Here is a 72,089-nt window from a genome sequence, read left to right as displayed (position 1 = left end):
TGCAGAGTCTCTCCTGGGACTGGGCCGCCGAAGACAAGCTGCTCATTAGCCAGAGTGGAAAAGGAACACTCACAGATGGCTGTCAACGTTCAAACACACCCTTGGCTTCGGCAAACAATTCAATCCAGTTTCCTTTCCTACTCTTTCGTTATGACATCGCAATATTCAAGTTATTTGTTTATAGGCTTCTTGGTTATAAAACTATGAAAGACAGAGAACTGGAAAGGTAAAGAGTGGCACATGGTGACACGTAAGAACGTGTTTCTAATGAGGGTGCTGAATATCGAACAGGAGTTGTCATTCATCAGCCTAAATTACTACCTTTGCTTTTTGATGCCGTGTTGTCTGTTCTGCAAACAGACACTGAAATCAATTAGTCGCTTTACCTTTCACAGTTCAAAAATACAAGAAACCTCCATCTTCTTCATGACATGCTCCACTTCATAAATAAATGGACATCCATCCAGGTGTAAGGCACCTACCCCGATCTTCTCAATCTCATGGGGACTAATTGCTGGGACACCCGCTGTGGCTTTAGGCTCCTGGAACTCTAGCGCAGAGCGAGGAGACAGGAATAGAAAACCGCTCAGCAGGGAAGCTGATGTATTGCTCTTCATCTCTACATTATGCTGTGCTAATTGATAGTCTGCTGCAGATTTATACATAGACAAACTCTCTGGAGCAGATTCTATAAAGTCCTCTTGTTAGATCACCTGCAACATTGCAGTTACAAACGAACAAAGGCAATACAGTAACTAGAATAGCTGTTTAATATTATGTAATTGATGTGCATAATAAAAGGTATGACACTGAAGAAAGCACTATAGAGATAGTAGTAATTTAATATTCTTTTTTTTCTATTTTTCTTTTGTTAAAATCTCTTTGTTGTTGTTGTTGTTAATGACAACATTTTTCTCTTAAATAAAAGTGAAAATAACTGTGTTGTAATTCATTTTTAGCTTAGAATTAGCAATTATACAAATTGTTAAGTAGCATCCATGCTAATAGGACATTAAGGACATTCTAAACATTTATTTAATATGTACTCCCCGCTGGAAAAAAAAAAAAAAAAAAACAATAGAAAACCTCATAGTATTTGTAATGGTTTTAATGGTTAGAATTGGAATTGTATTGGTTTTCATGGAAACTAATGGTCCCTGTGGGTCTCTACTGGTAATTTGTTGCCTTCTATTGGTGGCATGTAATGTCTAGTGGACACCATTAACGATCAATAATGATGATGGTAATGGTTTTAATGTTTAGCTTTGTAGTGAAAACCATTCAAATTTATGCGATGGTTTCTATTGTTTTCTTTTTTATCAGCAGGGCTGTATCAGAAAGGTAAAGTTCACTATTAACATTTTTTGTGTCATAGATCAGATTACAGCAATTTTTTAGCCTTCTTCAGTGTTGCATTTTTTTTGTTTATTTGTAGGGCAGAGTGGATTTTTTAAAAATTGTACCTTATTTCTGTCTTTCTTGATATCAGTCAAAATAACTGTTAGTTCTGGACCATTAATTTGATCGGACGTGGTGTTCCAAGAGTGCTGATATTTAGTTTAACAGCACTTGGACATTTCACTGTTTGTATCACACCACTCATTTGTGTTTGCTACATAAAATTCCAACTCTAGCAATAGTTTATTACACTGCAACTGTTACTACATTTATTATGGGCTGTCAGTCAGTCTGTGAGTTGGCACGACGACACGCATCTAGCTGTGGCTTCTTTGGGAACTATGGTACTTCTGTTGATGGAGCAAAAATAAACATATTGGGCATATTGTGTCAGAAATGACAACTTGATATTAATTTTGTATTAATAGAACTTTTGTATAAAAGCAACACAACACACACAAATGTGTTGTTGTACTGAACGTCAGCACAAGGTAATCACAACCGTACTGATATTCAGTATCACAAGTATAACTCTTGCTCATGTGATATTGCTTAAGTGTCACGTTATGGTGGCGAACATGGATGCCAGTGCAGATTGTAGTTAATTTTTTTTTTTAACATAAATAACATAGCTTAGGAGCACAAACCATGACCTAGGATACCAAGACAAAAAACGTACACGGACTTAAGAACATAACAAGAGCAATGAACAGCAACAGAATACAAAAGCTAGACAATTTCTGAGGAGCAAAACGTAACTTAAATACTAGTGCTCATTAAACCCAAAACGTGAAACAGGTGCAAGCAGTCATGTGACGTGATCAGTGAGGTGCAGTGGCTGATGGTAAATATAGTTCAGGGCTGATTTTGGCATAACACTGACATTAAGTGAGTGTTTCTCGAAGTAGGCCATTTTAATGTCTCTGTCTTAGTCTATTATTATTTTTCAACATGGAATCTTTCAAAAAGAAACCTATATTTAACATCTTTAAAAAAATGTGTTACTTTATCTCAGACAACAGTATCTCATCTCACAAGGTTTCCTTGTTGGTATTTGTTGTTTTTTTTTGCTCGTAACAAGGTTGAGTTTTCCAGTACACAAAGTATTCCAGTATTACACCAAATGTAAGTAGGTTGACTAGCACCCATGCTAATGCTATGCTAAGGATACTTAAAAGGCATTTTTAAATTCATATTTTAATTGAACTATAAAATGAACTAGAATTTGGGTAACAGGTTTGGACTCAATATCACAATATCACTGGAAATACAGGGGGAAAAGAATGAGATAACAACTTTGAGATAACTTTTCTTCTTCACATGATCTTCAAGAAATCTACAGCAAATGATGTAACTTCCTGCTGAGCATGTGACTTACGGAGGACTCCAAATATTTCATAGGGGTGAATGTATACATTTATTATGACATATAATGAATGAGCCAAGAAAAAATTACGTTTCTAGTATGAGGTATAAAAAGGATTCACACGTTAATGCAAAAGTAATTACATTGTGTATGTGTTTAAATGATTCACTTTCAAGGTGTAGGTACTGTAGAAGTTTTATTACTTTACCTAAATTTTGCAAATGTAATATTGTTAGGAAACAAATGGCACCACGATCCTGAAATCACCCGGTGCTTGACTTTAGATCGTCTAACTATAAAATACGTTGTAGATATGTTGTTTATATACTTTCCACAGTGACTAAATCTGGTTTACGCCCAGTAAGGACTTCATAAAGAATCGTAGAGTACTCGGTGCAGCTTAGGCGAGTTTTAATGTAGAATTGTAATTGAGCTCACAGCAGCATGAGCCAGCATCTGAGCTGACCTACTTGTGAAGTTCACTATATTATTTCACTTTTTGGCTCTCATGCCAGCTCTAAAAATAAAACCGCTGTCCAGTTTTAGCACGTTCCTTCATGGTACTACGTAGACATTGTGCTGTAGACAGGATTCAGTCAGAAGAGCTGTCATTAAAAAAAGAAAACCATGAACATTGAAAAGCAATCATGTGATTATGCAATTCGTATGACTTTATCCAAAGCCTTGAATATCTTAAACCTGGAATCTATTGCTAACACTCCCAAGCTTCCTATGCTCATGTCTCATACGCACGTCTTTAAGAATTCCTAGGAATATATTCTTTATAGCCTTTCCCCCCAATTTACACTGTTTGACTGTGAAATTCAGCAATTCAAAATAAATGAATTTTATCATAAATGTCTATCCAACAACAGGCTCTGATTATTCAACATGTTTTCAAGACTGGGAATTTTATATTATTGCTTCACGTTAGTTGTCAGGGACGCAGGCGAGGACGCAAGTGCAGGTTGATGGGCTTTTATTTATTCAGGCAATCAAAAGAACTCCGAGATGTAAGGTCAGGGTCAAGATGCACGCAAAGGTCAGGCGAGCAGCGAACTACATAAACTGGGCAAGGCTAGGAAACCGGAAACAATGTCAAAAACCAGGATAGCAATGCACTATCGAAAGGCTTTGGTAACGTCTGATTATAAACAACACAGAGTGTACAGTATACTTCAGAAACGTGTGTGTGTGTGAACCATTAATGTTTTTATACTGCGAATGTGGCTGTGGTGGTTATTAAGTCAATCAGTCACTGTGTGCAATCAGTATTCAATTGACCATGAACGTGAGAGTGTTTATGCACTTGCATTATGTACTCTACTGTCTAATGTATGAATTTTAGAAGGGTAGTATCATCTCAAATGGAGCACTCACTGGGTTTTACTAACCGGAAGTATAAGCTATTTCCCAGTCGATGGCAAATGACATCAAATGCACATGACAGCAATCTACCTTATGCTTAAGTGAAAAAAGAAATCTGGATATAAAGTGTATACCATAACCATACCTTATACTTAACACTCGAAAACAACAAGAATAAAGAAATCATTGGCGGATGTTCAAGTAAGAACACTAGATAGACATTATTTCTAGTATTTACTATGATAGTCTATTCCCTGAGGACCATATTAAGAGTTTAAGTCCAAATGTTATGTCAATATTTACATAAGGAAAGTTACTTGTATTCACAGCTGGGTTATGTATCTGCTTAAATAGATTTTCTGGCTGAGTTATTAAGATTCTGCAAACCACCTGCATGAAGTTCGTGTCTCAGAGGTTGCCAGATTTTTCTTGAGGCAGTTTGTCAGTAGCATATAGATCACAACACAAGCACTTGCACTTTAAGCCTGATTAAAAATCAGGGATAGAAAATGCAAATGAGGTCTTCTTTTGCTGTCACATGTAATGTGATGTAACATAAAAGCAAGAGACAATTTAAAAATATTTTTCAAAAAAAAAAAAAAGACTAGTATGATGATATATGAATGAGACGATGGCAAACATTGAAATAATCATCTAATAGAAATTTGGACAATTTAATAATAATCTCTGCAAATCCGGTTTAATTTTGGTTTCATTTCAATTTTGGTATTAAACAGCTCAACCCTGAGTGCATTATTTTATATACTAGTGGCATTTTTCGCCATGTTTGTCACATGGCAGAGAGAAAAAAAAGGTCATTTGTGGTTAATGTATCCACATTGGTTCTGAAAAATTGCTCTACGTGTCACAAAATGCCAGATGATATCGGCGACATAATCTCTGTTTAATTTGACAGAAATATTGCTGTCACAGTGGTGCCACACAGCACCGTCAGGGCTTTCAAGGAAACCCTCGCGGCTCGCCATCCTTCACCTCTGTGCCTGCTTTACAGAATAAAAAATAACCAAGGGACTCAGTCTCTATCCGCACACACACCAAGGCCCTAATGGATAATAATACAGCGATGTCAAGTTGCTCATTATTGCTCTGGTTGGCGTACACACACACACACACACACACACACACACACTCACTTCATCATTAAAGAGGATGATGGTGATGCCGGCTGACGGCAGCCTCTGTGCATCTCCAATCCGCTGTGTCCATCATTTTGATTGACAGAAAAAAGGGGGGGAAGGGGGAGAACTTTCCCAGAAGGTGAACCTGTGATTTCAAACACGTTCAAGCATATATATATATATATATATATATATATATATATATATATATATATATATATATATATGCATACATACATATACACACACACACACACACACACACACACACACACACACACACACATATATATATATATATATATATATATATATATATATATATATATATATATATATATATATATATATATGGACTCTGAAAGTTGTTTAAATGATGGATATCAAAATATTTCAATGTTGAAAATGATTTCTGTTTAGCACTTAGTTTTAACCAAGCTTTTCCTTCCTCACAATGTGCAAATATTTTGTTTATCATAAACCAGCAAAACATTATGTACCAATTTTCAGTGAATGAAACATTCCATGCATTAGACACCCGGAGCATGTTTTTATTGATATATTAGGATAAATTTTTATGTATATATATATATATATATATATATATATATATATATATATATATATATATATATATATTTCCTGAAAGGTATGAAGCCCCTATTCTCACTTCGCGGAAAGTTTTCCACATGATTCATATGAGTTATATGTCATGACGTTTGAAAAACATGTGAAAGTGCATTTCAGCATGTGATGCTCAGAAACTGCACAAGATGTCACGTGAACAAATGATCATGTGATCATGTGTGAAAAAGAATTATGTGGGAAAATCACAAAGCTGATTTGATCATGCCATACTGTATGTGTAGAGGAAAAAAGAGAAAATGCTTAGTGATGAATGAATGAATGAATCAATCAATCAATCAATCAATTATTAATTAATTAATTAATTAATTAATTAAGTCTCCAGGATGTTTTCTAGGACTGTACATAACTTAAAATGGGAAAGAAAAACTTCTTAATAATTGCACATGTTGTAAATGTGTGAAATCTTGTTATACCGAAGAATCTGATTGGTCGGGAAGTGTTTCATTTTCTATTCCAGTAGCTCTGACAGTGGTGTCATCTGTAATTCAAATCACCGGTTTATATTAATGCGTTCTTTCTAATATGTTATGGTTTCCATAGCAACAACTCATTCACAGGGACTTGTATGGTGTACGCGCTTCATAATCTAAGCCTAATAATAAACAGAATTTAAAAAAAAAATAAAAAATTCCATCCATCCATCCATCCATTTTCTATGCCACTTATCCTTCAGGGAACCTGGAGCCTATCCCAGGGAGCATCGGGCACAAGGTGAAGTACACCCTGGACAGGGTGCCAATCCATCACAGGGAACAATCACATACACATTCATACACTTGTTCATCCAAAAAAACAAAAAAAAAAAACACAAAATGTATTATGTAAGAAAGTTGTACAGTATATGATTATTATGGAAGGAGTCTCCAGTGTCAGTGCTTTGTAACTATCTATAAATTTCCAGACTTCTGGCAAGCTGCATATTTTTCTGTTATTAATTTTTAAGAAAGAAAGAAGAAAAGAGAGGCTGGTGAGAGACAGACTGTTTACGTTAAGTAAAAATATGCTGTACTTCAACATTTTACTAACTACCACTTTTCTCAACCGCTCCATTCTCATCCCCATCCTCCGTTTTTTTTTTCTTCTAAAGAGCACTTCAGTACTACTTTAGTGAGAGCACTTCCTTTTGCACATACGTACAGCGAGCTGTCTGATCTCCCTACGTCTTTATGTGAAACAATTAAGGGCCTGTCGAGTGAGGTCAAACAGAAGCACTGTGAAAGGAAGCTTGAATGCAAAATTGATTTTTTCCCCCATTTATTCATTTCTTTCCCCCATCCTGGTCCTTTAAAACACTGAAGTGAGTGCTCTTTGCCCATGTAAAAAGAGCCCATTATCAAAGCATTACGATGCGATTAGACTGACATTTTCTTAAGAAAACCAAGAGCGGGGAAAGCAAGCGAGAGAGAGAGGGGGGAAGAGAGAGAGAGAGAGAGAGAGAGAGAGAGAGAGAGAGGGAAAAAGAGCATTATGAAAAGGAAAGAGGGACTCCAGATCTTATCATGAGGCTAGCACACATACTGATCTTTGAAGCCGCTTATTACGGAGGGTGCTAAGAGGACAAGCGGGCCGGTGTTCAGATCAGAGGAATGTACGTAAACGCACCTGCTAAATTTCACTATCGTGGCACGTCAATCAGCATCAGTGCTCGCAGCGCCCTCACATTTTTTAATACCACACCGTCCTCGTCTCTCATCATCAGTGGAGGCTAGTTTGAGTCTTAAATACTGGAGTGAAACTGATTTTAGAAGAGACAGGGGGATGTTTTGTACGCTGAAAACTCTCTTTTTAGATGTCAATGCTTTACTGTATGGATTATTACAGTGATGAAAGAACTGCTTTGTGACCGCAAGTCGATCATAAACCAGTCGAATTGATGGCTTTGACATGCCATGTCAAAAATGTATGAAACTATTAGTGTTGAGCAGGTCATTATACAGGTGCAATCAAAATGATTCAACCCCCATTGCAAATCAGGTTTATTGTCAAAATTTACGGACTTTCAGCTGTTTGCGATGAACAAATCAAACACATGCAATTGAAATAGTTCAACACGATGAATGTTTCAAGTGGTTTCCACAAAATTCAACTGAAAATGCAACTTATAATGATTTCAAAATGATTCAACCCCTGAATAGAATCCCTCACGACAGCACAAATATTCAAAACAGGTGTTGTCTCAAGCACACCTGATCCAACTAATCAAGGGCTTCGTTAGTTGCACCAGGTGTGCTTGAGCTGGAACACATGAAATACCTGAACTGGCTAGGGGCAGAAAGCTGATGAAGTACCTGGACGGGGCAGAAAAAGGCAGCTATCAACGGCTGCAAGCAGATTTCTGAGAAGGCAGGTTGTGAAAAACCCTCGAGTGACTGCAAAAGACCTGCAGCAAGACTTGGTGGCAACAGGCACTGAGGTTTCAGTGAGCACAGTAAGGCGTGTACTAAACGCAGAAAGTTTCCATGCCAGAACTCCAAGACGTACACCACTACTGACACAAAAGCACAAGAAAAGTTGACTCAAAATCATATAAATAAGCCACAGAACTTTTGGGATTCTGTTCTGTGGAGCGATGAAACAAAACTGGAACTTTTCAGCACAATGGATCAACGGTATGTCTGGAGGAAGAAGAATGAAGAAAGAACACTCTGTCAACACAGTCAAGCATGGTGGTGGCTGGGTGATGCTCTGGGGCTGCTTTGCATCCTCTGGCACTGGAAACCTGCAGCGTGTGGAAGGCAAGATGGATTCATTGAAGCATCAGGAAATCCTCGGAGAAAATCTCATGCCTTCTGTGAGGAAGCTGAAGCTTGGGCATCATCGGACCTTTCAACAGGACAATGATCCCAAGCATACCTCAAATTCCACTAAGACTTGGTTGCAGAAGAAGTCCTGGAAGATACTACAGGGCCATCACAGTCACCTGACTTGAACCCCATAGAAAATCTCTGGTGGGATTTGAAGAAGGCGGTTGCAGCACGCAAACCCAAGAATATTACTGAACTGGAGGCCGTTGCTCATGAGGAATGGGCTTAGATTCCTCAGGAACGCTGTCAGAAACTAAGAAACTCGTTTGCAGCAGGTCATAACAGCAAAAGTGTGCTCTGCTAAGTACTAAAGATGCTTGCCATGAAGGGGTTGAATTATTGTGAAACTGGAGAAATCATTATAAGTTGCATTTTCAGTTGAATTTGGGGAAACCATTGAAACATTCGTTGTGTTAAATATTTCAATTGCTTGTGTTTGATTTGTGCATTGCAAACAGCTGAAAGTCTGTACATTTTGACAATAAACCTGATTTACAATGGGGGTTGAATAATTTTGATTGCAACTGTATCATGAGGTCTCAGAAATGGTATAACAAGAATGATGTAGGGAAACCTATTACACACACATACAGTATACGCGTCCTGATTTTTCCTGTTTCCTCCCTAAATCGGTCTTGTCCAATACCCACCCACCATCCAGCTCCCCTATCACACAACGTCTACCAACTGCGGAGGGTGAAGGCTAACACGTACTTCCTCTGAGGCATGTGAAGCAGCCAACCAACCAACTTTTCAAACTGCTGCACATGCTGCTTCACAGGGAGGCATAACACACTCAAAAGAAAGTGCTGTCTGCCCTCTTACGCATACATAAGCTCACAGACTCCCACGATTGGCTAGTGTTGCTGTGATTGACAGTGGAGAAACAATATGTCATCCCTTCTACCCAGAGAGCATGGCCAATTTTGCTCTCTTGGACTCCCGGCCACAAAGGCTGTGGCATCGGTGGGATTTAAAAGGATAGCATGAGTGCTCACCTGTTGCACCATTCGTGAGCCTAAAAGAGGTACGTTTGAATTTGAGTCTTAAAATGAGAAAAGGAACTGTATGAAGATCCTGGATGGTGGCACTAAAATATCTGCTATGCACTGATGTCAGTCTGGTCTTAGGTACTACCAAACTTCAGTTTAGTCTCTGCTAACATTGTTCTTAATTACAGAGCAACATGCTAACACTAGACTTTCTTTACTCCCGGCCATGGACAACAAGACTCAACTTCACACTCAACCAAGCTTCCCCAAATCTCCTAAGATCTTGGAAAACCCATCCATCCATCCATCCATCCGCAGGGAGCCTGGAGCCTGTCCCAGTGAACTCAGAGCACAAGGCGGTGGACACACTGGACGGGGTGCTAACCCATCGCAAGGCACAATCGCACACACACTCACACACCCTGGACAATTTGGAAATGCCAGTCAGCCTACAACGCATGTCTTGGAATGGGGGAGAAAACCGGAGTACCCGGAGGAAACCTCCAAAGCACTAGGAGAACATGCAAACTCTGCGTACACAGGGTGGAGACGGGATTCAAACCCCCAAACCTGGAGGTGCGAGGCAAATGTGCTAACCATTAAGCCACAATGCCCCCAGCTTGGAAAACCTTTTAGGCAAATGACCCCAAGTAGACATTAGCTCTAACCAGCCTCCATTTTTTTATCTAGATTTATAAATGTGTTCCACTCAGGAGTGAGAAATATGCCAAGTGATCCCACATGCGGTTGTGACCCCTTGTTCAGTTACACCTCTAGCGCGCCCTCACAACACATCTGTTTCCTCACACTGATATAACACAATCTCCAATCCAGCAATTCGCTCATTTCTTCTCAACACATCTGAACTGTGTTTAAATCTGGACATTTGTTATTTACATTCTCATGACTGCAAATGTATAAAAACTCATATGAAAGGTCAGAAAGGTTGAGATGAAGCAGGAGATGAGAGGCTGTAGCTTTTCCTACACCTTCACTTATATGAAATCACTCTTGCTTGTCTTTCTCTTTCTGATCTTATCCCTATTTCACCTCCACTCATTTCACCTTCCAACAGGACTACTCTTCTTCTTTTATTTCTTCCCCTTATTCTCCTCATTTCCTTCGTATCTTCTATTCACCTATGTTCACATCTCACTTTTAACTGGTCTCTTTTCCCTTACGTCCTTAAAACACCTGAACACTGCTTTCATCCTCCTTTTCTTGTCTTCTCCTGCACTATTCCTCTCCTCTTCCTCTTTATATCCATGTCCCCAACATGGTCTCACTTTCCATGAGTGATCATTCTCTTCTCTTCTCTTCTCTTCTCTTTTCATCTCTTTTCATTCCTTTCCTCTCATCAGTATCTTCTTTTCCTTCTCTTTTCTTCTTTCTCTATCTTCCTTTTCTTCTACTTCTCATTTATCTCTTTTCTTTTCTTTTCCCTCTTCTACTTCTCAGTTCTTTCTTTTCTTTTCTTTTCCCTCATCTATTTCTCATTACTCTTTTCTTTTCCCTCTTCTACTTCTCGTTTCTGTATTTTTTTCTTTTCTTTCCTTCTCTTTTCTTTTCTCTTTTACTCTACTCTTCTCTAGTCTCTCGTCATCCCTTTTCCCCCTTCTCTTTTCTTCCTGTCTATTCCTCTAGTCTCTTTTCTTTTCTCTTTTTTCTCTACTGTTCTCTAGTCTTTCGTCATCCCTTTTTCCCTTCTCTTTTCTCCTTGTCTATTCCTCTAATCTTTTTTTCTTTTCTTTTCTTTTTTCTTTTCTTTCATTTCTCATCTCTTGTAGTCATCACAATATTTTAGACAAAGCAGTAAGTAGCAGCCAGGCTATATTTTAAGGCTTTACTGAATCACACTTTTGCAGGAGGAAAAGATGAGGAACGGATGAGGAAAGGATGGTAAGCTTATTATGTCAGTTGAAGATGGATTATTAGCTGGCAGAAGCGATACCTGTTCTTGACTGGCATCCTCCGCTAAAGGTCATCTCGCTACAAGTAAACACATTTAAATGCCCTTTCAGATCCGTGTTTATAATGGCGCTCTAATAAACAGCACAGATTACATTATGTGGCAGAGGTCCAGAAATGTTTACTGCACAGTTCCAGTGTTGTGAAAAGACACTGAGAGAGTGTGTTGGTTGATACTGTTGTCTTTTTTACCGTGCGTGTCGGCTGAAATCGTCGCTCAGGCTGTAATGCCATGGTCGGGCTTGTTAAGAGGATATCATTATCACGAGCTTTCGGCAGTAAGCTGGAGATTTAGTTAAATATAGTGGCCTTGTTTTGTTGCCCTTTTTTTTTGTTTTTTAAGTTGAGCCGATCCCTCCCGTGACAATTCGCTTGCATCAAGCAGCCAGCATTTTCTTTCCTTTCACAGTCGCAGCCAATCTCAAGACTAGCCGGGCCTGGGGAAGCAATTTAGGAAGGGACTTACATGTTTCAAAGCTTGCTGGGAATTGTGGAGCAGGCGACAACCCAAAACATTAAAGCTGAGACACTCAGCAGCATGCTGTAAAGGGCTGGAGCTTGTCTGCTGGAGAGATATTTAACAGTGAGAGATACACATAGATACAGATTTTCGGGAAGTTAACGTTACATTTTAGATTTTTAGATCAGCAGAAAAGAAGAGCAGAATTTTTTAAAGAAGAGGCTTTATGCAGAAGCTATAAGATCAGTTTCAATTACCTTCACAAATATAGTAGCATATAAATGTCCTTTTATTTCCTAAGTTTGGAGAACAAAAGCACTTCCTGAAGAGTATTTCTCTTTTACTGCTGCCAACAATTGTTTATCTATTAAATAATGTCACATCATACATTTTATCCGTTTATAGTTACATTTAAAGTCCCATGAAATCCGAATTGAAGTCTTGTGGTTTTTAGTGTGAATATTTTAGGCTTACGGTTACCTATAAACTAGTGAGCTCCAAAACAAAGACAAGATTCACATTTTTTAGAAGACATTAAAAATGTACAGTCTCTCTCTCTACCACTAATACAGATCAACAACTTTGATGACCTCATTCTGCACTTCTGCTTCTCATCAGGTTTTCTGTCCAATCAAACGCTCTCTAGAATCCGAAGTGTCCCGCCCCCAACATTATAAAAATCACCTGGCTGTAGCTGCTGTTGTTGAGCGAGTGAAAGCATATCAGCAAGCATGGGCTGTAAGTGTGTTTTTGGCTGTACTTTTTATTCAGTTTTCCAACTGTAAGTTGGTGAAGAAGGAAACGGCTTGAATTCATTCACTTTGAAGAAGGAGGTACAGTATTCGTGCCAGCTCACGGCTTTGTGACAGGCATTTTTCCATGGAACTGACTGTCAAGTACGGCTTAGCCCGGGCTGTGAGGTAAGCTGAACGCTATTGGTTATTTTAAAAGGGGGAGGAGCCACTGTATATGTCCCGCCCAGACTTCCTGTTTCAATTGAAATTATGTGAACACATTTAACACGAATAACGCTGTTTGCTTCAAGGCACTTTACAGGGACTGTTGATCATCTGCAAAACAAGTTACTGTTAGCGCTTGTGTTATAACAACTATAAACTGTTCTTCCCTCACCAGCCTCTTCTCTCTCTCTCTCTCTCTCTCTCTCTCTCTCTCTCTCTAGAAGTTAATAAAAAATAAAATTGCAGTTTTGTTCTGTTACTTAGAAAGTGCCTAGTTGTGAAGACTTTCCTATCGTGGAAAAGTTTTACCTATGAGTGTTGCAAAGCTCTGACACTGGAGACTCCTTCCAAAAATGCCATTTAAACATCTCCACATAGAAACCTTCATGTAATCTGTTTACGTGGAGCGTCCAACGTACTAATGCCTGCGTACAGTACGTTGTTACTATAGAAACGAGTGATTGAGTTGCTGTTCTAGGAAATTAATCAACATCTTCTAACCAATCACATTCAAGCATTCAACAGTGCTGTGGTATAGGCCTAATGGAAACATTTTGGAGCACTCTTTTTTTTTTTTTTTCATGATTTCTCCTAGGTTTATTTTTATTAGAGAGTTTTTCTATAGTATAATGAATATAATAAATGTAACTGCGATCAAATAAAGGCAATTCTTGTTTGTGGAGACTTTAATCTCGCACAATCACAGACATGAAAGCACTACACAAGCTACAGTACACAGTAGATTCCACACATCTGGCACTTCGAACGTTTGTCTTTCGCTTCTTCTAGAAATCTGATTTACTTCTGCATTTCAGAAAGCCCTGGAATAAACCTTAGAAATGATTTTTGTTTTTCCACCCACCAAGCACATCTCACCTCCAATATATTTCCAGTCCTAATTAAATAAGATCATGTCTTAATTAAAGAGATCATGTCACACTTGCTTACTCGTGCGGGCGGAGAACAACACAAAAACACAAAACTCCTTTTCTCTCACCGCGATTATTGCGATCACGCTCACCATCGGTGTGCGATAAAGACGAAAGATTCATTTACATTCTCTGTAGGAGGGAAACATTGTTATGTCCCTTGGCACCGAAAGCCTGTGGCTATCTGCGCACAGGATCTCGGCAACGTCTCCATATTTATGGAAGCGTCTTGTGTCTCTGAGCAGATCGTCGAGAGCGATAAGACGAAACGGATGAGGAAATAATTGCTTTCTTAGGTGGGAAGTGTGACACACGGCAACCGAACACAATAGTGAGACTCATTTTTAGAAGGAAAGTTCCAGGAAAGGCAGGGAGAGATGATGAAATGGCATGTATGTGATGGAGCAAGAGCTGCAGGGCAGAATATCGTATTAATAGTAATGTGGGGTTCCAGTAAGGAAAATACAAGGTAGCCAAATAAATCAAGACTTATATTTGTTAACCAGGAAGTGAGGATATAGGTTCATAGAGCAAGAATTTGGGTAATATTTGACTTGAACACGTTTCAGCCGTGCTACTTGGAAACAAGAGTGTCATGTTTGCTTCTATAATATTTGATGCCACAACAGCATTTATGCCATGCACTATTTTTTTTTTCTTAAGAAGTCTGGAAGTTTATTATTGAGACAGATATTATGACAAATATTTTGCAAAAAAAAAAAAAAAAAAAACCAACTATTTAAGATAGTTGGTTCATGTTAGTTGGTTGATACTAAGATATTTTATTCATGTCCATAATACATTATAGTCATTTTCTGGCTGACAGGCGCATTGATATAAAAATCAATACTAATATTAATGTTATGAAGAAAATAATTCATGAATAAACCACAGTAAAAACTGCACGTTCTGAATCTTCTGAATACAGTATAACAACAATTTATCAACACTTTACAATTCTTTCTTTCTTTTTTTCTTTTATTTTACCTATTAAAAATGCCACTTTGCACATTTTATCCATTTATAGTTACATAGTGGAATGATTAATTTTATTCTGTTATCGCTTACATTGTCATTCCGTCACCAACTGTAGCTTTGAGTGTTACAAAGTGTTGACACTGGAGACTCCTTCCAAAAACAGGTAAATAAACATCTGGCGAAGCTTCTGTCTGGGTGGATGTTGTGGAAAATGAATCAACACCTTCCGACAAATCGGAATCGAGGATTCAACAGCGCTGTAGTATACAGTATTTATAGTTAAGTTAAATCACACAGAGATGGGATTTTTTTTTTTTTTTTTTTTAATTAGTAGCAGGGTAAAAGAAAAATTGTTCAGTCAAAGTTTAAGACCATTAACCAGTACTTGGAAGGTCTAAATGAAAAAAGATTTTTTTAAATGTAACTGAGCATGAGTGCTTATGTACAAATTTCATAATGATATAGTACTTTCCAACTCTCAGATCTTGAGAAATTCAATACAGCCTTATGATTATAAAATGGTAAGAATTCTTGTGGGATGATTTGTATGAAAAATTAGGAATAGGTAAAGCGGGATTGATGGGCGGGGCTAATACATTATGCTAATACATTCTCATGTCTCTTTTATTGTATGACGCAGTGAATTGTCAGAATTGTGCTTGAGACTGAATTGTAACAGAACATCGTGGTCTCAAGATTGCAAACTTGTAATTCACACAAGCTGACTCGCATTTAAAAATCTGATAAGATGAAGGTGAAGGGGCGGGCGTTGTGTGTTTGAATGTAGCTTTTTGTTTTTCCAAAAAAAAATAAAAAATCATACGAAACCCCTCTTGCCTACTAGACGCCCTGTGAATTTCATTTGATTGACATAGAATGACTAATACTTCCTTTTTCTCTCCTCTCTATCTTTCTTTTCCTTTCTTCCTGCACCTTGGTGACATTTGAGGAAGAGCTGGCCTGGGTCACGCTGCCAGAAAAAAAAGAGGAGTTTAACCCCAGGAAGAACTTAAAACACTGGAAAATGTCCTCTCTGATTCAGAGGCGATAAGTTCAAATATCAGCCTTTCTTCTCCTAAACAGGATGTTATTGCTGTCCGCGCAGTCTGCCAAAGCCCGCTGACCCATAATTCCTTTCTGCCTTTCAAAACGCCGCCATTTCAGAAATGCATCCGTGAGTAAGGATGTCACGAAGGTCCTCCTAATGTCTTGTTTGGTCGCCCAAACAACAGTACACAGCCGGCAGCCTCTGCGGTGCGGTGGGGTGGTTCAGGGTGGGATGGGATGGGTTGGGTGTGAAGGCGACTGAAATTATTTGCAAAGATTATATGCAAAGAGAAGCAGGAGACAGACAGAAAGGAGACAGACAGGCGGACAGAAAGAAATCGAGAGCGAGAGAAAGAGAGAGAGAGGGTGTCATCTAGTGGTTGTTCCAGCAAGGGGGGGAAATAAACCCACAAAAGAGAGACACAGAATATGTGTATCACTTTGATCTGTATTATTTGTGCTGCCAGTGTCCGCTTTTGTTCTCGGATTCATCCAGCACTGATTATAAGAATAGCATTCAAATATCAATTAATTAACCGAGCAGTAAGTCGACAGATTCGTTCGAAATGCGCATCAGATTGCGGCAGCAAATGAGTTCTGCAGCAGGGGGACTGGTGGAGGCTGTGTGTGTGTGTGTGTGTGTGTGTGTGTGTGTGTGTGTGTGTGTGTGAGATTATAATCTGACACGTGTGTTTGCAAACCTATTAATTAAGCCACATTGCTGGTATGGAGGCTCCGGTGGAACCGTGTCATGTGTACAGTAGATTTCGAGGCAGGAATGCATTGGAATTTTTTCACACACAATTATCCACAGACATGATGACCTTGAATTGTTGGGGCTTCATGGAAAGGATTTTGACGTATATAAGACCCATAAACCTTAACACATATTTGAGGGGGAAAAATGAAAACATATTTTACACTGTTCTATATTTTTTCCTTGACATATTTGTTTTATTACAAAACTTGATTGTCCTATATTAGTAATGTTAGTAATGTGTGCTTTTTTATTATTAAAAAAGGAAAAGCTTCTGTACCTATTTCTTCATTTTTTTTTTTTTTTTTTGTGCGTGGAACCGCAGTGTCAAACAATTTATTATTCATGACAGAAAGAAACATTATTTTAACCAATAAACCCCCCCCACACACACACACCTTTCTGTTGGATTTAATAATAGAAAATATTCCATGTTTCATCAAATCTGGAGATGATTTCTCTTTAAATGTCTCCTACAATACCAGTTACAGTATATTACATTTTTCCCCTTTCTCATATGATACACGAACCAAATTTCAGAATCATATTTGACATAAAACAGTTGTTTCTGAAATCTGAATTCAATACTGTAGCAAGAAATAAGGCCATGTGGGTTGTGTTGCATTTTGTCGTGTTCATGCAGATCAGACTTTTGCTGTGTATTACATTCAATAAATTGTAGCACATGAATATAATCTAAAAAATAAGTCCATGTCAAATCTATAATCTACTGTTCTCTACTATAGTCTCTTTTTTTTTATTACTGTGTTCAGTTTAGTATTACAGTGATGAATTTATACATACAGTCTTTGACTTAACACCTACCATAGGATTCAACTGAGAGCTACAATGTAAAATGAACGCAATTTTATTTGTATAACACTTTATAACAATAGGCCTTGCTACTATACAGATGTAGCTTTATTTATCTTCTAAGTGATGAATTAAAAGTGCATATGTTTTTTCGTGTCTAGCTGGATTGATAGAAACACTGTGGGTGCTAATACAGCAATGAGAATTTCCTGTGAAATGCACAAAAAACAAAAGATTATGAACATAAAAAATAGACACTGAATTTGACAGGTTCATTATTTGATTTAAAAAAAAAAAAAGAAGAAGACAAACTCGAAATAATGAGTACGAAACAGTTAGCCATGTGTATAGGAATAGGACTGACAGTGCATATTGGCTCCTTTAGCTTCTACCGATAGCTCAACGAGTGCTAAACAGCCTGCCATATTTAGGAGGATGAGTCAAAAGAAACCCTTAGAAGTGCGAGAAACAGTACATGAAAAAGTAAAAATGTCCTACTGGCCCGTTGTTCTCAATAGCCCCTTGTACCTGGTATACTTTTGTGACACCTATGTGCAATAAACAATGTGGAATACTAATAAAAATAGATTATGGTTTTCATTTGACTCACCCTCGTACGTGAGAACAGGACATGCAGAACATATTGCGTCCTTTAGCCTCCATCATGTGATGCACACATTACACCTTTATGATTACACAGTTGTGGGTGCTTTTTTTTTAACCCCCACAGTAGTATGTGTGTTTGTTTTCTGCCACTGCTAAATGCCAAGTCCCCCAGGTTCAACCGCAGCCTGGTGAGGGTTAAGCAGACTCAAGCAAAGCGTTAAGCTCCCAACAATGAGAGGCGGCACATGTGAAGGGGAAACAATTAAATTACGCCTTGCATGAAGTTTGCTTTTCATTTTGGGAGGCAAATTCGGCACCACGGCTAATCATTATGCTGTCGAACACGATTCGCCAAAAAAATATTCAAGAGCTTTACGTGCCTCACTGCCCCTTCTGTATTGGAAAATAATGGGCCTCTATCCAATTAAAAACTGCATTAAAATCGAGGGAGTGTTACGCGCACTCCGCCGCTATCTTTTGCGATTAAAGGCTTTTCTGCTTGTGCAGATGCTGACTGGAGCTCGTGCCTCGTCTCTGTCGAGCTGTGCCATCGTCTGCCCGACGCTGGCACCTGGCACCATCAACAACGCACAAATTACTGTTTCCCTCAGAGTGTGCGGGGAAAAAAACCCACTGTGAAAACATGCCTTTACTGGAATTCAGATGTAGAGCTCTTTCTAGAAATCTCTGACTGCAGTGTTTGCTTGTAAACAAAAATAGGCCTCTGTACTATGTAATTACATAGTAAACACTATGCAATAACATAAAATCACACGAAAATGCATATATTGTTATATACAATAATATAGCTTACCATTAAAACATATACGTATAGATACTTTAAATTATATTATGACATTTTATTCATTGAGCATTTGCTCATTTGCTTTTTATCCTGAATTGCAAACCAGACAGATGCACGTAGGTGTGTATTTATGTATCTTATGGCTTAACACACCCACAAATATGCAACAACACACTCATAAATATACCGTAATTACATATTACACTATCATAATGTGCCTTCATCACATCTGAGGATATGAGCATAACTACAGAAACCAATTTTCATTCATATTTATATTTATATCTAGTTGAAATTCCCCATGCTATATTCAAGAGGCTTTAGTGCATTATATATTCTAAAACGAATCACTATAGAGCAATATCCTGAGTGCTGAATTAGCATCAAATATGTTTATAACCATATTGACATGAATAAGTGGCGTGTGTGAACAGCACAAGTGTCCGTTTGTTATAATAGGTGATCGGTGTAAGAGTATTCAACACCGTAGATGATAAATCAACAATTATTTCATATAGTAACCTTGAGATAAACATAGTAAACTACAGAATTTGTACATAGTTTGAAAGTACTGAATATTCAGTGCTCTGGAATTCATCTAGTTTGTATTTATATTAGTGTAATATTTTAATATAACACATAGATATAATATTAAACCTCTTTTTTTTTAAGGAAATCAGTCTAGATTTGTATAATATTTAACGAAACACAACTATGACTCATTGCTGCATTGCATTGTTCAGCTCTTAGTGGAGATAAAGTAAATGCTCCCATCTGGTGGTACACGGGTGAATGTTACATCATGACTTAGTGTTTTTTATGGTTTGTTGTCTTTTTTTTTTTTTTAGAGCAATTAATATCACTTCTACACATAGTACTACTGAAGTAAAGATAAGGAAAGAAAAATTTTTACATGAGAAGGTTCTCAGACTGAAAGAAAAATAGGCCACTGTTGGGCAACTAAACACTGCCACATTAACTTTAATAAAATTCTGCATTCTCTTAAGAAGAGAAGATGGAGCTTTTTTAAAAAATGATGTTAGTGTTGATGGGGGTACGGTGGCTTTGTTGCTTAGAACGTTTGCCTCGCAGCTCCGGGGTTGGGGGTTTGATTCCTGCCTCCGCTCTGTGTGCGTGGAGTTTGTATGTTCTCCCCGTGCTTCGAGGGTTTCCTCCGGGTACTCTGGTTTCCTCCCCCAGTCCAAAGACATTGTTTGGCGTTGTAGGCTGATTGGCATTTCCAAATTGTTTGTAGTGTGTGAATGGGTGTCTGAGTGTCTGTGTTTGTGCCCTGCGATTGGTTGGGTCCCCATCCAGGGTATCCCCCGCCTTGTTCCCAGAGTTCCCTGGGATAGGCTCCAGACTCCCTGTTACCATGTGTAGGATAAGCGGTACAGAAAATGGATGAATGGATTGATTTAGGGTTGAACATCTCACAAGTGTTATTGTGTCATAAAGTATACGAACCAAGTCATGCAACACCAGTTTTCCTGGGGCAACATCAGTTTTCCAGTGGTAACACCACTTTACCAGGGGCAACATTAGTTTTCCAGTGGTAACACCACTTTTCCAGGGGCAATACCATTTGTCCAGTGGTAACACCAGTTTTCCAGGGGCAACATCAGTTTTCCAGTGGTACCACCACTTTTCCAGGGGCAATACCATTTGTCCAGTGGTAACACCACTTTTCCAGGGGCAACATCAGTTTTCTAGTGGTAACACCACTTTTCCAGGGGCAACATCAGTTTTCCAGTGGGCGACAGCAGTTTTCCAGGGCCAATACCATTTGTCCAGTGGGCAATATCATTTGTCCAGTGGGCAATACCACATTTCCAGTGGGCAACAGCAGTTTTCCAGGGCCAATACCATTTGCCCAGTGGGCAATACCACTTTTCCAGTGGGCAATACCATTTGTCCAGTGGGTAATACCATTTGTCCAGTGAGCAACACCATTTGTCCAGTGGCAACACCATTTGTCCAGGGGCAACACCGTTTGTCCATTGGGCAACACCATTTGCCCAGTGGCAACACTGTTTGTCCAGTGGGCAAGAGCATTTTTCCAGTGGGCGACAGCAGTTTTCCAGTGGCAACACCGTTTGCCCCAGTGGCAACACCATTTGTCCAGTGGGCAAGAGCATTTGCCCAGTGGCAACACCATTTGTCCAGTGGGCAAGAGCATTTGCCCAGTGGCAACACCATTTGTCCAGTGGGCAACAGCAGTTTTCCAGGGGCAATACCATTTGTCCTGTGGGCAACACCACTTTTCCAGGGGCAACAGCAGTTTATCGATGGCAATACCAATTGTCCAGTGGGCAGCCATGCTTTTAATTTGCATATGCAAATAATCTGGATTTCTTGATGAGGTTGGTTGCTACTTCAGTGCCTTTTTCTATTGTCTGTCTTTTTTTCCCTTTTGTGGAACTGCAATGTCAAACAATTTGTAAATACACCTATAATTTCATTATACTATTGTTCAGAAGATTAGTTATTACAACGTTCAATTTTAATTAGCTAAAATGATTTTAACCAATTGGAGTAACCAGGCAATACAGTACATGCAATCAGTCACCATAATAAAATCATATTCGCTGATAAAAATTCAGTACTACTACTTTTTTTTTAAATGGAAAGAGACTCGAGCAGAGGTGCTGCTCAGCTACCAAGACTTTCTCGTTAGCATTTCATACACTGATTGCACTTCACATCACCCTGCAAATCCTCTTAAGGCATGCAGTAGTGTTTCCTGCCTGTGTGTGTGTGTGTGTGTGTGTGTGTGTGTGTGCGTGTGCGTGTGCGTGTGCATGTGTGTGTGTATAAGAAAGATAGAAAGAGACACAGAGAGGTATTTGTAAGCCCAGAGGACTTGCTTATCTCACCAGTACATGCATCTTTGTCTCTCTGGAGTGTTTCACTTTTCTAATTCTTAAAGAAGCAAAAACAAATAAAGTTGCACAAAAGTGACATGACATTGACAATGTCCCCGCTGTGTCGAACGGGCTAAAACAGACCTCATGCCAGATGATGCAACCTGGTCAGGGGCCTAAAGGGTGTCAAAACACCGCCTATAACTTAATAAAGTTAAGAAAAGAAAACATGGAATAGAAATGATTAGAACGCGCTGAGAGCAAATATATCATTTGTGTGTGACGGCATAGCTATAAGTTAATCTATAGTTAGCAGCACTAACCATAGCTGTGTTTACTGGGACCTATCACAGACGACATGAGACTGATAGTAGCTTAAGATAAGCGTCTTTGTTATCTATTGAAAAAGATGAATTTTATGTTTTAACGTCTTAATAACCAACAGTTTATGTTAAATAAATGACCAATGATCATTCTGTATTATTAGTAGAAGATTCATGGGTTCATCCAAGTGTTTCAAAATCAATTTCCAGGTCTACACAAGACATGTCGTACACCAAAATACCAAAACAAAGCATTGTGTCAGGCATCAGCTGCAACTGATAGAGCTATTTAGGTTCAAGTACTGAGTGTTGGCAGTCCGTTGTGACATTTCTGCGTTAGTTTTGGAGGGGGTTTTCAAAGTCCAAACACACACACAAACACACACACACACACATACACACCATTCTTTACATCTAGGGGCAATTTTAGAAATATTTCTCAAAAAGCATATACGTGTACCGAAATGTAAAAGCAAGCCAACAGGCAAAATAGCCTTTTATTTACACTTCTCAAACGATAAAAGATGTTTATAATAAGTTTGTTTGACCTGTTAGACAAGATTTGGAGTAGTCTGAGTAATGTTGAATTTTGTACAACTTAATATGTAATTTTATGAAACGTTGACCCCTAACCCTAACCCTAAACCCATGTCCTACAACCCTGGGCGGCTGTGGCTCAGATGGTAGAGCGGGTTGTCCACTAATCATAGGGTTGGCGGTTCGATTCCCGGCCCACGTGAATCCACATACCGAAGTGTCCTTGGGCTGAACTCCAAGTTGCTCCCAATGGCAGGCTAGCACCTTGCATGGCAACTCTGCCACCATTGGTGTGTGTGTGAATGGGTGAATGAGATGTAGAACCACTAAGGTTAAAAAAAGCACTATATAAGTGCAGACCATACCATACCAAAAACTAATACTAAACTGTATCTTTACTTGTCTTTTGTTGGTAAAGACAAATGATCTTTTATCTTATGTGTATACTTAAAAAAGACTTCATGTACATCACTGGACCTGATTGCCTTTGAGTAAAGTTTTAAAGGTATACTATATGCAACTTTATAGGTAAAAGAGACATACTAAAAGTACAAAAGATGTAGCTTGCGGGCTTGAGCTATAGAGACAAACATACTTTAGTACCTTGGTCTGACCAGCTACCAGCTGAGTTAACCATTTCTAACTTTTCACACAAGTTGGCACGAACAAATCTGTAAATATAACTACAAGCTCGTCATTTCCCAACAGTTCATTCTTTTTGCATAACTCTACTTATATAAATACCCCATTTTCTCATTCATGTATGAACAGCACACTCATGTGGTCAAATAAGTAATAACACAAACGTTCCTATACAAAATGCCAATCAATCTACTTCTGTGACTAAACATATTGTAAACATTTCTGACATAAATTAAAGCTATTCTTCAACCCTTAAAAGAAAGAAAGAAGAAAGAAAAAAAGAAAGAAAGAACTAGCCAGATTAGCATACATTTTTTGCTATGGCTTCTACTATCTAGCCTTATTGACACTGTCATTTCTTCACTAATAGCATTATTCTTTCAACTAAAGTGGACATTTGTTACACATGTTAAAAAAAGAAAGAAAAAAAGAATTAAAAGCTATGAATGAAAGTTACTTGGTTTTTGTAGGCTGTAGTATGGAATGTTTGACAGGATCCTCGAATTTTGGCTATTAATTTGCCTTTGTCTTTCATTTGTTATTAAAACGTTAGCAATGCTTTAACTAGATATTGCTATACTTGGTTGCGAATGAAAACTTTGACTTGGCTCATGAAACTTGTCATGGAACCGGTTTAAAGGGTTTAAAGGGTGTGGTTTTCTTTGGCGTGTGGAGGCATGAGCAGGAAAAAACAGACTTCGTTAACGTATATTTTTATTTTATTTTATTTTTTTTTAAACCTATGACGAGCTATATTACATTTACAGGATCAACTATGTAGCAAGACAAAATCAGTCAACGTTCCTTATGTTCACATGGTTAGATAGGTGGGAATAATATGATATAATAAAAGACAAGGTTTGTGAGAAATTAGGGATGAGTCTATGAGAGAGGGAGGAGTTGAAAAAAGGTGGGGAAAAAGGAAGCCTTTCAGGACTTAGGTCAGGTCAGGGGTGGATTTAGTGATTTGGGGACCCTAGGCAAAATATAGGAATGGGGCCCTCATTTCAGTATTTTAACATCGATAATAAAATTTTCAGCATAAGTTATTTAGCAGTAATAGCAATAATCAGGGGTGAACTGGGACCAAAACATGGCCCTGGACTTTCTGGCCCAGAGTGGCCCACAACACGCCCCATCGTAACACACCGGCTCATTGATGGCTAGATCAATTTTTAACACAAGTTACTAGAATAAAAATATAACACAATACAGAAACATTAATGCATGTTAGCTAGTCAGGGGGCATCGTCTGGGTTCAGTGTAGGAGAGCTGCACCACTCAGCTGTACAACTCCTCAATCAGGACCGAAACTTTATATTTTAACACCAACATCAATCTACATCTAATCATTTTACCCCCAAAAATAGACCACTACCACTACCACTACTACAAGTACTACTAGTACTACTTCAATAATAGTATAATAATAACATAATCATCATAATAATAATAATAATAATAATACATTTTATTTTCTAATATTAATATTATGAAATTAATATTGATATTAGGCCTATACTAATAAATAAGTCTATTTCACTACAACCACTAACCAGGAGCAAACAATAAGTCGCTGTATGGTACCGTAGGACAGCAACTTACGGAATTATTTAAAATTTTTTCTAAATTATGGTAATATTTAAACACATTTATTTGAAGTAGCACTGAACATGAATCCACATCTGAATGGCACACTATCATCATGTGACATTAAACTCACATATGATCATGTCTGAGAGAGAGAGAATAAACCCTGCTGAGAGAGAGAGAGAGAGAGAGAGAGAGAGAGAGAATAAACCCTGCTGAGAGAGAGAGAGAATAAACCCCGCTGAGAGAGAGAGAGAGAGAGAGAATAAACCCTGCTGAGAGAGAGAGAGAGAGAGAGAGAGAGAATAAACCCTGCTGAGAGAGAGAGAATAAACCCTGCTGAGAGAGAGAGAGAGAGAGAGAATAAACCCTGCTGAGAGAGAGAGAGAGAGAGAGAGAGAGAGAGAGAATAAACCCTGCTGAGAGAGAGAGAGAATAAACCCCGCTGAGAGAGAGAGAGAGAGAGAGAATAAACCCTGCTGAGAGAGAGAGAGAGAGAAAGAGAGAGAGAGAGAATAAACCCTGCTGAGAGAGAGAATAAACCCTGCTGAGAGAGAGAGAGAGAATAAACCCCGCTGAGAGAGAGAGAGAGAGAGAGAGAGAGAATAAACACTGCTGAGAGAGACAGATAATAAACCCTGCTGATTCAGAGAGAGAGAGAGAAAGAGAGGGAGAGAGAGAGAATAAACCCTGCTGAGAGAGAGAGAGAGAATAAACCCTGCTGAGAGAGAGAGAATAAACCCTGCTGAGAGAGAGAGAGAGAGAGAGAATAAACCCTGCTGAGAGAGAATAAACCCTGCTGAGAGAGAGAATAAACCCTACTGAGAGAGAGAGAGAGGGAATAATCCCTGCTGAGAGAGAGAGAGAGAGAGAATAAACCCTGCTGAGAGAGAGAGAATAAACCTTGCTGAGAGAGAGAGAGAATAAACCCGGCTGTGAGAGAGATAATAAACCCTGCTAAGAGAGAGAGAGAGAGAATAAACCCTGCTGAGAGACAGAGATAATAAACCCTGCTGAGAGAGAGAGAGAATAAACCCTGCTGAGAGAGATAGAGAGAATAAACCCTGCTGAGAGAGAGAATAAACCCTACTGAGAGAGAGAGAGAGAGGGAATAATCCCTGCTGAGAGAGAGAGAGAGAGAATAAACCCTGCTTAGAGAGAGAGAATAAACCTTGCTGAGAGAGAGAGAGAATAAACCCTGCTGAGAGAGGGAGAGAGAGAATAAACCCTGCTGAGAGAGAGAGGGGAAATAATCCCTGCTGAGAGAGAGAGAGAGAAGAAACCCTGCTGAGAGAGAGAGAGAATAAACCCTGCTGAGAGAGAGAGATAATAAACCCTGCTGAGAGAGAGAGAGAATAAACCCTGCTGAGAGAGAGAGAGAGAGAGAGAGAGAGAGCGAGAGAGCGAGAGAATGAACCCTGCTGAGAGAGGGAGAATAAACCCTACTGAGAGAGAGAGGGGGAATAATCCCTGCTGAGAGAGAGAGAGAATAAACCCTGCTGAGAGAGAGAGAGAGAGAGAGAGAGAGAGAGAGAGAGAGAGAATAAACCCTGCTGAGAGAGAGAGGGAGAATAAACCCTGCTGAGAGAGAGAGAGGGAGAGAGAGAGAATAAACCCTGCTGAGAGAAAGAGAATAAACCCTGCTGAGAGAAAATAAACCCTACTGAGAGAGAGAGTGAACCCTACTGAGAGAGAGATAATAAACCCTGCTTTCCCCCTGTCTCTACACTACACGTGCTTTCCCCCTCTGTCTCTACACTACACGTGCTTTCCCCCGTTGTCTCTATACTACACGTGCTTTCCCCCTCTGTATCTACACTACACGTGACGTCGCCGCCGTTTGCACGAGTTGGCTCCTATCATCCTGAATCAAATTTTGGAATAGTCCAACGTAGTGGGTACTGGAGGGGGAGGGGCGCTGATACACTCATAAATTAAACATTCTGATGGCATTTTAGCGTATGGACTTGTAGAAAATCATAATTAAATAGCCAAAAGTAAACACAAATAAAAAAGTACAAATAAAACTTTTAAAAAGAAACATAAGTTTATGCAGCATTTTGGGGGCCTTGGTAGCTCAGGATCCAAGGCAATTACCGACCATTGCCTAATGGTACAGTCCGCCCAAGGTGAGTTTCGCAACTGTAAACACTCTTTGCAGATCTGCAACTCGCAAGGGGGAAAAGACACTCTGAAGTTTTTGTTTTTGGATTTAAAACCTGAATTTAAAATATTATAGCCGAGACTATAATCACAGCAAAATAAGGATGTCGGAGAGGAGCCGGATTTTGATTAAAGGAGGTAAGGTGGTGAATGAGGAGTGTACCGTGCTGGCTGATGTGTTTATAGAGGACGGGGTGATCCAGGAAGTGGGCTCCGAGCTGCAGCTTCCGGAGAGCGGAACGCGAGTGCTAGACGCCAGCGGGAAACTGGTGCTGCCCGGAGGAATAGACACGCACACACATATGGAGCTGGAGTTCATGGGCACTGTGGCGGTGGATGATTTCCTCTCAGGTACCAAGGTAATGGAGCACTTCCGCTTCAACTGAGGATAACACAGTTACAGAAACACAAGTAAATACACATAATAAACGCACATAAATACACATCTCTCTCTCTCTCTAACACTCCAGCCACTTTAATAGAAACACTTGTACCCCTGCTCAGTTATCCAATATGTTAATATTGACATTACTGACATTATTCATTCAGATAATGTCAAACATCAGAATGGAGAAAAAAGAAAAAGTGATCTCTGTGACTTTGACCATGGCATGTTTGTTTATGCCAGAAGCTTGTTTGAGTATGTCAGAAATTGCTAATCTCCTGGTCTGCTGTCTCTAGAGTTGGTGCAAAAACCAAAGGGAAAAAACCACACACAATATTTAGAGCTGACAGAAAGGCTATGGTGACTTAAATAACCACGCTTTACAACCGTGCTGAGCAGAAAAGCATCTCAGAACACGCACCACGCCAAATCTTTAGACAACAGTCCAGACCATGTCGGGTTCAACTCCTGTCACCTAAGAGCAGGAATCGGAGGTTACAGTGGGTACAGGCTGACCGGCACTGGAGAATAGAAGATTGGAAAAAGGAATAAGAAATGGTTTTAACAGGAATGATTAAAGAAAGACGTTTTAGGATTGTCTCGGTCGCTAGAAATGATGTGAAAAACGTGGTGTACAATCAGCATAATTAACACACGCCTAGAGGAATGGGCAAATATTGGGCAAATGATCTGGTAGAGTTAGAACCAGTGTGGCATGAATATTGGTGAAAAAAAAAAGTTTTGGAGGATGTTATAATAAAGGTCAGGTGTATATATATATATATATATATATATATATATATATATATATATATATATATATATATATATATATATATATATGGTGTTTTTTTAACACCAAAAAAAACAAAACAACAGCCTGGGTAGTAAATGTGTTTAATAATTGGCTTAAAGCCAAAAATACTCCGGTGGAAGAGGTCGAGATAGAGGGGAAAAACACTTTAAATACCCAGCTGCGAGTTCAGAATATTCCATGTCATGCGCTGGACTGAACCATTATATTTCCACGTTTAACACAATATCAGATCATCCAACGATGTATTCAGGGCCGTCCTCAAAAATTTTCGCAAGGCTGGGAAAGATGTCAGCTCTCGACATCCTCCCATCTCCAGCGCTGAAGTAGAGCGCATTCGTAACTCTCCGTATCTGTCACCAGACACAGCAGATCGGCTGGTTCTCAAAGTCTGGCTTGAGATTCAGCTGAACCAGGCGAGGTGGGAGCGCGAGGGAAATCGAGAGTTAAGAAAACATTAATTCGTCATTAAAAAAGACGAAGATGGTGATGAATACGTTTGCAACGCAGAAACAAAAAAAAGCCCACTGATCCCAATAAAGATTGCTACTGGGGATCCATGTTTTCCAATCCAGGTGACCCACTTTGCCCAGTTAAAAGTTTCAAAAAGTACATCGCAAAATGCACACCTGATGCCACATCCTTCTACCTTCATCCACTTCACGTCCTGGCTGCATTACCAGCCCGGGTGTGCATTGTTTTTCTAATAATTCAACGGCCTCTCGTAAATTATCCCTTACATATCTGGTTTGACCAATGAGGCACAATGTTATTTTTTATGAGTCTCTTCACAAGATCAGGCTGGATCGCTGTGAGTTTTGCTCTCTTTGTAGGCCGCAGTAGCCGGTGGAACCACCATGATCCTGGATTTTGTCATCCCTCGAAAAGGAACGTCTCTGCTTGAGGCGTATGACAGATGGAGGAGGATCGCTGACGCCAAAGTGTGCTGTGACTATTCCCTCCACGTCGCTGTTACCTGGTGGGATGATAGTGTACGTTACTAAATACAAGACGATATAACCTGTTAATCCCAATGTTTTTGTTCTGTTCACTAGTTAGCAAGAACTCTGCATTGACTTTATAACAAGTCAGCTGGCGTATTTCTTATTAAATCCGGAATATTATCTTTATCTTGGGTTTTAGCAATATGAATATTATTCAGGTAAATAGACACAAATAATCGGGAAACCAGCTGCTGGCAGATGTACGTCCAAAATGTGATGGAGGGAATTTGAGGTCTGTGATGTAAGAAATTTGAGCGATAAATGTTTCAAATATTGTACTTCTTTAAGTAAAAAAATGTCAAATGCATCATTAAATACCGACAAATACATTTCCCGGACCACGATTCATGAATATAACCAATATATCATTAATAAATGTGTAATTAATCAATAAATAATAGACTGATCGTTGACTTTAGGTAAAACGAGAGATGGAGACTCTTGTTCAAGAGAGAGGAGTGAACTCTTTCAAGACGTTTATGGCGTACAAAGATGTGTTCATGCTACGTGACGACGAGCTCTACTCCGTTTTCTCTCACTGTAAAGACATTGGAGCCCTTGCGCAAGTCCACGCTGAGAACGGAGATCTGATTGCAGAGGTAAGGAGCACTCAACGAGTGCTTATTAACGTTTTAAAGCGAGAAATTCCTCCCAACGTCGTGTTTTAAAACCGTGAATCCAAAGTCCACTCGCTTCTAACGGGTGGTTTATGGGGCTCGTGAAAGCAAAGGGTGAATAATTAATTCCTCGATGGGGCAACAGCGTAGTTGTCAAGCAGGTTAAATGTATTTGCCTACAAATGTACACAGACCAAGAACTTTTGTACTGTTTTTTTTTTTTTTAGTATTAAAAACATTTTGTTGTTGATATTTATTTGATGAATAAATAAGAACCGTGGCTGGTTCTGCAAGATGCTCAATAAAACGTACAGCTCATTTCCTTATAAAACTGCAAAAACTGTACTATTTAAGAAAATAAAGCAAAGGGTCGTCACACCAAATATCGACAATACGCTTTACTATTGTATGTTTCTTTTAAGCAGAAAGGTTTGATTGGATTCTTTTCGAAGTCATCGTTTCTTTACAGCATTTCTTTTGCACAGTACTGTAGTCTATATCAGTGCTTCCTCAGCAGTTAAGGTTGTACTAGTGTCCCAGAAGTTGTGCGTTGAAATCCCAGAACTGTCAGAGAGATGCTTTAAGCAAGACCCCAGAGCTGCTCAGCTCTATAACTGAACTGTAGAACTGTGCTGTTTTATTTCTCAGGTAGTTTTTTGTCCAAGGGATTGCATATTTTCAAACAAACAAACAAACAAAATAACTTTTGAAAAGCTTAGCATGAGGATCTAGCCAAACGTGTGTAATATTTCTCATGACGAGGCTATTATAAAACAAATCTAAGATTACTGACGCCTATTTCTAGACATTTTCCCGATTTGAAGATTTGGCATTATTATATTCGATTGGGTTCTGAGTTTGCTTATTTCAGTCCCACGACAGGATAGAACAATTTCAAACTTGAATTTAGTAAACATGTCTTAACGAAATAGTTTGAACAATCTAACTGTCAATATGAGTTTTATAATAATCTCATATTGACAATATTTCTTCTAAGCAAGATGTTTTTACATATTTTTTTGCACTGCGTATATTTCTCTGCATTAAAATGTGTGCTGGTGTGTGGGATGAAACAGTAATCATTGGTCATGTTTCGTGACTTACGTATGTCATATCACTGCAAACCAGCGACTCCGTTTCCCAGAATGCATCACAAACTACAAACATGGCCGACGATTACATCTCCCAACGGAACACACAGACACGGCACCTTGTCCTGAGAACTAATCACACACGCCTGTTCCCAGTCACGTGGACAATCTCACCACACTACTTAAGAGGCTCTCACACACAATGTCTTTGCGAAGTATTACGCTCCGTTTCCTTTTGTCTCTGGCGTTACCAAGCCACGTCACCATGTTTGTTTATTCTGGTTTTGACTTTCTCTTTTACGACCTCGTCTCTTTGCCTTGGCTAGTGTGGACTGTTTGCCTGATCAATTGACCCTTGCCTGCCTATGTACCTTGATTTCTGCCTGATCCTTTGGACTTGTTATTTTCATTAAACTGCCATACTTGCACTTGCTTCTGTCTGTGCCTCCATTACATGACAACGTAGCATTGACAGAGATTTTAATAAAAAATTTACATTAACGGTACCACTCTACAAAGCCTCCTTTTTTAATCAATATTTTTTTAAATTTTTAAATTATCTTTATTTAAACAAATATAGAAAACAAATCTTGTGAACTATGCACAGACAGATATCTAGAAAACTGCCCATATTGAAATAAAAGTGATTGGGTGGGTAAAAGAAATGAGAGCAACCAAAGCTTTATTTTGTCCAGCAACACCTCGGTGATTTCCACCGAGACTGCAGTGGCAACCTTGATAGCTACAATAAAGGACCTACAATAAAGGACTTACCAAAAATAAAGGAATGAATGACACTTTGGCATTTCTTTTATTATTGTTGAACATTAATTATAAAACAAACATGTTTTTATTTCCTTCACAAACCATGGGGGATGCGAAGACTTAAAGTAATACTGTGACAAATATTCTCTCACAAATATTTACATATATAATAGATGTACACTCAGTCGCTAGGTTATTAAGTAAACCTATCATACATGTGAACTTTGTAAGTCTACAATAATACATAACAATAGTTGGACATAAAGGACATAAAGAGGGTGAATCACGATTGAATGTTTAACAGGACCACTGGAGGGCAGCAAATATGTATTTATGAAAAAGCAGTAAATGAGTCAAACAGAATCCCGGAATAACACTAACACTATAACAAAAACCCAAAATCTCAGTGTTACATGTAAGCCTTGAATTTTATGTTTCACAAGCGTCAATCACCACTGCAATGCGCTTTAGGAACATTATATTCCAGATTTTGTCCCCCTTAGCTGCTATAGTAACCCAACTCTTCTGGGAAGGCTTTCCACTACATTTCAGAGCATGGCTGTAGGGAGTTCTGGCCATCCAGCTACAAGAGCTTTAGTGAGGTCAGGAACTGATATTGGGTGAGGAGTCCTGGGGTGCAGTGTGCGTCCCAAAAGTGTTCAGTTGGGTGGACTTCGGGGCTTTGTGCAGCCCACTCGAGTTCTTACACACCAAACTTGGTAAACCATGTTTTCATGGCCCTAACTTTGAGCACACTTTGTGGCAACAGTTTGGGGAAGGCCTTCATATGGGTGTGATGGTCAGGTGTTCACACACTTTTGGCCATATTGTGTATTTAAGCTAAATACTGTTGTCATGCAGCCATCGTTCCCTTTCTTCTCCTTGCCTCATATACATGTCAGACCTCATGTGTGTCGACATTTTGTCTTCAGGTCATCTGTCCTCTATAGCTGGCAGTAGACTTCTCTACTATCATCTCCTTTCATCTCTTCAGGCTGTGGTGAGTGTATTTATACTTTTGGTGCCATTCAGGACTCTATGGCTATTAGCTTGAGTGGGGTTTCATTGTTAGGTTTCCAGGCTTATTATCTGTCACTCCCACACTGTCCACAAGTTAGGCGTTAGAACACCTTGACAGCTTTTGTCTCAAACAGATCTACTGGCCAAAATGGACAGAAAGTTTTGGCATCCTCTGCTTGGTTACTTGGTCCGTGAGTCTTCCTACTACTACAAATAGGGTTACCAGGTGCCTGGCTTTGGACCTTGTAGTCCAGTTTTCATGCCAAGCCAGTGTCTTTTCTTTAAGGGAATTACTTATAGGCATGTCATTCCAGGAAGTCTGTGTTGCTGCTATATGGGTGTCAATGTGCACCTTGTCCAGGTTCTACAAGGTCAACATCGCCCCTCATAGTGTCATGAGTGTGGTTCCAAACACTTTTCCAGCCAGTGGCTCGGTTTCTCATGGCATTGTGGCTTAGGAAATCTATGTGATTCTCATGAATCCAGTCAGTTAGGAGAGATCACATAGATAGGTATGTACACATTACATAAATTACTTGCACAAAGGTTCCAGGGAATGATGGCCATCATACAGCCATAAGGCATACAGGATTATGCAACTTTGTGACTGTTCACTCATAAGTGATTATTTCAAACCTTGTATAAGAGCTTTGTTGAATTGCCAATTTTATCCAAGTTAACAAACTGTACTTGAAAGCAAAGTTTAGTAAAGTCAATGTGCATAACTTTGCTCTGAATGATTCACCAGAACATTGCAAATTCCACATTTCGGAACATAAAATGCCAATTTTTTGAGTCCATCTAGGGGACCAAGAAAATGCTGTCTTTGGGAATCACAGGACCTGAAGGCCATGAACTCTGTCGCCCTGAGGACGTGGAATCGGAGGCCACTCAGCGTGCCATCACCATTGCCCACGCTGCCAACTGCCCTCTGTATGTGGTGCATGTCATGAGCAAATCAGCTGCTAAAGTTGTAGCTGCCGCTCGCAGAAACGGTGCGTGAACTTAATATAAAATCTTAACTTAAAATGGAAGGTTAAATAAACCAAAGTATAAATTGATTATAATCAAATTTTCAAGATACACGAACTTTAAATTTAGTGTTCTATAAAAAAAAAATAGTTCATTTAAATACATGTCTAATTTTAAATGGAAATAAATCAACATTATTGGCATAATTGATTATAAAATTACAAATACGTAAAATACGAATGTTTACTTAGTGTTTTATTAATGTCTTATGTAGAATGATTTGTGTAATGAATAACTGATTAATAATATCAGTTTTAAAAAGTTCAAATTCCAAATCAAATTTACATTATTTCAGGTGAACTTGTAATAGATCTAGTAACTGTACATTGAGTCCTGTGCTCTATCGTTATATAACATATTCCATCAGGGCGAGTGGTGTTTGGCGAGCCCATAGCTGCTGGCCTGGGTACTGATGGCACTCATTACTGGCACAAGGACTGGGCACATGCAGCAAGATTCGTTATGGGACCTCCACTAAGGCCGGATCCCAGCACACCCGGCTATCTCATGGACTTGCTCGCTAAGTACGCACAACACTTCTTCAGAGAACAGTTTCTACAAGCTTTCGTTGCATTCTCATGAATAAACATTTATGATTTATTAACATTTACGATCTGATTCAGAAGTACGTCACCTTTCCAATCATCATCACTGCTTAGAAAATCAATAGAATAGTCATGAATTACAGTAGCATAGACTTTTATTTTACAGTAGTGAGTCCACACCAGCACAGATTTTGTATAGTCAGACCACAGAAACCATTTTCACTAATAATATTTAAAATTTTCAGTGATGATCTGAGTGTAACTGGGACTGATAACTGCACATTCTTGATTTGCCAAAAAGCCCTGGGCAAAGACGACTTCACTAAAATTCCCAATGGCGTTAACGGTGTGGAGGATCGTATGTCTGTCATCTGGGAGAAAGGAGTGGTCAGTCACACACTTCTAGACTTTCTAGGATATATTTTTTTTTAATACTGAAATGAATAGGAGTAATTTTATATTTTAAGTCTTAGCCGTTTCAAACTCCTAGCTTATTATTCATTTACTCATTTTATACCATTCATTTTTATTGTTGATTTTTCTCGAATCTGTTTGCAGTGTCAGCACTTTTGTAACAACACTTTTGTAACTGCCATCGGACAGCCTTCGGGATAGAGGGTTTGCGATTGGTGGTTTCTGGAGAACATGGCTGAAAAAGTTGTGATTTTTTCCTTAAGTTAATATAGAGACAAAAAGAGACTGAACCACAGACACAACGCAAAACAGGCAACAACACGACAACAACAAAAGCTTGTCAAAGAAACACACAGAAGCTAGACCTAAATAGGGTTGTTGATTATGGGTAACACAGAGCAAGTGTGAGTGAGACATGTGACAGGATCATGTGACATGCTAGAGCTGATGGGTGATGTAGTCCAGTGCTGATTTCTGCATAACCATGATAGACCCCCCCCCCCCCCCCCCCCCCAAAGAGATGTCTCCTTGCGGAATGGAAGTCAGTTTTCCAAACAGATTTTCTCAGCCACTTGTGCTGAAGCCACGACTTAAACCTTTAAACCTTACACAAATAACCTACATATTTTCTAGGTTTATTTGTGTAATCATTTTTGTAAATGATTTTTGCACCTTTATTTGCTTAGATTTATTCCTAAATTGGAGGAATAATGTTTTTTATAGCAGATTTCTACATATACAAATGCATTGTGTATTGCACGTATTATTTTAAGCTTTGGCTTTCACCTGTAAAGTCTCATAGGTTGTCAGAAAAGTCCAGTACATTATTTAAGGGCCTGCTTAGATGAAAAGGTTTTTAAAAAAACTTACAGATGATCTATGAGCCCATTTATTTATTTTTATTGCCTTGTTGACCAAAAATGATGCGTTTTGATTCATGGAGTGGACGAGTTTGATTTTAGTGCAGAAGGATATGTGTGAAGGTTGATAGAGACTCGAGGGATAAGAGTAAAACACTCACAATGTTAACATTCGCTTTCCTCAGCATAGCGGCAAAATGGATGAAAATCGATTTGTGGCAGTCACCAGCAGCAGCGCAGCCAAAATCTTCAACCTTTATCCACAGAAAGGGAGGATTGCCAAAGGCTCTGATGCAGACCTGGTTATTTGGGACCCAAACGCTACCAGGTAAATCTATATTTGAGAATCTGCATTTGAGAATTAAAATGTTTAAATCCGTTTATAATGCGTTTGATTCCAGAATATTTACCCAACACCTTGTTACACTGAGGAAGTCATGAAGTTCTGTTAAAAGCTCCAGGCTTACATTCATCATTCTTGTAACTACAAATCTTTACTGTTAGTTCCAGTCTAGTTGCTGAATAATTCATGTTAGCTACTGAATTATATGCTTTAAGCCACATTTTAACGTTAAGGAGTAAAATTTAACTGTGACGGACACAACAATAAATTCACATTTATCTACACTTAAGTGTTTTGGGGGATTTTAGGGCTGAAGATCATCATTTCTATTTCCTTTTATTTCATCCTCAAATTCGAGGTACTAATACTGGTTAATAGGGGTTACCAATTAGGTTTGGTTAAATAAGGTCACATAAAAAAATGGTAATAGTAACTCAGCCATTAATTTTCCATTACTAGATACTTATAGATGTAAATTATGAAAAAAGGTGACAGTTTCAACAATAGCGCACCAACAAGATTATGACACTATGACTATGACAGCAGCACCAACAACAATAAGAATATAACAACAATAACAACAAGAATATACTCTCACAGCAATAAGAATATAAAAGCAAGAGCAAAGACAACAACATGAATAAAATATCAACATTAATGACAAAAAAAACCTATAACAAAACCAACAATAACATCAACACGAATAAAACATCAACAACATTAATGACAAAAAAAACATAACAGCACCAACAATAACATCAACATGAATAAAACATCAACAACATTAATGACAAAAAAAACATAACAGCACCAACAATAACATCAACATGAATAAAACATCAACAACATTAATGACAAAAAAACCCATAACAACACCGAAAATAACAACAAAGACAACAACATGAATAAAACAACAACAATGAATATAACAGCAATAACAAAGACAACACGAATAAAACAGCAACAGTGTTAATGACAACAAGAAAAATATAACAACACCAAGAATATAACAGCAACAACAACAATGACAAAAACAATAACAATAAGAATACAGCAATAACAACAGTATACCATAACAAGAAGAATATAACAGCAACAATAATGACAGCAACACGAATAAGAATATAACAATAATAATATACAACAACAACAGCAACAACAATAATAATAATAATAATAATAATAATATATATAATAATATATATAATACTATATATATGACAGATACTTTTTGGTGGATCTGCTATACCCATCTTCTTCATTTTGACCCAGGAATAAAACAGATTGCAAAAAGTAAATATCAATTAACACCACCCTCTTTTGACAAAATTAAAACAAACAGGTTCATTTACTCTGTTAGATTACAGTGCTGTGAAAACATATTTGCCCCATCCTGATTTCTTTTGTTTATGAGTATATCTCATGCTACATAGTTTTAGATCTTCACACGAAATACATCATAAAACAAAGGCAACCTGAGTAAACAAACAATACAGTTAAAAAAAAATACATTTATTGAAGCAAAAAAAAGTTATCCAACAGCTATCACCAATGTGAAAAACTAATTGCCCCCTTAAACTTAAAGTCTGTTTGTAGTAGCAATAGCTACAACCAAACACTTCCGATAACTGGAGATCAGTCTTTCACTTACTTCTAGGACTAGGATTTACTTGCTTTTTTATATCATTGTATTGCTGCATAATCCAGTTGCGCTTGATTTTCAACTTAGGGACTGAAGACCGGACATTGTCCTATAGGAATTCTGGTAGAGAGCAGAATTCATGTTTCCCTCAATTATTGCATGTTGCTCAGACTATGAAGCAGCAAACATCCCCACACCATCACACTTCCACCACCATGCTTGACTGTAGGTGTGATGTTCTTTTTGTGGAATTCTGTGATTGGTTTACGTCAGATGTAACGGGATCCCTGTCTTCCAAACAGTTCCACTTTCTACTCATCAATCCACAGAACATTCTCCTAAAAGGTTTGAGGATCATCAAGGTGTGTGTTGACAATATTCAGAGGAGCCTTAATGTTCTTGTGGGTTAGCAGTGGTTTTCACCTCACCACTCTTCCGTGGAAGGCCCAGCGGAGTGAAGTCATGAACAGTGACTTTTATTGATGCAGGAGAGGCCTGTAGTTCCTTTGATGTTGTCCTTGGCTATTTTATGTCTTGCTGGATGAGCCGTTTCTGTGCTGTTGGAGGAATTTTGGAAGGTCGGCCTCTTCTGGGAAGGTTCACTACTGTGCCGAGTTTTTCCATTTGGAGATAACGGCTCTCACTGTGGTTCTTTGGAGTCCCAAAGCCTTTGAAATAGCTTTGTAACCCTTCCCAGACTGATGTATCTCAATCATCTTATTCCTCATCATTTCTGGGTTTTCTTTAAATTTTGGAGTAGTATGTTACCGTGTAAGATGATTTTAACCAACTACATGCTGTTGAAATAGTTCTATTTAAGTGTAGATTTGATTGAACAGGGTTTGCAGTAATCAGGCCTGGTTTCTCTAGTCCAACTGAACCCAATTATGAATGCAGTTTCGTAGATTTGGGGAACTAGTAACTACAAGGGCAAATACATTTTCACACAGGCCCAGTTGAGATTAGATAACTTTTTTTGCTTCAGTAAATAACATTATCATTTAAAAACTGTATTTTGGGTCATTTGGAAATATTATTTTCGGTCTCAGCTACCCAGTGTCAGTATGACCCATGAAAAGTCCACGCATCGGGAAGTAAAGAGCAGAGCACATGGGTTACAAAGAAGAAAATGGGAAAGAATAGCAAATAAAAACAGTACATGGAGACAAGTGGCTTGCGCAGACAAATACAGAGCATATACTTGAGCGGAAATAATATTGGCACCCTTCACGCAGTTCACATTGCCCTTTCTTATGTCCAGCTGCTCACATTCTTGCATTTACGCTACGAGCTTAAACTTCTGCCATGAAACGATGTGCTGATTATATTGGAAATTGTCCTTTAATAAATCATTCTTGAGATGTAAACAGAGAAGTGAATATCTTATTGCGTAATACTGTAGTGGTGGTTTAGACCAGTTTCCTCTTTACTACAGTGTTGTCACTAAACCCTGTGACACAAAGAGGAGTGTGTGGATCGCCATAAATGGTAACGTATGCAGAGCTCTCTCTCTCTCTCTCTCTCTCTCTCTTTCTCTCTCTCTAAGTTAAAGCAAAAATTATTTTCCTCATGGTTATCAGTTAAATGCCGTCACAAAGTCAAAACTGTCATGCATTACTGTCATTACTGTACAGTATGTGGACGTCTGAACATGGCAATACAAGCACACACTGACACACTCATGCCACACGTAGTGAGCCAGTCGAAGGCCACAATGTGTTTTACATAAGTGCGCTCTACAGTTTCCTTTCCCAGTGAATGTAGCTCAAGGACAGCAACTCAGCGCATAACAGCTGGGAGCGTCTGAGCGAAGCACAGCACCAATCAGGTGCCATCTAGTACGAGCTGAGCGTTTGTGTAAGAGCTGCTCGTGGCTTGCATGCACACGTCATTCACGCTTCCGGTGACCTAGAGACAGCCATATATTAAACTGCATGCTGCTGTAGTGAATAGATGGAAACCATCATGCCATATATGGAATCTCTAACTGCCTATTGTTTTGTACTATACTGACACACTATAGGGAATGAAACATATACATATTATTTGTAGGTATTTTTTATAAAATACATGTTGTTGTATTTGTATTGTATAAAATATATGTTGTTGCTCTAATACACTGCTACAATAGTGTGCAAACTTATATATATCACTTTTACATAAACATATATTTATATATATTTTTTAAATTGTCTTTTTGTGTGCTTTCCACATAAACAATATCAATAATTTATAGATGTTTTTAAAATGTTTAATTTAATTTTAATTTTCAGGTTCATACATAAGAAATAAGTATGCACTTACGTATGTAAGTAAAAATGATTTTCATTGTAAATGATGAAATTATTATTATTATTATTATTATTATTATTATTATTATTATTATTATTATTAGGGGGCCAAGCACTGAAGGTGCGTAGGCACCCTATTGTTATTCTACCTTTTCTATTCTTCTTCTTCTTCTGGCTAGGTTATCTATTGCAGCCCTTAGAACCATCTGGTAAAAAGTTGTGAAATTTAGCACACTGATTGGGGACAGACTAAGGAACATTCTAACCAAATTTGCGCCAAGTGCTGCCAACACTCTAGTGCCACCATAGGCTCATATTCATGCCTAATTTGGAAGTACGTTTATGGTCATAACTTTTGAACCATGTGCCAAATATTGAAAAGCATGTGAATGTGTGGCTCACAGAGTATTATTATTATTATTATTATTATTATTATTATTATTGTTGTTGTTGTTGTTGTTGTTACTGAAATGCACTTTTACAATTCATTTATCTCAACTGTTTGATAAAGTGTCATAATAATAAAATAAAAAATAAATGAATACAGTGGTCAGGGAAAATAAATAAGTAAGTTAGTAAATATATAAACAAACAAAAAAAACCTTAAGTGAATGGGTTACATTTTTTTAACAAATATTTTTCACTACATACGTTCAGCATTTGCATGAAATGCACTGGCATTCTTCATTAGATGCATCTACATTTTTAATGTTTGATAAACATTATTTTCTCTCCTTTTTTTTGTGAGGCTTTCATAACCCGTGATGTTATTGGATTAAGCTAAATTGTTTAAGGTTTCTTTTAAATGATCACTTAATCTGGGGCAATATCAACTAAACGTGAGTAACTGAAACAGAAAATGCTTTACAATAATGCCACTGCTCAGTTTTTCTGGGGTTTTGGGTTTGTTTATTTTTGCACGTTTTCATGTAGTGTCCTTGTTAAAAAGCAATATCTGTCATCTTTTTATGAGAAGCTCATTATGTCTTTCTCAGTAGAAGATACACAGCTGGGTGACATTCTGTTCCAGCCACAGCACTGAACCACGTGAAACTCCCTGTAATGTGCTGATGAGGCGTTTCTGAAAAAGCCTTGCACACCAGCACACTAAATTTAGAAAAAGGGCTTTTTTATATATACGTCACTTTGGACATAGTCTGTGTGACACTCAGATTTCCACTGTATGTAACATCTAGCAAAACCACATGGATTTTGCCTATACCTACGTAAACCTATAAGGATTTTAAAGTTAAAAGTGACTATAACTTTGTAATATACAGTGTATTGCATAAGTATTCACCCCTCTTGAACTTTTCCACATTTTGTAGTGTTACAATCTGGAATCAAAATGCACGTATTTAGATTTTTTTTTGCCACTTGAATGACAAAATATGTTAAAATAACGTGTAATTGTTATTATTATATGTTGAATAAGTTATTATTCAAAATATCTTTATTGTGACACAAAGGTTAATGAACCAAAAATCAGACTTTTATTTGCTACATATGTATTCACCTCTTTGGGTCTGTACTTAGTAGAACCCCCTTTGTGTGCAATTACAGCTGTCCGACTAATAGAATATGTCACCATCTGCTTTGCACATCTGGATTGTAATATGTTCGCCCATTCTTCTTGGTTAAATTGCTCGAGCTGTGACAAATTAAATGGCGACCACAAGAAGTTGCAAGAGCTTACCACAAGTTCTCAACCGAATACTAATTGAGTTCTAAGCTTTGACTGGGACATTCTAACCCAATCAGATTCATGGCTTTGAACCACTCCAGTGTAGCTTTTGTAGCATGCTTAAGGTTGTTTGCTTTTTGGAAGGTGTCTCAGTCTCAAGTCTGTTGCAGACTGGAGCATCTAGGATTGTCATTTCCATCCATCCTGCCTTCAACCGGGACTAATTTCCCAGTCCATGCTGAAGACAAGCATCTCCACAACATGATGCTGCCACCACCATGCTTCACTGTGGTGATGGTGTTCTCTGGGTGATGAACAGTTTTGGGTTTCTGCCAAACATAGCTCTTTGTAGTTTGTAGTTTTCCATGGTTCTATGACTGAGTGGAGGACTGGTAGGGTGGTTTCCTTCGGTACAAGTGGAGTTTTCCTGTTTACTCGTTTCCTTGTTGAGCACCAATCTCAAAGTCTTCACCTAATATCTGTGACCCATTGCGGGCAGACTATAAAAGGTCCCCTCTATGTCACGCTCATCCTCTGACCATTCTCATCAACCCAAGTGACCCGGGTGGCCTGATAGTTCTTCACTCAGTTGTGGAACAATGATTACATACTGTACATAACCGCCATTGTATTTCTTTCCATTTTGCATTCCATTTGGACCAAGGGCAGTGGTTAAGACATTGGACTTCTGATCGGAAGGTCGTGAGTTAAAATCCCAGTACTGCCCAATAGCCCTTGAGCAAGGCCCTTAACCCTCAACTGCTCAGTTGTATAAATGAGATGAATATAAGTTGCTCTGGGAAAGGGCATTAGCCAAATGCCATAAATGTGTATCATGTGTATCATGAGCTTGTTAGACGTCTTGTCAGACAATAATGCAAATATTATTGAGATTACAAATGAGTGTAAATACGGCTTCCTATTGAGGAAGTGAATCACTCAATATTCCTTTACTGCTTTCTGTTGGGGCTCAGAAGGTTCTCAAGCTGCTGATGCACTCTATTCATGGTATGAATCCCTCAGAGTGTTAATACTGTATTATACTGAAGGTAAGGGTTAACCAAGCTCATTATATAGCACATGGGCTATGATGAAGCACCGTTTCTTCTGTAACATCGGACAAAGCTCTATGTTTCACCAAAGTAGCGATTAATGCACATTGAATGACATATAATCAAAGAAGCTGTCTCTTGGCATGAGTTCTTGAGTATACTTGCACAATGATTTCCTTTACCCAGTGGGCTAACCTGTCTTTAGAGAGCATAGGCCCCTTATTTTGTGCCCCAGTTGTGGTTTTTAAGATTAAACTCCATTTTTTTTTTCTTCAGGTTTACCTGATATTGTTAATAAAGCAATTAAAAATTTGTAGCATTGACTCATATAATGAACCAGCAGTTATATTTTATATTTTTGGCTGGAGCTGCTGGTTAAACTTTAGGTGTGTGTGTGTGTGTGTGTGTGTGTGTGTGTCTGTGTGTGTCTGTGTGTGTCTTTGGGGGTCAGTTAATCCCCACTACTTCAGGCGATGTCACACTACTGTGCCAATTGTTTTCCTATTAGTAGCATTGACTCATAGCATCTGACAATTGTGTAGGATGGATTCAGTCATTATTGCGTGTTAGCTAATATAGGACACACAAGTCATCAGTAATGAATAACAAAAACATTCCTCTATTTCATCTCTCACGAATGTGGACTAAGTTCATTCACATCTTTTGCAGTATTTCATTTTGTGTGTTTAGAAAGAATATATTAGTTAGCGTCTTCTAAAATGGGAATGAGCTGTTTAGCCATTTCATTCAATTAAAAACACTGCTTCAATCAGTACAGAGTCAGGAAGGGCAGAGGGAATGTTGTGCTTTAACAAGCAATGCAATAATCTGTGTATTTAATTTACTGTAATATAGTTCTGTAGTGCATGGGTCTTATTTTTTCCTATAATCCTTTTTTAATGTAAAGCATGATGAAATGGGCGTATCAGGGTGTCTTGCTTTGTATATCAGTACTCTGTTTTATCTTCCTGACGGATGCTTGTTCATTATGTAGCAAGGCAAAGCAGTGAAGCAGATGTGATTTAATGCTAACTAGGTAATGGTGTGCTAATGGCTACCTGAAGAAACTAGGGTTGTCACTGTACCATAAATATATCTTATGATACTGTACCAGCTGAAGTATCACGATACCAAGTAGTATCACGATACCACACAATATTGTGTTAATTCATAATTCAGATCTACAAAATGAACCATATTTACAGAAATGCATAGGTATAAATGAAAACAGACAAACCAGATTTTACTCTGAATACGTATTAATGAGAATGAATAACTGGCTATTGGAAAAACTCAGGAAATGGTCATACAATTGGCAAGAAACTAATTCAATGTGTCACATATTTCATCTATTGTTCCCTAGAGCAGTGAAATCATGCAAATGGAAATTGTCCTGAGAGTACTGAGAATGAACACAACATTAAATAACTGAATTTGGAAACGAACTCCAAAAAAAAAAAAAAATCATAAAATTGGGAACGTTAGCTCACTTACTAGCAAACACGGCTAATTTTAGTATTTACACAAAGCGGTTAGCATAACGTTAGCCCGCTTCAGCTAATTTTAGTATTTACACAAAGCGGTTAGCATAACGTTAGCTTGCTTCAGCTAATTTTGGTATTTACACACAGCGGTTAGCATAACGTTAGCTTGCTTCAGCTAATTTTAGTATTTACACACAGCGGTTAGCGTAACGTTAGCTTGCTTCAGCTAATTTTAGTATTTACACACAGCAGTTAGCGTAACGTTAGCTTGCTTCAGCTAATTTTAGTATTTACACACAGCGGTTAGCGTAACGTTAGCTTGCTTCAGCTAATTTTAGTATTTACACACAGCGGTTAGCATAACGTTAGCTTGCTTCAGCTAATTTTAGTATTTACACACAGCGGTTAGCATAACGTTAGCTTGCTTCAGCTAATTTTAGTATTTACACACAGCGGTTAGCATAACGTTAGCTTGCTTCAGCTAATTTTAGTATTTACACACAGCGGTTAGCATAACGTTAGCTCGCTTACTAGAAAACAGGAAATCTTTAAAGATTAAGGTAAAGAATTTAGGTTAAATGAAGTGTCACTAACCTTTGTTTATTCTGCAAAAGCATTGAGACGTGTCGTTTTAGCAAAAATAAAATTACCTGCCGCACATACAGCATTACTTACGATACTACCGTATTGACAATACTACCATCGGCATCGGTGGTATTTTGAAGCTTTAGTATCGCTATACTCCCTTAGTGCTGGTATTGTAAGAGCTATTATTGGACATTAAAAGCATAAATGCTTGTAAAGTTATTATTTAAAATTGTTTATGCATTAAGAAAAGGTTGACGTTTGGTGAGGTATTACATATTTATGTACATTTGGTGTACATTTCACCCCTCTTTTACTCTGCAGTGGTGTGTTCTGTTTTCCTCTTGAACCGTCTTTAAGAGTAGGCATGGCTTTTTAAGCTAGAAAGAAAGACGGAGCAACACAGTTTTTAACCAGAGTTTTATTTATTTCTCTTGATTGTGGAAAAAATTTTCAGTAAACAATTGAAACTTGAATGAAGACCCGAGTCAATTCTTTTGCCCCAAAGAACAAGAAAAGATTCTTGCTAGCATTAACAGATATACCGTGCAACCCTAGAAGAAACATCTCACCAAAAGTACTACTAAAAATCTGTCATTTAAACCAGTTTGAAGCTTACTATTCCGTAGACCTTCTAAGATCTTCCTATGGGGCATATGTTCTTGTAGTGCATACGTCACCACAAGATTAACAAAATCTCCCAAAACAGAGCCTCAGTAAAGCAACTGTGTATGTTACAGGGTGATTTCAGCAAAGACCCACCACCAGGCGGTGGATTATAACATCTTCGAGGGGATGGAGTGCCACGGTGTTCCTCTGGTGACCATCTCCGGAGGCAGAGTGGTGTATGAAAATGGCCGTGTGTTGGCTGAGCCTGGGACTGGAAGGTTTATTCCCCGAAAGCCCTACTCTGACTTTGTGTACAAGAGAATAAGACGAAGGGACGAGGTTAGATTTATCACTTGCTCTGATCGTGACCTTATCATAGCAACCTATCAATCTTATAGCATATTTTAAGGGCTATCATGTTTACTTTTTCAATATTGACAATGTTTAACATTGTGTAACGTATTCATTTTAAAATGTTGGATTTCCTTACTCTGAGTGATTTTGTGATGTGTTTAAAATTTCAGGTTGGGAAACCCAGTGCCGTGGTCAGGACACCCTATAAAGGAGAAGTCATATCTACAGCAAACAGAGCTTAAAGAAAAACACTCAGAAATCTTGCAATATAACCGAGTAACCATTTCTTCTTCTAAGATTTTAAAGTTGATATACAGTGCTGTGAAAAAGTCTTAGATTAAAAGGTGTTTGTGAAGCCTTCTTTAGAATTACAGATGCATTCATACAATTTTTTTTTCAGACGTTTTCAGAGTACGAGTGCGTGGTTTTTACTTGTCCTTACTGATACTGAGGCTACGTCCATGTTAATCCGGATAGATCTGTAAGCTGCATCTTCGTTTTAAAACGTTCTCCATCTACAGTCGTTTTCAAAGGCTTTCTGAAAATTGCTCGTCCACACTGAAACCGTCTGAAAACGCTTAGATCCCTATACTGCACGTGCGTAAAAACTGCGCAGTACAACGCCGTCCACCATCTTGTTTGTTTTGAGTTGAATGGGTCACACGACTGCATCACATGACTAAAAATACATCATCGTTTTTGAGTATCGACGTTTTCTCAGTCCACACTGCAACACGAGAACGAAGATGCGTTTTGAATATTTATCCGAATTAATGTATACATAGCCTGATACTGAAATGAGTAACCTATTTAGTATTAATCAATCAGGGGTGTCATGGAACAATTTATTAGCCATGTTTATATTTGTTGCTGCAGTGTGCTGCTAGCAATGAACCCCTCTAAGATACTAAGATTTATGTTTAAGACGCTAATGGCCAATGCTCTGCACACTCTGGTCGACTCGCTGTCTGTTTAAGAAGCATAAGATGGTACGGTGGTATCGGTACAGGTGCAAGGAAATGAGCATGGTGTTGAGATGGATACACAATATCAGTATCAGTATCGATACGTCCCTATTTAGAATGCACGACCGAAGCTGTGTACGTCATTTTCCCAAAGATGTAGTGTGAGAAATCAAATTCTTTTTATATTTGTTTGCGTTCATCTGTCTATTTTCAGCAAATCCCCTACAGCACTAGCTGAAACACGCACGCGCGCACACAAACACACACACACACACAAGTGCTATGAATCACCTCTGTGATTCACAGAAACCTACAGACACGCATCATTGTGTTTACTGGCTCCTAAACAAACCATCTTAAAAATTGGACTCATCACTTCATAAGACTTTCTGCCACCAGTTGTAACAGCTTGATTTATAGTTTCATACTTTGTCTTTATGTAAACAATGACAAAAAAAGGTTGCTTTGCTGCAACACACGCAATAACACTATTCCTCATTGATTTTGGTGCCAAGCGGCTGGGCCAGATACTGAGCAAGCAGTTGACTATATTTCTTCTTGTCCCTTTGGGAAATGGCTTTAAATGCAGGACGTTTTGGCTCCTTCACTGAATTTTCTGTCTTCAGCTTGGCTAGTTTCTTCAGATATTGTTTTAATTATTATGTAGGGCGCCTCAAGGTGTTCATCTATCCATCTCACATTATGTATGCAGTTTTCAAGAAAAAAACCTACTTTTATTGTACTAATATTGATTGGAAAATACATTTAGAAATGTTCAGAGCCCGTGTTGTATTTTTTCCCCACATTTTGTTGTGTTGCAGCTTTATGCTAAAATGCTTTAAATAATATATATATTTTTTTTCATATCAATCTCCATTCCGTACACCATAATGATAAAGCAATAATCAGATTTATGACAACTTTGCAAATTTATTAAAAATAAATAAGTGAAATAACCCCCCCAAACACTAAAACATTGACATACGTATTCTGATCCAATGCTGTGACACTTCAAATTTATCTCGGGTGCATCCAATTTCTCTGGATCATCTTTGAGATGTTTCTACACTTTGATTTGACAGAAACATATTTAATGGAAAAGCATATACAATAAAAATAAAACCATGTCAAATGAGCTTTTATTTTAAACAAAGAAAAAGACTGAGAAAGTAAAATATTCTGTAGTACATTTTGTACAGTTTGACCGCATTTTGTAATTGACCTACTTTCAAGTTTGAGAGCTGAAAATGATCCTAGTTATGTGAGATTTTGAAAAAGCTCTTGAGCCTTGTAAAAGAAAGGTTGAGTGAAATAAAAATGGGTCACGATATTCAAGTGTAGCGTGATCGAGTGGTTTGAAAACGTCTACGTATAGAGAATGAAATTTGTGGACAAAGTGATAGTAAACCATAGTGAACATAGAATTTCTATCTCCTATTAACACAGCAGATTTGATAGTGATGCTGAAGGTTTTGTGTTTGCGCAAATATCAATAATATATTACTAATTTGGATGATTTTTTTTTGTAGTGTTTTATAAGTCAAGCAAAAAATCGAATCCAAGCATATAAATGAGCTGTTAGGAGTTAGAAGTCTTGCACAAGGGTTCAAATACTGGCTGTCAAGCAGTCTTGGGATTTAACCTCACATTCTTCCAGTCACAAGCACAGAACCTTAACCACTAAACTACCAATTTCTTCATCTTGAGGATCTTTTACCAATCTTTTATCATGTACATCATCTAAAATGGTCAGGTTCTTCATCCATACTTTATCTGGACAGCATTGATATTGTCTGTTGATGTTTTGCAGCAACATTAAAAACATTACAATTTTACAAGTTCTGTAATGAAATGAAATATTTTGGTAATAAACAAATTTTATATCAATATATGACCTGGATCTCTATTTTCCAGCTATACAGTAAACTGCAAACACATTTTTTCTTTTCTTTATTGATGCCTGAATATAAATAAGATGTACATTAGATCATATATAATCCAAATATAATAGAGTATTAACAGCATGAGTATGTTATATAAATACATTATTTTCAACTATAGTCAAATAACCAGTATTCTGAAGTTTGTAGCTTATACAGTGGTTCAAACTAAAGACTCGTGCACACTATATTTATGAAACATCTAATAATCAACATATACAATAATAAATGGAAAAGACAGGGTTTAAGGATCCAAAATATTAACGTCTTATAAATATGCGAAAGCACACAACATTGCAAATGACCCAAACAAACCTCAAGTATCTATAGTACAATATGTAGTAAAATGTAAAAAAAAAAATAATAAAAAAAAGAGGGTCTTTTAAGGGTTCTTTAGGTGTTTGTTGGATAGGTAAGGGTTCTTCGTTGCTGAATTTGTTGTACAGTTCAACATAGAACCCTTAAGGGTTCTTCCAGAGAGACAGTTCCAGATTGAACCTATTTTTTTTTTAGTATTGTATAACGGATGTATACAAAATGTATACCAGTGAAGCTAGGTTTTATCTATAAAATTTTTTTAAAAATTAGCAAGTTTATTAAAAATAAACTGAAAACGAAACTTATAATCCATTCTCAAGGTTGTTGTTTTGATAACGGAAAATGATGGGGAACCAAAAGTGGAGCTAGAAAGAAAGAAGAGAAATATTGTATATTAGTAAAAACTTCCAGTCTAGAGAAATTCTGGCTAATTTTCAAACATTTGTGTTTGATGACCATTTCTTAAATTGAATTTAACAGATTCTTTCAGAAATACAAGCTACTGTATTTCTGTTCATTAAAAAGTAACTACAAAAGAAAACCAACCTGTGTGGCAAATGATTTCAGGGTTCTTTTGGCATCCTTTGCTGTCCATTTCGATCTTCGTTTCAGGATCTTGGCATGCAGCTCTGCAATCCGCTTCTCTGCGTCTTCTGAGTAGAACTGCTCAGACACGATGAGCCTCAACTGACTGAGCTTTGAAGACACCACGACCAGAAGAACCAGCAAGCCGAAGATGACCGACAGAGGGAGGACTGATTTGTAGAGCCATAGTTCTGGAGCTGGCAAGCACTTCTTTTCAAAAACGGGCACATCGTAGGAAAAGTCATAGACTTTTCGATCACGTTCAACGTTGATGCCGATAAAGAAGATTCCTTCCTGACCCAGAAGAAGTGGACACAAGAAAAGAAAATTTTCAGATTAAATATAAACACTCTGAACCACTGAAAATAGTAAAGCATATAAATACTTAATTAAGCACTACATATGCAACACTGATAGCCTTGATTCAAACTAAAGCATACTTCTACAGTATATCTGCCTTTTTACCTCCACTTTCAGTAACACAGGAACATGGAGTGGCTTCAGTTCTTCTAATCGCTTGCTCAAAACAGAGATAATCCAATAAACAAGAGCATCGAGTCCAACGAAGAAGAGCCAGGCCATACTATGAGTTACAATCGACATGCTGAATTTAAGCATGGTTTTCACATCTTTTTTGGTTAAATGGGCAGAGGGAACAATAATGTAACGTTTCGATTCCTTCTTAGTCAGAGGGAGAACTGAGGGCTTTCCCTGTAATCGTTGGCTTTCATCATACTTCAAGAATTTTTTTGTAATGAACACATTTTTCTGCTTTCTGTTCAAACGAAACCTCCTCAGGTAGAGGGCCGTGGCAATAACGAGGATCGCGACTCCTAAAACCGGAGATATTTGCTTTCCTATGGATGAAATTCCGTCAATGACAACCAACACACTCTCAGCAGTGTTATTCATGGTCCTCTGGGCTTCGGATATTTTCTTCGTTAACTCTCCTGAATGCACAATCGGCTTCAGTTTGAAGTCAGTGTGATAATTCCCGCCCAAAAAATTGATCAGGCCTTTTTTAAGCTCGGAAGCCACCCATTTTATCATGCGGATATAGTTGCTGAGAGGTGCTAGGTCAATGGAAATAAGCTTTTCCTCCAAATTGCAGACTAAACTCTTTCCAAGTCCCTTCATGTTCATCAGAGTGTTCCGGATGTTCAAGAAGATCACCACTGTTGTTCCAGCTGTAAGGAGCTGTTTCTTGCCTTGTTTCAAGCTGATGGACATCAGGAACAGAATTCCGAAACAGCGAACATTTGGTGAAAACCACATAGCTAGTGTAACACAAAGCCAAAACGCTGATGTAGTAGCAATGGAGACCTCAGTGCCAAAATTTAAAGGGAAGCGGAGACCAAGGAGGCAAAAAAAAGCCAAAATGAAACTGGTCATGAGGCATGAGATAAGCAGAATGAACTTCTCACTCCAGCTCATTTCGCTCTTTGTTGTGTAGAGCGAACAAATCCGGGATGAAGTCGTCTTCAGGCTCGCTTTCAACTTTAATAAGTTCATTGTTGGCTTTTTCTGAAATTAAATGGCAAATTGGTTCTTATGATTAACGTAGCAGACACAAACATAAGTAATCATAAGTATCTGTTTGAAATCAAATGGCTTTATTAGGAATTTTATGTCACAGATCTACAAAAAGAATAAAAATGTACATAGAAAACAAGTCTTGATTGCATTAATATTCACCTGCTTTCCTGTAAAGCCATTAAATATGCTCGTGTACAATCAGTTGCTTTCAGAATGAATGTAGTCTACCTCTGTGTAATTAAAGTGTTACATGATCTCAAAGCAAGTAGCCTTGTTTTTGTAAGGTTCCAGAGTTTGTTGGGGGGGGGGGTTACCAAAATTGTGATGACAAAAGAGTTATCAAAACAAGACAAGGCAGGTTGGTTCATGTAGCAAATTTCCTACGCAAAAGAAAATTTCTATAATGTTCACATTGTCTAGTGTGTCAAATAGTTCAGTGAAGTCCCTCTGATTTCTGGAGTCCTAATTGTTCTCTACAAGCATTGCGTTTGCTAACGTGCACAATAATTCACCTGATCATCCCACGGTAGGAAAGTATTTTGGGAAGCTCCTTGTTTAATTCAGCTTCTATCAGGGTGGGAATATAGTCATGTTATATACAATCACGCTTAAGCCGTGATTTTCCATCAATGTTCAATTGAAAAGCGTATGATAAGTGTCCAGGATACAGATCTGGAGAAGCACCAGTTACGGGGTGGATTATCAAAAATATACCAAACTTATACAAGAACATATGCAAGAACAGCATAAATAAAATCCCCATTAAATCCATTTTGAATTCTATGATGTAACACTATAAAACATGGAAAATTCTAAGGAGGTGTCAATACTTATGCAAAACACTGTTTTAAACTATACAGTTTTCCAGTTTGGATATATTCTACAGTTGGGATTGTGTTAAACTAACACCCATCCCAGAATTGTGCTAAGTACTATTAAAGTGCTATAAAAGATGATATTAGAGAGACTAATATAATCTTATTAGAATTACAATATTATAATCTTGAGTGTGTTTAAAGTTTTAATTTACCTCACCTGAGCAGACACAAGCTGAGCTGGACACGCCGGCGAGTTCTTGAAGTAATCGAAATGTTAGAAAAGAATTTCCTCTTCACCTTTTATTGAGTCAAAACCGCAATGTTTTCTCACATTCATGAGATGTCTCACAAGACGGAACCACAATTACGGGGCTATTTTTAAAGAAGGAAAACATGACCATTTACAGCTGTAGAGTAGTGCTATTGTTGTATTCACTTCCTTTTTCTTCAGTTTCAAAAGGAATTTGTTTATATATAACAGCCAAGTCAAGATATTTCACTCTTTTTTTTTCCACAATAATGTAATATTTATTAATATAATATTGTAAAGCAATATCTCTGTACTCAACAATATCCAAGACTGTAACACTGTAACAGAAAACACTGTACCAGGAAAAAGAGATGTGTAAAATCCATATGTTAGACCCATATTAGGACAAATCCACTGAAGTGTCATCTGAGCACGTGCTTCAATGGATAACATAAGACCTTTTGTACAATGGAGTTAATATGATCAATATCACAACTTTGCTTAAGTGTAAACAACGAGCTATGAATAGTGTAAATCTTTAATATTGAATATATTTAATTGTTTTTAAATTTTCACACTTTTAAAACTTTGTTTATATCCAATATTTTTTTTTTTAAATCTGACATTTTCAATGTCGTCACAGACTTTTGGACCCCAATGAATTGTAGGTTCATATCTTATCTTACAATTATGAGAATAAAATCACATTATTCTCACATCTTACAGTATTGCTGTTCACATCACACAGGACCTGTCATGGTCCTGTCACATTAACATAATGTTATAACCGGGCAATAATGTTATTTTTCTGTTTCAGTGATTTCAAGAAAATATAGCCTAAACCTAAACATTTTTCACAGTAGGCCAAAATGTCTGTCCTGAATTTGTCACACCTGGCTACAAAAAGATATGATGTTAGTAGCTGCTAAATCTGTATAGAAATCATTCATACTATAGCTTTCCTATAACAGAGTAGGCTTTAGTATCATATCTAATTAAGCAATATCACACAAGCAAGAGTGCGGTTATACTGAATATTGACATGGCTGTGATTCGCCCTAGACACGAGCCCACAGGCTGAGTGCCATAGCTCATATTTCTTTTATACAATAGTTTTTAACCAAGAAATTAATATCTAGTAACTGGCATTTTCGACACGATATGGCCAAACATTCGGTTTATTTTTGCTCTGTTAGTGGAAACAGTTCCCAAAGGAGCCACACTCCCTTTGTAGTACATCGACTAGCTCACTAACTAGCTCACATTGATTTCCATATTCTGAAGTGGAATTTTACATGGCGAACACAGACGAGTGAAGCGATACACACAATGAAACATCCCAGTGCGGTTATAGGAACTATAAGCACTCTTGGAATGCCACTTGACCAATCAAATTAGTGGAACAGACTGTTGTATAAAGAATGTTATTAAATGTTCTTTATTTGCAATCTAAAGAAAATGTTTCTAATTTCTAAGTTTATTAGGTATTTTGGGATTGTCGTGTAACAAAATGTCCAGGACCTCTTGCAGAAAAACAGCCCCAAAACATTAAAGAGCCACTAACATAATTTAACCGTGGACATGAGGTACTTCTCCATATGGCTACCTCTCTGAGTCCACCAAAACCACCTCTGGTGTTTATTGCCAAAAAACTCTATTTTGTTTTCCTCTGCCCATAGAACCCGTTCCCATTTGAAGTTCCAGTAGTGTCTGGCAAACTGAAGACGCTCGAGTTTGTTTTTGGATGAGAGTAGAGGCTTTTTTCTTGAAACCCTTCCACACAACTTGTGGTGATGTAGGTGACTTCGGATTGTAGTTGACTTCGGATTGTAGTTTTGGAAACTTTCTGACCCCAAGATGCAACTAACTTCTGCAATTCTCCAGCTGTGATCCTTGGAGATTTTTTGGCCACTCGAACCATCCTCTTCACAGTTGAGACGATATAGACACACGTCCAATTCCAGGTTGATTCATAACATTTCCAGTTGACTGGAACTTCTTAATTATTGCCCTGATGGTGGAAATGGGCATTTTCAATGCTTGTGCTATTTTCTTATAGCCACTTCACATTTTGTGAAGCTCAACGACCTTTTGCCGCACAGCACAGCTATATTCTTTGGTCTTACCCATTGTTATGAATGACTAAGGGAATTTGGCCTATGTGTTGCCTCATATTTATACCCCTGTGAAACACGAAGTCATGGTTGAACAATTCCAATTCCTGGTTGAGCAATACACCTGTTCCTAGTCACCCAGGTGTACTTAAAAAAAAAAGAAGTAAAATATCAATGGGAATATACTTAAAATATATTTTGAAGTAAAAATTGCTGCACACCTATATTGAACAGAAATATTTTTTTGATAAACCTGTGTTGTGTTTGCAATTGTTTTATGACCCATAAAACCATAAGAGCAGAGTATTTTTGTGAATTTTTAGAACAAAAGATCAAAAGGTTAAACAATCAAGACAATTATTCACTTTGATCATATTTACCAACAATGTATTCTATGAATAATGTATTCTTGAAGGCTATGTACTATCTGAGTCTATTCAGTTTTTGAAAATAAATGGTAAAACAAAACATCTTTATCGTTGCAGCACAAACCTTATTGTACTGTACATCATGCATCTTTATTCTTCTCATGCTCTTGTGAACTGTCCCAACCAAAGATCTCAAACACAAAGATTCAGTTTAATATCCCTTTTTTATTGTTTAATTTGAAAAATAACTTACATAAATCTCTGTACTCAACCATACTTAACCAAGACATAGCCTTGGAATGAACGCATTGTACCAGAAAAAAAAAGAGAGAGAGAGAAGGCATTCAAAAAGGGTGTAACATGTCTTAGTCCAGTAAGACATTATCCCAATTCCGTGCGATCTTATCTATAGATGTCTGCTTATTATTATTTTTTTTAAAAATCCAAATTCCATAACTTATGACATATAATATATACAACTGTCAAATCAGAGAGAAACTATACATAGCCTGGTAGAGAAAAGCAAAGATACTGAATGAACACCAAAATAGATTTCGCTTTACATGGAAGAGGAATAATGTCTCCGTATAGCTCCATTCTGACATTATACCTAGAAGAGTCATCTCAAAGTTTTGATAATTACTAAAATAGAAAATAAAAATAAAAATTAACTGGTCTTGGCTTGTAAATAAAATAACAAAAATATATTAAAGGAACTTTTCTGAAACCTAAGCAAGAAGACGAAAAATAATCTAGAAATTTCTATTTTCTATCATGTGGCAAGTTTTCATGTCATGCGAGCGTCCATGTTGTCCCAGTTCCAGGGTCATGTGTGTAAAACATGTGCATTGCGCAATACTGCAACTGTCCATGAGATGCAGGAAAGCATTTGCAAATCAACCATGGGTTTTCATTCATCCTGAATACTGGGGGGTAGGGAAGGGGAGGTATTTGTTTCCAGGATATAAAATTCCCTTCTTTTTTGGTGGAATGTTTTGTTCAAACCCAGCCAAATTTTCTTAAAATTCAATCAGGGACCAAAGTAACATAGTTGACATGCACTGTACAAGAAATTGCAAAAAAAAAAAAAAAAAAGTTAGTCTTTTTTTTCTTTCTTTTTTTTTTCCTTTTCAAATCTTTATCAAAACATGCTGTGTTACTGCACACTGTGCCCAAGCCATGTTGCAGAAAATCCATTTCAACATGCTTGTTAAATCGAATCGAGTCCAAATAAAGTACAAAACACAAGACTGTATGATCAGCCTTGCGGAAACATCGGAATGGTATCGGAGGGGAAAATCTGACAAGAGCAGCAAGAGTTACCCTGGGACAAGAGAGAGAAAAAGAAACATGTACAATTTGCACATTATCTCTGTAAGGCTTCCGCCTTAATTGATGAAATAAATAATACATTTTTCATTTTCTTTACCTCACATGAACGGGAGGTTTTTTTTGTTGTTGTTGTTTTTTTTTCTCCCTGTAAATAAATTCTAAAGTACTTATTTAATCATAATGTCTGTAAAAATACAGTATAGACCCTAGTCTTTAGGATAACAAAACAGGATTCCTAATTTTTTTTTCTTCATTAAATCACGCCATTGCATTCACTCGCCATGAAAACCATGCACTAGTGAAATTTCTCTTTAAAAATAATAGAAATTTTCAAAAAAATGGCTGATCTGTTTCCTGTTTGTGTATTTTTTTTTCTTTTTTTTTTCAAGTTGCAATCTGAAGAAAATATTTCTTTAAGATCAGCTAAATTTTGTGTCCATGCAAAAGAAAAAAAAAAGAAAAAAAAAAGAGAGAGAGTCCCTTTGAAATTTCATACAATAACGACAGAAAAATCGTTCCATTCGAAACGTTCGTCCGGGAAATCGCGAACCTTCGCTTTCCTGTCGATTATAACCTTCTCAGTATTGCATTTTTTTTGTTTTGTTTTTTAAAAAAAATCTATAAACAGTCACGCTTGCGATCGTGTGCATATCTGGGGAGTGCAGACGGTTTAATACGAACTCAATTCCATAATCATAAACTCTGGGTCTGTTTAAATGGCATGACCCAAGATACACTCTTCACCCGTTCACATACAACTGAACAATGAACGATAATGGAAGAGAAACAAATGAGCGTTAATATGGGCTTGAGTAGAACCCCATGGCTTTGAAAAAGACAAAAAACAGGTCCATTTCCTTCATCTGGCTGCTCCCCGACTGTAGGGGTCACTCTCCATGCTCAACATGTGCGAGGTTTATTTATCTATTATTAGTATTATCATCTTCTTGTTTTTTGTTTTTTTTGCGAGCAAACACAGGACCGCTTTTAGTTTTCACCCCTAAGAAACAGGCTCAGAAGACAACACCAAGCATGCAGTGTGTGTTACTGGGGAGGGGCAGCGACTGGCCTCAAATCTCAAACTCCCACCATCGGGATGATGGATGATGCTACAACAACCACGCTAGTCGTTAGCGCTGTGCTACGAGCGGCTGAACCGTGCAGAGCTGCTGTCCAGAGATGTCTGCGATGCTCTTCGAGTCAGAGGAGCAAGCGTCGGGTCCACCAATGAGGACGGGGGAAAGAGCTTGAACCAGCCAATCACCATGTTGGACAAGTCCAGTTCGTCTAAAAGTATCTGAACGGCGCCCATAAATGATTTGTGGTCCATTCGGCCGTAATCTCCCCACACGATGACCTGATGGACAAAAGAGAAATAACATGTCTAGTGTGTTCATTTTCAGTTATAAGCACAGAGGCATTAGAATTATTTGAGTATTGTATAGATGGATAAAAGTTTTGACCCTCTATAATTGAGACAAATACAAACATCTTGTAGTTATTTATTATTAATGTAATTTATTATTACGTAATAATACATGTATAATGGTAATTTATCCACAGTCTACTGTCTAGAGTCTAGACAATAGACTCAGCTGTCCTGTGCTTAATGATTGTACAATTTGTTGTGTATTGTTGTGTATGGTCTGTTGTATAACATTGTGTGTAGTGTTGTGTATAGTCTATTGTGTAGTGTTATGTATGGTCTGTTGTATAATGTGTATAGTCTATTGTATAGTGTTATGTATGGTCCGTTGTATAATGTGTATAGTGTTGTGTATAGTCTATTGTATAGTGTTATGTATGGTCTGTTGTATAATGTGTATAGTCTATTGTATAGTGTTGTGTACGGTCTATTGTACAGTGTAAAGTATATTCTATTGTATAGTGTTGTGTATAGTCTATTGTATAGTGTTGTGTATAGTCTATTGTTGTATATAGTCTATTGTATAGTGTTGTGTATAGTCCATTGTATAGTGTTGTGTATAGTCCATTGTATAGTGTTGTGTATAGTCTACAATAGACTTTTTTTTTCCCTTTATCTAAAAAAAAAAAAAAAAAAAAAAAAAAAACAGAGCCTCAGAATTCTATGTTACATATACAGTACTGTATATGAGGTGGGAAAAAAAGTTGCTCACTTGTAAGACTTTTCCCCCTGGACTCTCTTCGAAGGAAAGCTGCTGCTGATAAAGCGGGTCCAAGGTTTTGCGTGCTACTTTTGTTTTCTTTTTGGCTATGCATGCTCCGTTCTCCAGCAGGTACACCTTCACGTAAGGGGCTGGACACACACAGACGGATTGCATTCAGGTTAGATAAATGGCTTGTTTGGACATCATGGCATTATGTTACAGATTTATATTCCAATCTTACCTGGCAGTGCCTTAGATCCTGGTTTACCCACAAGGCCTCGGGCTCGAATGATCTCCACCTCCAGAGCTCCTTTCTTCTCCACCATTCCGATCTGAATATCGCCTGGGCACATAAAGAAGAAATCCAGGATAAATAACCGGCGTACGCTGCATTCCATTATCATACCTCTTAGAATGCTAAGCATTTGTATACAAATTGAAGCAAAGGAGCCAGCTTAGTCAAACAGCCTGGTTTATTTTTAGCACTCACCCATGGAAGGTGTAGCCAAAGTCTGTCGGCCTACTAACTGGGCGGGGCCTAGTCCATCCAGGAAGTCACTGAACTGGCTGTCTGAGGAGAGTCGCACTCCAGGAAAGATCAGGCTACAAGAGAAACAATGCTAACTGTTAAGACTCTGACACCGAGAACAAGAACATAAAAAGTTGCCTGACATAAGTGTGTGTGTTTGTGTTACTCACTTCCCCTCAGAGCTGAAGCTGTTCATGCTGCCGTCGGTGGACTCGCGGCTGGCCTGCCGTGTCATTCTGCTCCTCATCTCCACAGCCAGGCCTGTCTCAGTGCTCCTCTGGACGGTGCTGCGCAGTTTCTTTCCTCCTGCTTCTACACGGAGGCACAAAGAACAGAAAAAAATGGTGGTCGTTAGTCATGAATTCAGAGCAGACGTTCTGCAGAAGGAAATCCAGAAATAGTTGCAACTCAGCAATTTCCTGAGTTTTCTCTTACAATCACACAGAAATATAAAATACCTACACATTAAGACGAGAACAGAGGGAAACGTTCACAGTTTAAACACTTCAGGACAAAATATCAAGGGTTTCTGTATATCTACAATCTAATAACCAAAACAGTGCTGCAGAAATGCAAGAACTATATTATAGGTTTATGTTGAAAAAAATAAAACAGCTTATGTACTTTATCAAAACAATGTAGAAATACTTTTTTTTTTTTTTTTTTTTAAATACCTCCCCCCAGCATATTACTCACTTTTTCACCTTAAAGCATATCAATAGTGGTAATGGTAACTACAGTGAAACAAATAGTCTTATTTGCTTTTTAGAAATGGTTAAATCTGCATTTGTTTTTACTTTTCTGAAATCAAGAACATCAGCAACATTGCTCATAAGCAAAAAAAGACAAATTTAAATTTAAAGCACAGAATGGTATGAAGTGGGGCTGGGCTGACTTCTTTCTAGCCCAGACTGTAGCTTCACACCGCTAGATTTGGCATCCACTGGGGGTAATTTATTTAAGCACACAAAATACAAAATACAAACAGACAAATGATAAAGTGTCACTGCCTACTACAGATATCCAGTGTAATGCAGTACAAACAATATGATCTTATAACTGAGGTGAAACTGCGATGTAGTTTATTGCAATTTCATGGGTCTTTGTTTCAAGTCATTTCTCCCCACATTACATGGACACACACACACACACACACACACACACACACACACACACACACACACACACACAACCACACTACTGTGGTTCTCCTCAGCTGATCCGAGGTGACAGCTGACTTGTTCGATCAGACATACTGCTCTCTCTGGATGTGACAAGCACTGAACACTCACGCATAGCCCTGCACTTGTTAGGTGTCGCAAAACTCCAGCCCCCGATAACCACCCAACCAACAAACCAACAGGTCAGGGCCAAACCACAACTGGCACCAGTCCATGACTTACAGCAACGAAGAGATAAAAACATGGCCGTAGGTTTTGTCGTTTGAGCTCTTACACACAATGAGGTTTTAGGTTAAATCTTCCTTTCAGCATTCCAACCGTTTAATGAATTCTTTCTGACTGACCGTAGGGACTGTGTGGTCATGTGACCAGCATTGCCTTAACAACATGACCAAACTAATCCTTGCTTATAACTAATGCAGACATCAGCTGGTCATCAGCTAGTCCAAGGGTGCGCTACATCACGCACTTTAAATAAGACACTTAGCTAAAACTTACAAAGCAGAAACCTAAACACACAAAAGAGTAAGTATTGGTTGAACTGTATGTCGCAGTTAGTATAGCTTAAAATATTGGTGCGATAGTGTAAATATGGTTCAAGTAAAACAATAATACCAATAGTGTTCATTATAAAAAGTAGTTAGTATGAAATATATTTAACGTTAAAGAAAAAGTACCTTAGACTTTTGTTTCCTAAAGGTACAAGTAATGAAAATGCCTTAATGTAGTCTCTTTCTAGGTACACTTGCATTTTGTAATGGCAATATTATATTATATAATATATTGCTTAATAATTCCTACAATATGCAAAGCCACCTTCTTCTAATATCACTGAAGATGGAGTGATAATCGCTGTGTCAAATTTATGCAAATAAACAAATGAAAACAAGACAATCCAATATCCATGGCCATGTTTATCAATGTTTCTGAGCATGAAAGATACACATAGCTGTCGATACACATTCATCTGTAACCTATGCACACAGGAAAATGAAAATACCACCGACCTCCAAAACTGCAAGCACCAATGAAAGTACGACAGCTCATTATGTTGTTGTTATTAAGTTAAGAGGGTAGTCAGGATTCATAGGATTCATTAGATGTATCCTAAATGGATGGACCGTTAAACGACCATTAATAATTTTAACCTCATTAATGTGACAAAGCAATGAATGATCAAGATAGAGAACTGTTTTGATGGAGAATGACAAGCATAGCTGTTTACTTCAATGTTATATGTTTACATTATACCTGTTAATGCTAACTAGATAGCTAGATATTTCTAGAAACAAGCTGAACCAAGAGTAATGGATTGAACCCACTGTATCTGTTTTATTATTATTGTAGCCACTTTCTTTGAATGTCATTGAAGACAGACATATATTTTTAACTACAAATGCTCCATGGAAGATTACAAGGATAGCAGTTGTGCCTTTTATTACGACTTTATTTGCACCAAATATTCTCAGGGAAAAATATTGTCCTAAACTGTACCATCATTGTTGCTGGGTTGGTACCTCAAATGTACACCTTTTGTACCTTTAGTACTGTATGTATCTTTTACACAGAAGTGTGCATGTAGTGTACCATTAAAAGAAAAGGAAAGGAAATTATGGTCCAATGATGTACCTTAAATCTTTCAATGTATAGTATATTTCACTTTCCAAGCGAAAGAGGTATATTAAAAGTACAAAAGATAAGGGAATCATTCGAGGGATGAGGAAAGATAGTGTAGTAGCCCTTTTCTTGACAGTGAATCACTTGTATAAAATGTTATTGAGATCTAGTTCAATCCCCATTATAAACATTGACAAAAAAAAGACTTTAAGTAATAATTTAGCTCCCAGACCCATGCACATTACATACACGTTTCTGATTCAGCATCATCCTACTCTACGTCTGATTCTGAACATTCAGAATGACTCTGAACACACACAGAGACCACCTCGCTAATCATCAGCGTAAGCGCACATGCCCTTGTTAACAGAGTCATAATTACCTCAGAGAAAATAAACCCATTTCCAAATGCCATCTCCAGGAAGACAATTCTCTCACTCATTAATCCTGCGTTCATTATTAAATCAATCTGAGCTGAATGAAAGCTCGCTTCACAGATAATCGTCTGGTATGTTTGTGATCAAGGATGCTTAAGATTACAGACTAGATTGGGAGGACTATCTCTCTAGATCAGCATTCATCCACCTCTTCCTATTTCGACAAGATTATACATAATCAAAGATTTTACAGTTTTATTATGTCATTAATACCAAGAAGCTGAGAGAACGAAAGAGCTAGACTGAAGCGTCAAGGTCAGGATATGTGCAAGCAACCTTGGCTGAAGCTTGGTCAACACACAGCGTCATTTTTTTTAATGCAAGATTTATTATGTAGGAATAGAATAAGATATGCGTGAATCGTCACAACATTTCTGGCATGCCTGAGAGGCTGAAATTCTGAAATCTGTTAAACAGCTATTGATAGAAATGACACTGTAATAAACGTCAGAGGTATATATATCGTTACATTGCTAAGAATAATTTTTTTTTAATATAAGAAAATGTTCTCTCCATCTCCCCAGACCACAGACTCCAAGAATCAAGATCTCTCTCACCTCCTTCCTCTTCGTCGAACGAGTTCATGCAAGGAAAGTAGACAGCAAGTGCTTCGAACGAGGCAGACAGGCTCATGCGGCTCTGCGAGCGCTGCATGCGCCCGTTCCCGGAGCTGGAGCATGATCCGGTGCTCGTCGTAGTGCTGGTGGCATCGTGGCTCTGTCTTCCCATGTTGCCCTTGGACCACTTTTGCGGCGAAAGAGCTTAAATGAATGCTCAAAATTGAGATCGACTAGCTGCTTCTTACGAGCAGAGAAGCGCACAGACGATAACAATGTACCTAGTAGTAGCAGATTGCACTGTGTGTGTGTGCGTGTGTGTGTGTACGTGTGTGAATGAGATCCCTGGAGTATGCAGCACTAGCGCTCTGAACTGAAAGAGGCTGTCTGCTTGTCGCGGCTCCTCTCTTTTCTAGAGAGCGCACACACTCCATCACTTTCTCTCATAAACACGGGGGGGAGAGGGTGAGCAGAGCCTCCTGCCCTCCTCTCTCAGCCAATGGGAGGATGCGTTTTGGATGAGCACCTAAGACCTAATGAGCTCTACCCAGAGATACAGCATCAGTGTGTGTGTGTGTATGTGTGTGTGTGTGGCCATTAGCAAGACTTCAAGACTGACCATGACTTCCTGACTTCAAGACTGACCATGCACCACACGCCAAACACTCCCAGTTCACGTGGCAAACATGTGCGCAAACACACACACACACACACGCACACACACCACACACAAAGGTGTGACATCCGTCCACTTAGTAAATGTTTCTTCTCCTCAGATAACAGAGTCGGTTATTTGTCTGCCAATAATTAGAGGCTCGCTCATTTTACGGTCTTAGCAGTCCATTTCCCAGCATGTTTGACTGACTCAATAACAAAAACATTTTCATTTCTTTTCAACTTTAATGGAAAAAATGAATGAAGAATGACTCACAACATAGCTATTAAACAGAACATACCACAGATGATTACTACTAACTAAATAAAACTTACCATAGAATTTCAAGAATTATTTTAAATGAAAGATTACGGATAATAAGCAAAAAGTTACCATAGAAAATAACTGATAGCTAGCTAAATGAAACTGCAGAAAATTGATGATAGATAGCTAAAAGTTATCAAAGAATATTAAAAAAGCCTGTTAAAATTGTCACAGGAGATTATTGACAGCTAGCTAAAAAGTTACCACAAATGTTTATTGATAACTATTTCAAATTGACCTCAGTTGGTTACTGATAGCTATCTAAACTTGATCACAGAAGAGTATTGATAGCTAGATAAAAGTTACCTCAGAAAATTAATGTTAGCTATCTAAATGTTACCATCGAAGATTATTGGTAGCGAGATAAAAGTTACCTCAAGATTATTGAGATCTTAAAGTCACTACAGAGGTTTAATGATAGCTAGCTAATTTACCACAGAAGATGATTGATAACTCGCTAAAAGTCAGCACAGAAGATTACTAATAGCTAGTTACATTTCATAACAGAAGATTATTAACAGCCAGTTAAAATTCACCACAGAAGTTTAATGATAACTAGCTAAAATTTGCCTCAGACAATTACTGATAGCGAGCTAAACTTTATCACAAGAGATTATTGATAGCTAGCTAAAAAGTTACCACAAATGATTATTAATAAACTATTTAAAATTGACCTCAGTTGGCTACTGATAGCTATCTAAACTTTATCATAGAAGAGTATTGATAGCTAGATAAAAGTTACCTCAGAAATGTAATGCTAGCTATCTAAATGTTACCATTGAAGAGTATTGGTAACTAGCTAAAAGTTACCTCAAGATTATTAATAGTTATCTTAAAGTCACCAAAAAAAGATTGTTGATAGCTAGCTAAAATTTACAGTAGAAGAGTATTGTTAACTAGCTAAAGGTCACCACAAATGATTACTAATAGCTAGCTAAAAGTTACCTCAGAAAATTAATAGCTAAATGCTACCAAAGAAGATTATTGATAGCTAGCTAACAGTTACCATTTCTGTCAGAAGACTAAACCTATGACTAAATCAGAAATGCATCGCAGGAACTAACAACAACAAATATACAGAATAATTATATAGTTATATAATAATACAACTATTATAATATGATGGGCTAAAGAGATTTTGTAGCAAGTTTTGCTAATAAGTATCAGTCCCTAAAACACAGACTTCTGTAAAGAAAGCTAGCTCATGCAGAAGTAGAGGTTCTAATGTTGATTGATTTCTTGAGAATCAATAAACATTAGATCTTGTTATATTATAATCATTATGACATTTATACAAAGAGCCAGCTGCTCTGAATGTGCTCATGTGAAAAGTAAAGAAAAAAAATCTACACTCATATCACCACGGGATTAGTGATAGGAGACAGCCGAGGGAGGACTAATTACACATGTTCATTAAAAGATGAAGATCTTATTAGAGAAAAAAGCATTCTACCCTTTTTTCCACAGCTGCTGGGGGATTTAGGGAGTGCTGCGTACAAGCACTTTTTTTTTTTTAATAAGAATAAAGGTACAGGAGGGCTGAAATGAAAGATCCAATTTAAAGATTCCAAAATGTCTTCTTTTTTTTAACGAGATTAAGATTTTCTGCAGATTTTAACATTACATATTATATAATCTATATAAAGTAATCTATATTATTTTCAATACAGGGTCTTCATAATAGCATGCAGCACAGGTTTATTACACTATAGAACTCTAGCCCAAAGAACTATAACCCCGTAATGCACTATTAGGGTCCCACAACGCACTACTATGTCTACATGATGCACCATTATAGACCCACAGTGCACTACTATGACTACATAATGCACTATTAAGGTCCCACAATGCACTATTATGACTATATAATGCACCATTCAGGTCCCACAACTATGACTACATGATGCACCATTATAGACCCACAGTGCACTACTATGACTAGATGATGTACTATTAGGGTCCCATAATGCACTATTAAGGTCCCACAATGCACTACTATGCCTACATAATGCACTATTAGGGTCCCACAACGCACTACTATGACTACATGATGCACCATTATAGACCCACAGTGCACTACTATGACTACATAATGCACTATTAAGGTCCCACAATGCACTACTATGACTATATAATGCACCATTCAGGTCCCACAACTATGACTACATGATGCACCATTATAGACCCACAGTGCACTACTATGACTAGATGATGTACTATTAGGGTCCCATAATGCACTATTAGGGTCCCGCAATGCACTACTATGACCACATAATGCACTATTAGGGACCCGCAATGCACTACTATGACTACATGATGCACTGTTAGGGTCCCACAATGCACTACTATGACCACATAATGCACTATTAGGATCCCACCATACACTACTATGACCCAGTTATGTACTATGCACTAGCTATGTCCTTCACTCTCTACTACTCTACCTCCACTACACACCACTTTGATTCCTTTATGGCTGCTCAAACAATTTATCCTTTACTAAATGGCAATATACGGTAAAAATAAAAAAAAATGATGAGGGCGTAAATGTTTTGACAGGCTCTGCTGCTCTTAGTAAAGCGTCAAGCTCTGTGAGAGATACTGAAATGTAGGCAGGATGGATGGGAGGCAAATGATATAGTTGTAGGCATTTACAACTCCAGGTCTCTGAAAAATACCACTTAAAAGTCAGTGGATCGTGTAAATCATTATTGGAAGAGAAAGAACACCAATCTCGCCATGTACAATTTAGCTGTGAAGTAGATTGTAGGAGAATGTTATCAAATGACTTTACAGGTCAGTTAAAACCATATGGAGCTGAGTCACAAAGTGTTAGCATGGCTCATGCAGTACTGAAGTGCACACACACACACACACACACACACACACACACACACACACACACACACACACACACACACACACACACATCACAGGATGTATAATATTGCAGACATAAGATGCTGAGATGTGGATGATCCAGTGTTACTAAAGAGGCTGCAAATGTGTGTGTTGGCTTATTAAGTTTAGAGTACAAAAAGGTACACATGAAGCTGGCATTTCAAAGATTAAAGTCCGCATTATAACATATTTATAAAAGCTTTCTAAATTAATTAAAATATGCTCATCTGGACCAGTTACAACAATTCAATTACCATGCAGTATTTTGTATCGAGCGCCAAAAAGGCACTCTTATTCACTTACTGACTGATCGAAATGAAACGCAAATGTCAAGCATGCATCATTAGGCCAGTGAGCTAATGCCTTTGCGCATTACTCTGTATGTAAAGTTTGTTCTTTATTATTCAAATTAATTCATTTTGTAAGCAGGGAATGGCGTGAACTTTTTAAACCAGAACCTACTTTTAAAATGGAGGCACATGTCGGACATGCTCAATTCTTTGTGCATGCGGTCTGTGTCAGATATTTCAGATATTTGCTATGTCATCTACAGTATGATACATTCAGATGATTATACAATTAACATCCGACTGTGGTATTTTTACATAAGAGTATTCAGGGTGTGGTGTCTGCAAAGCCATCTCATTGAGGACAGAACTACTGTTACACTGTCAATCCATGCTGAGACAGGTCTTTTGTACAGAAGGCTAAATAATAACGATTTGAAGACCAAAAATTAACATGTGACATCAGCTGTCATGACATTAAGCACCAATTCTTGGTAACACGACACTCATATCACTGAGCGTAAATGTTCAAGACAATTCATGCTAGCATGTGACATCTACCATGACAGGCTTATTACACGATTATGTTAGTCTTATGAGCCAGAGATTAAATAAAGTGTTACAGAGTGCTTCATAGTGCTATGCACAGACAGGTTGCACACTGAGTCTTTGTTTACGGTAGCCTTAAAACATTTGCCGTGGGCCAATTTGCCATCTGCCGTTTTAAACAGCAATAAATAATAGCTCTAAACACTCTTTATATTTAGATCATGTCGTAAGACAGGGTCCATTAGTGACATGCCATACCCGAGTATTGAAATGATTTACCTGATGGGCAGAATGTTGCCTTGAGGATCGCTTAACTCTAAACATCTCACAGAATGAAATATGACACAATTAAAACATTCAGGGCATTCAGATGAAGAGCTGAAGATTGGAAAAACATCGGCTGGTCATCAACTCTCTCATATGAGCCTGTGCCCACTGTAGCCGATCAGCCTCAAAGTTTGACATTGTGCATTCTGAGATGCTTTTCTGCTCACCACGGTGGTAAAGAGTGATTATTTGCATTACTGTACACAGCAAAATCACCAGTGTTGATTTAACACACACAGTGTTTATATAAATCCATTGGACTCATAAACACTCTGGGTGTTAATTCAACTCTAGGGATTTTACTGTGTAGCCTTCCAATCAGCTCGAAGCAGTCTGGCAATTCTCCTCAGAGCTCTCTCATTTACAAGGTGTTTGTCACTTGATGCTTTTTTGTTTTTCACAAAATTCTGTAAAAAGCCTAGAGACTGGTGTGTGTGAAAATCATAGGAGATCAGCAGTTTCTGGAAGACTCAATCCAGCCCATCTGGCACCAACAATCATCTCAGAGTCAAAGTCACAGAGATCAGATTTTTTTTTAAATCTTAACTGAAGCTCTTGAATGGTATCTGCAGTGTGTGCAGTGAACAGTGGCCGATGAGTATATATATATGTTGAAGTCTAATTTCTGACTGGCCAGAAGGTGTCGATTGATTTTCTATAACAACATCTCTGAAAGTAGTTCCGGCTACAAGACAAATCAAATGTTATCGTTTCGTGTAAGTGACGTGTATGGCAGACATCTCATTGGTGAAATGGTGATGTTTTCTGAAAGGAGACATTTATTTAACAACTTTGGAAAGCTTCTCCAGTGTCAGAGTTTTGAAACAGTCAGAGGTAAAACTGTTTCAGACATGGGAAAGCCTCTAGGATGGACGACGTGGCACTTTTTTATGCAGTTTATGCAGCTGATAAGTTGGGATTTTTTTTGTCTTACAAGAAACTCCAAGAGGGAAGGACTGATTATACTGTAACTGTCATATCAAACGTGATAACAGGAACTAACTTGTTTTGCAGATGCTCCACATTACATGTAACCATAAATGGATAAAAACTACAAGGATTTTCTTTAATATCATTCTTCAGTTAATATATTGCAATTAATAACCGCTATATAACTGACCTATTATACAATAGCATGGTAATTAAAATGTAGTGTTTTACAGTATTATTACTATGTCATGAATGAACTGTACAGAATAAACTTGAAAGATGTTTTCCTGAAGCAAACCAAGTAGCAAACCACCGAAGTAACACATCCCGCATTTTTTGGTTTAATATAAATACTCCTAATATCCCATATGCTCTTCAAGTAAAAAAAAAAAAAATTCACTCACATCTCTGAGTATTTGATTACTAGGAGGCCAAATAATGAGATGGCAGTTCTTGGAAACTTCTCCTACACTAATTTCATAAACAGCTGCCAGTGCCAGAACTGCTCATCGATGTGTAATTATTGCAAAACGCCATTCTCTGAAATCCGCCATAGCTAACGGTGTGTTCCTGCTTGTGTGGCAGGCGCTATGAACTCACTCACAGCTAAAGAAGGAACAAGAATTCAGCAGTCATAAGCACACAATAAATCATGTCAGGTTGAAAGCAGACACAGAGTCTGGAATCCAACGCATGTTTCTAACAGCTCTTGTTTTTAGGAATATGAAAAAAAAGAAATGCATTACTTATGACAATGGCTGTAGAAGCATCATATCCCGACCAGCCAGTATAAACAGGTCTGGTTTGTAGCGTAGAGGAAATGGTGGTATGTGTGTGTGTGTGTGTGTGTGTGTGTTTGTGCATGTGACTGATGAAGCTCCAGACACTGCAACGTGACCCTGGGTGTGTGAATAAACACACTAATGGAGCAGATCGGTGTGTTTACATCCTTTGATATCTGTCTGGATCCTGTGCCTGGTACTGCACACTGTCACTTCTCTGCCCTTTCTAGAGAATAACCCAAGCAAAAGCGCTTCACAGATGGAGCTTAAGGTCACTCGAATGGTGTGTATTGTTTGCGCTCCATGCCGGGAAGATGCTTTTACCAAGAGTTGTCTTTCCAATTACCAAAAAATAAATCATACTGTGAGAGAAAATAACATTGCTCTAATTTCCTGGCCTGCTGAACACCAGCCCAAGCTTCCATGACATTTTATATATATATATATATATATATATATATATATATATATATATATATATATATATATATATATATAAAAATAAGAATAGGGGTATAACCCCAGTGTCCTGGCGAAATTACCCCATTGGCCCTTCTCTATCATGGCCCCCTAATAATCTCCATCTCTGAATTGGCTACATCACTCTCTCCTCTCCACTAATAGCTGGTGTGTGGTGGGTGTTCTGGCGCACTATGGCTGCCGTCACATCATCCAGGTGGAAGCTACACACTAGTGGTGGTTGAGGAGATTTCCCCCATACAATGTAAAGCGCTTTCTATAAATGAAAGGAATTATTATTATTATTATTATTATTATTATTATTATTATTATTATTAATTAAAGTTTACAAGCAATCAAGAACTCAATATACAGTAAGGATGTAGGAATTATTTGCTTTTGTCATACACTATGTCATATGACTGTCTGGGGCAAATTTCTCACTGTCTGTTGATGTTCTGTGCATGTTCTTGTAGTTAGATTTCTCTTGTTTGGATCATGCTTGAACCAGTCTTGGATTCTGTGGGTTTCCTGTTCACGTCCATGTTTTGATTCTAATAATCAAATAATAATCAACCTACAGAAATTATCACCATATCACATACACACATATTTAAAACCTGTTTATGTGACGCCTCCACCATAAAAGTCACTTGTACCTGCTGCTATAGAAACTAGAATGAAAGCATTAATATATAGCACGTACCTGTAGCTGGTAGCTGGTGCTACTGTCAGAGCTTTTAGACCAAATTAACTAACATCTTCTGACCAATCAGAAGTGTTATTCATCCATGTTGTGTAATCATGCTTCCAGGACAAAGCAGATGCAAGTATTGTAGACACAAGCATCTCTGAAGCAACCACGAATAAACCAATTCTGTGCTGTCGGGGATGAAGGGACGCGAGAAAAGACGCGAGACATGGTGAGCAAATGTGTTACTCTCTTCCTTGACATCTATGGTGCAAATGTGGACAGATGGCAAGTGAGACAGAGAGATAAAAAGAGATGTGTGATAAATAGATGGATGGATGGAGCTCATGCAAATTAGAATTGCAGACCATGCCTACGAAAACTCGGATTGAAACGATGAGTGCATTGCAATACCAAAAATATAAACACAACCTTTACAATTCCCCGTTAAGACGCAAGGTCCTCACCATGCTGAGTAATGTAAATGAGGAAACAGGAGCAGAGGAACCATCCATTCAGTAGACAACTAAAACACTTTTTAAGGAAGTCTAAAAAAAAAATAAAAAAAATATAGAAACAAGGAAGTGTATTAAACTTGTGCTGGAACGTGTGTAGGCTGACAGACATAAGCAACAGACCTGGAATTTTGGTTCCATGCATCACTGCTTGGGGGCGTGTGAGTCACAACAGAGATTTAACAGGCTAAAAAAAGCCTTGTTCTTTTCAAAATATTGCTTTTACGAATTCAGCATGCTGAGCTTTAATGCACTACATTTTAAGGATGCTGTTCACCGGTTTACCAACAGAAATAAATTTGATTAAGTGTAATCATCTCATGGTGTTGTATTTATATCAGTCTTATTATGCACATAATATGGCACACTGACTAACCAAGTGACTAACTGGTTCACTTACTTGCTTCTCAGTCCAATCTTCTTTAAATATATAAATGATTTACATAAGTTCATGTGATTGGATAAGCCACATGAGAGAATTTCCTACAGAAGCTGAACTGGTTCATGGTTAGAAACCTGGATCTGCTGAACTACTCCAGTTTTCATCATTTCGTTTGGCCCACTAAAATAATTTGCTGGGTCTGCATACGAAACATGGTCTTCCAGACATAGATGAAGAGCTGGAAAGAGCAGACCAAGGTCCGTCTGATTGGAATCGATGATGAGGATCAATGGATAAGGCTCCGAGCTGACTGCTATGTTACCCAATAGGATTTCTGTTTCTCTCAGGTCAGTGTCAGAGACTCATTAGCAGCCAGTCACCTCAAATTGGGCATCGAACCAACCAAAAAAGAAGTACCTAACACAATTTGCACAATGTCTTGCATAATTCTTAAACACTGTCATTATTTGATTTGTTATTATTTACCTTTGCAGCATCTGAGAGAACATGCATACTAAGAATTTCATTAGATATGTTTCCAGCCTGATTGGCGTGTCTAAAGTGTCCGTAGTGAATGAATGGGTGTGTGAGTGTGTATGTGAGTGTGCCCTGTGATGGACAGGCAGCCTGTCCAGGGTGTGCCCCGCCTTGTGCCCGATGCTTCCTGGGATAGGCTCCAGGTTCCCCCGCGACCCTGAAAAGGAGTAAGCGGTTGAAGATGGATGGATGGGTGGATGGATGGATGTTTCCAGCCAAGTTGCAAATTGATATCGCATAAAACACTTGCGAATAAAGCACCGTTTCCATCCCATGTGTTGAAGAGAACAAAATCGTCACTTCTGGGGAAACTGGCGCAAAGAATCT

The 72,089-nt window shown here is 38.0% G+C and overlaps 3 protein-coding genes across 17 annotated transcripts in view; 1 reads left to right on the top strand and 2 right to left on the bottom strand.

Annotated features, from left to right (window-relative positions):
• The first annotated feature begins 27,118 nt into the window (after positions 1–27,118).
• Positions 27,119–48,599, top strand: dpys (dihydropyrimidinase). The gene is made up of 9 exons (XM_053611335.1): positions 27,119–27,515; positions 29,189–29,347; positions 29,779–29,958; positions 33,658–33,847; positions 34,252–34,408; positions 34,675–34,816; positions 35,889–36,031; positions 45,525–45,732; positions 45,918–48,599. The coding sequence occupies exons 1-9, from the start codon at positions 27,261–27,263 to the stop codon at positions 45,987–45,989; spliced, it is 1,506 nt and encodes a 501-aa protein (XP_053467310.1). The 5' UTR covers positions 27,119–27,260; the 3' UTR covers positions 45,990–48,599.
• Positions 48,600–49,129: 530 nt separating this feature from the next.
• Positions 49,130–52,163, bottom strand: LOC128599589 (dendritic cell-specific transmembrane protein). Its single transcript, XM_053611337.1, has 4 exons — positions 52,127–52,163; positions 50,021–51,079; positions 49,517–49,849; positions 49,130–49,335 (listed from the first exon to the last, which is right to left on the bottom strand). Exons 2-4 carry the CDS (start codon positions 51,065–51,067, stop codon positions 49,273–49,275), a joined length of 1,443 nt encoding a protein of 480 aa, XP_053467312.1. The 5' UTR covers positions 51,068–51,079; positions 52,127–52,163; the 3' UTR covers positions 49,130–49,272.
• Positions 52,164–54,740: 2,577 nt separating this feature from the next.
• The window catches only part of rims2a (regulating synaptic membrane exocytosis 2a), a 116,349-nt gene continuing 99,000 nt past the window's right edge, over positions 54,741–72,089 (bottom strand). For 10 of the 15 annotated variants that reach the window (XM_053611543.1, XM_053611533.1, XM_053611542.1 and 7 more), the window contains 5 exons: positions 58,802–58,943; positions 58,593–58,705; positions 58,344–58,445; positions 58,112–58,251; positions 54,742–57,330 (listed from right to left, as the gene is read on the bottom strand). In XM_053611543.1, coding sequence (XP_053467518.1) covers positions 57,115–57,330; positions 58,112–58,251; positions 58,344–58,445; positions 58,593–58,705; positions 58,802–58,943 — 713 coding nt within the window. In that variant the 3' untranslated portion in view covers positions 54,742–57,114. Of the gene's footprint in view, positions 57,331–58,111; positions 58,252–58,343; positions 58,446–58,592; positions 58,706–58,801; positions 58,944–62,423; positions 62,693–72,089 lie in introns of those variants that run through there. The other 5 variants (XM_053611541.1, XM_053611530.1, XM_053611529.1 and 2 more) reach the window with 2 other exon arrangements.

This window comes from Ictalurus furcatus, chromosome 23 (genome assembly GCF_023375685.1).
Source record: "Ictalurus furcatus strain D&B chromosome 23, Billie_1.0, whole genome shotgun sequence".
Classification (NCBI taxonomy): Eukaryota; Metazoa; Chordata; class Actinopteri; order Siluriformes; family Ictaluridae; genus Ictalurus; species Ictalurus furcatus.
This window is presented reverse-complemented; position numbering and strand designations above follow the sequence as displayed.

Bases quoted from the DNA above. Each gene is read 5' to 3' on its own strand.
- dpys (XM_053611335.1), top strand. From the start codon at position 27,261: ATGTCGGAGAGGAGCCGGATTTTGATTAAAGGAGGTAAGGTGGTGAAT. The intron at 27,516-29,188 runs GTAATGGAGCAC...CTCTCTTTGTAG, and splicing joins ATTTCCTCTCAGGTACCAAG to GCCGCAGTAGCCGGTGGAAC. The intron at 34,409-34,674 runs GTACGCACAACA...TAAAATTTTCAG, and splicing joins CTCATGGACTTGCTCGCTAA to TGATGATCTGAGTGTAACTG.
- LOC128599589 (XM_053611337.1), bottom strand. From the start codon at position 51,067: ATGAACTTATTAAAGTTGAAAGCGAGCCTGAAGACGACTTCATCCCGG. The intron at 49,850-50,020 runs GTAAAAAGGCAG...CTTCTGGGTCAG, and splicing joins CTGTGTTACTGAAAGTGGAG to GAAGGAATCTTCTTTATCGG. The intron at 49,336-49,516 runs GTTGGTTTTCTT...CTTTCTTTCTAG, and splicing joins TGAAATCATTTGCCACACAG to CTCCACTTTTGGTTCCCCAT.